At 44.0% G+C, this 72,089-nt stretch overlaps 3 protein-coding genes and 2 long non-coding RNA genes across 7 annotated transcripts; 3 read left to right on the plus strand and 2 right to left on the minus strand.

The window, feature by feature from the left end:
* The first annotated feature begins 3,890 nt into the window (after positions 1-3,890).
* On the plus strand, positions 3,891-8,268 carry LOC119277733 (polypyrimidine tract-binding protein homolog 3-like). Its single transcript, XM_037559046.1, has 15 exons — positions 3,891-4,095; positions 4,226-4,306; positions 4,431-4,502; positions 4,599-4,675; positions 4,937-5,018; positions 5,826-5,955; positions 6,202-6,266; positions 6,361-6,410; positions 6,492-6,533; positions 6,738-6,789; positions 6,921-6,966; positions 7,070-7,083; positions 7,226-7,324; positions 7,405-7,548; positions 7,659-8,268. The coding sequence occupies exons 2-15, from the start codon at positions 4,250-4,252 to the stop codon at positions 8,046-8,048; spliced, it is 1,320 nt and encodes a 439-aa protein (XP_037414943.1). The 5' UTR covers positions 3,891-4,095; positions 4,226-4,249; the 3' UTR covers positions 8,049-8,268.
* A 798-nt stretch (positions 8,269-9,066) lies between these two features.
* Positions 9,067-13,583, minus strand: LOC119277734 (protein LIKE COV 2-like). The gene is made up of 8 exons (XM_037559048.1): positions 13,303-13,583; positions 12,231-12,283; positions 12,039-12,148; positions 10,509-10,676; positions 9,970-10,067; positions 9,700-9,826; positions 9,461-9,590; positions 9,067-9,385 (listed from the first exon to the last, which is right to left on the minus strand). The coding sequence occupies exons 1-7, from the start codon at positions 13,420-13,422 to the stop codon at positions 9,487-9,489; spliced, it is 780 nt and encodes a 259-aa protein (XP_037414945.1). The 5' UTR covers positions 13,423-13,583; the 3' UTR covers positions 9,067-9,385; positions 9,461-9,486.
* A 1,863-nt stretch (positions 13,584-15,446) lies between these two features.
* Positions 15,447-18,656, minus strand: LOC119277735 (ethylene-responsive transcription factor ABR1-like). Its single transcript, XM_037559049.1, has 2 exons — positions 18,198-18,656; positions 15,447-16,598 (listed from the first exon to the last, which is right to left on the minus strand). The coding sequence occupies exons 1-2, from the start codon at positions 18,529-18,531 to the stop codon at positions 15,772-15,774; spliced, it is 1,161 nt and encodes a 386-aa protein (XP_037414946.1). The 5' UTR covers positions 18,532-18,656; the 3' UTR covers positions 15,447-15,771.
* Positions 18,657-20,091: 1,435 nt separating this feature from the next.
* On the plus strand, positions 20,092-22,034 carry LOC119277736. 3 transcript variants are annotated; one of them, XR_005137300.1, is made up of 3 exons: positions 20,092-21,364; positions 21,547-21,768; positions 21,863-22,034. It is a non-coding gene; the product is annotated as an uncharacterized LOC119277736 (long non-coding RNA). The 3 variants fall into 3 exon arrangements; XR_005137302.1 differs by having other exon boundaries at positions 20,093-20,943; XR_005137301.1 differs by lacking the exon at positions 21,863-22,034 and having other exon boundaries at positions 20,093-21,364; positions 21,547-21,858.
* Positions 22,035-32,581: 10,547 nt separating this feature from the next.
* LOC119281791 lies at positions 32,582-33,210 on the plus strand. Its single transcript, XR_005138553.1, has 3 exons — positions 32,582-32,760; positions 32,858-32,948; positions 33,158-33,210. It is a non-coding gene; the product is annotated as an uncharacterized LOC119281791 (long non-coding RNA).
* Positions 33,211-72,089: the final 38,879 nt, after the last annotated feature.

The following is a 72,089-nucleotide window of genomic DNA, read 5'->3' on the forward strand; positions in this document are numbered from 1 at the left end:
GCTGTTTTCCCACTGCAGTAACTCATGTAGCGACCTTGACCAACGAAAAAACCACCATGATTTATACCTAAACTGCACGGGTAATCATAGTTGTATTCCTCTGCAAAATCAAAAAACAGAGCAAAAACCCTCTTTTATTTCAGAGCAACAGAGCAAAGTCGTTCATCTAACCCTAACAGAGCAAAATCGACAGATTCGACGCACAACAAATCGACAAAGAGTTGAGATATAACTCAAAGAACAAAAGACTCGAGATTGCTCACCGTATGCTGGCGTCCGCGCATGATCAGGTCGACGGAGGAAGGGCTTCTGCTCGCTGCTGCTTCCTCCAGCATCCAGCGAGTCGGCGGCGTCTTTCGCTCCGGCCGACGGACCACCTCCGCCGGTCATGGTAGCCGCCGCGACGGGAAACCCTAGTCGACCTCGATCGCCTCCGCTGTCTCCGCTCCCCATTTTTTCCCTCCGCGATGGGGCATGAAGTGGAACGAAGGGACGCGGCCGATGCAGTTGGGAGTGGAGGGACCTAAATGCAAAAAATAGACCGGTCAAAGCGGTCAGCGTATGCCAGCTGGCCAGATACGGCCGTTTTCGACGCGAGTGACCGTATGGTGCGCAGCAGAGGTTAACATAATGACCGTAATTTGCGTTTGACAGAATACAGTGACCAAAGTGAGTTTATACGAAGAGTACAGGTACTGTGAGTGTATTTAACTCGGTATTCGTAGGAGAATGGACTGCCTCAGATAGCCGCAATGATGGTAACTTTCTTCGGCGGGTCACTATCTTGTTCTCGCTTACCCTAAACCAGCGAATGCATCCTGCAGCGAATCCTGGGCGGGCCAGAATCCCCAAATCCCTAATCTTAAAAAAGAGATGACAAATTTATCATTAGCCAGTATATCATACTTTGAATGATTCAATAAAACGGTTCAACTCATGAAAAAAATTGACTACAACAAATTATTTTACACGCTTCATGTAAATAAAAATGTTTTCACTCAAGAATAATGTAACTAGCCATGGTACTACCAGGTGACCCAAACTGAACAGAGCAAGTTCAGTACCCACTTCCTGGTATCCTCGCAGTTGCGCACTCGAAGGAGTGGATAAAGGGTCTCACACGTTTTTTGGGAGGGTTCTGAGGAAATTCACAGAGGAAAATGTCTAGTGGCATGGCATAGAGTTTGTAAACCGAAAATTCGTGGCAGGCGGGGAGTAGTGGATATCCGTTTGCATGGCTTAACTTTGAGATTGAGATGGAAGTGTCTTAACCATACCGATCCGTCAAGACCATGGCAAGGCTTCCGATGGCGGTAGACTCACAGGTGAAGGACATGTTTCACATTTTGGTGCGCTGTCATGCGGGTGCAGGGGACAAAGTGTTGTTTTCTAAAGATCATTGGCTTCAAGCGTCGTGTCGCAGAAATCACTAGGCTACTGACATTGAGGGGAGCTGCTCTCTAAGGGCTTGGTTCAGTTTATTCGCCTATAGGAGATTATCTTAGAGGTATAGTTGAACCCTCAGGTCGTGACTTTGCTCTTTGGAAAGGGTTGGAATTTATACCACCAGCCGAGCTACTCGCGGTCCCATGATCGGTTGGATCACACCCCACGTGTCACGCATCCGCCATGGTTGGAGCCGTACCCGAGCTCGGGCCCCCTCCTAGGATCCCCGTCTCGGCTGCATGCACCCCGGTTGATCTCTCCATGTACCGCCGCCCCGCCCCCGCCCCATGGCGCACTTGCGACGACGCTTTAGACGACGAGGTCGAGACCTGCAACGGATCCCAAACCCTAGCAAAATGGCAAGGGAAGTTGACAATATCCCCAATGTCAACTGACTCCCTGACCCTGATCCGAAGGAAACGTGTGTCCACCGTCACGCCACTAGTGTCCTGGAGCACGAGGCGGAGAGCATCCCGGCGAAGTTAGAGCATCTCCAGCCGCGCCCCAACAGGCCCCTTTTTTGTCGCCGGCCCAGACGCGCCCCCAGAAGCCCAATTTTCGTCGGCTCGGGTCGATTTTGGCGCCGGCCGACCCAGGCTGAACTCGGCGCGCTGGGGGCTCCTGGTGGCGCCGGGGAAACTGTTTTTGGCGCGAATAGGAATGGGCCCGCCAAGTCAGCGACTCGCCGCCTTCGTCGTTCTCATTGCCTTGGTTCCCGTGGGAATCAATGCCAAGGCTGCCGCGCTGCCGTGTCGGTCGACCTTCCATTGATGCCTCACGGGCGGCGTAGTGAAGCCGCGGGGGACGTGCGTCCCGCCCGCTCCCGCCGCGCGGCACCCGGCGGGCAGCCTCTCACTACCCATCCTCGACTATAAAAGCCGACCTCCCCGCCGGTGAACACCACCGACGCCCCTCTCGGCACAACTTGCCACTGACGCCCCTCTCGCCTCCTCTCACCACCGAAGCCCCTCCCCACTCTTCCCTCGCCCACAAGCAATGGCCGAGCGTTACCCAGACGACGACGCGACGGCGAACGGCTTCGGCCGACACTATCTGCGCGAGGACGAGGCGCGTCTCCTCTACGAGGCCGACTACCCGGCGCCCCCGGACATGCGGGTGCCGGTCTCGTGGAGGCAGAGCGCCGGCGGCGTCCCGGTGCCCCTGGTGCCAACCGGTGCAGAACGGCGCGTCGAGATAGCGCGCATCCGCTCGTTCCTGTCGGAGGAGAAGCAAAATGAGCCGATGTACGCCGCCGACAGCCACACGCTGTGGACGATGTACTTCGACCACCGCCACATCGACCAGGTTGCCTCCACCAACGGCGTCCTCCCCCTCGGCCGCCTCAACTCCGAGGGCGGCGCGAATGGTGGGGCGTGCCCGGCCGCACCCTCGAAGCCGTCCTCGACCACATCGAGGCCGGCAACACGCCGTGCCCGGAGTACTCGACGCCCCATCCTTCTCTCGCCGTGGAGAATGGAGACAATGACCTCCTCGTCATCGGGCTCTGGCTCTCTTTCCTCCGGTTCGCCGGCGCTCCGCCCCGTCAAGCCGGAGCCGCCAGAGACGCCGCTTGGGCACTGCACCTGCAGCGGCGCCCTCGTCATCAACGATGGCATCCGCCCCTCCCCTCGTTCCTACCGCCTCGTCCGGTCGAATACCAAGCCGGGGTTGCTTCCCGTGAAGAAGGAGCACAAGGACATGACCTCCGCCAACGAGACCGCCCTCAAGTGGGCGAAGGCGAATTACGTCCACGAGCAGGTGGAGCGCCAGCGCCAGGCCTACGAGGAGATCAAAGCTCGGCGCCGCAGACGCGAGGAGGGTGGCATCGTCGTCCTCGACAACGACGACGAGGACGCGCCCGGGCCGTCCAACCCGCCACACGTCGGCGACCCTGGTCAGGGGTTCAGCAGGGACGGCGACGACAACGATGACGACGGCGGCGGCGACGACTACACCCGGTTCTACAGGCTCCTCAGCATGTAGAAGGCGGCGGCAGCGGCGGCGTAGTAGTGCTAGGCGTAGTTGTCGTTTTTATGTAGTTTTAAATCATGTTTTTTGTTTTTGTACAAATTTGAATGAAATCGTCGAGTTTGGATGAATTTTATGTCGTGTTTTGGGCGGACTGGGGCGGCGGCTGGTAACACGTTCGCCCCACGCCAAAATTACCACCGGTTCGGTCCTAGGGGGCGCTTTTTTGGTGTCCGAGGGCGAACGGCTGGAGATGCTCTCGGAGCTCGCCGTCGACCAGAGTCAGGTTGCACACCGCCGGGCACGATATTTACTGCCAAATGCTCACCGAATTTTTTCCCCATGGAACCAAACAAGTCCGCAAATGCACTAGCATTCCAAAAAAAAAAAGAGTCCGCAAAAGCACTGGACCCTTGCTTCCACGAGTGCGTGCGTACAGCCGTCAAAGCTTGTCGGTCTCTCGGGCTCGCTCGCCCTCTGCCCCCGTCAAACAGAAACAGGCCTGCGCTCACCTAATCCCAAATCCAAGCAAATCCGGCTCCTCTCAAATCCCCGGTTCTCCATCCGTCCATCCCTCTCCCCTCCACCCTCCTCCCCCCTCGTCTTATTTTACCGAGCGATCCCCCCAGCGAGCTAAACCCTAGATCCTCCGCCCAACCGCTAAAACCCTAGCAGGCCAAGGTACGGCTCCTCCCCGGCCCCTCTCGCGCTAGTCTCCTCGGCTGTACGGATCGAGCCAACTTGTTTCTCGAACCCTAGTGTACTAATCTGTTCTTCCTTGGATTGCTGTTGTTTCGCTGCGCGCGATTAGAGCTGCTGCGTCGGGGACGATAGGATGGCCGAGCCCTCCAGGGTGATCCACATCCGGAACGTCGGGCATGAGATCTCCGAGGTGAGTGAATCCTGGCCCCCTTTTCTGTTGGAGTTTCTAGAGCTGTTCGGCGGAATTTCTCGCCCGGATTGTTCTGTTGTCCGGTTCAAAGTTTGATCTTTTTCGGTCTTCTCGTTGCGTGCAGACTGACCTGCTCCAGGTGGTGCAGCCGTTTGGCGCGGTCGCCAAGCTCGTCATGCTGCGCACCAAGAACCAGGTGCCCTCTCGGCCTCATCCGTTCTCACTAGTTTCAGGATGCGCGTTTGCAGCTTTGTATGACTGTAATGTGGCGTTTGTGCCGCTGCTACTGCAGGCCCTTGTCCAGATGGAGGACCTGTCTGCTTCAATCAGCGCCATCCAATACTACACTACAATTCAACCTAGCGTGAGGTAATCTTCTTCTTGGACCTGATGTGGGTGCATCCTAAAGAATTTTCCTCTTGGTGCTTCAGTGTCAGCCGTTTTCTGTCTGTAGAGTTACTTTTTGAGTTATGTTTCTGTGTGTTGTCATTATTATCCACAATAGCAGAGAGTTATGTCATTGTCTTACTTAATGTTGTTATGCTCCCATTAATTTTTTACTTAACGTTGCTATGCTTCCATTATAATTTACAAAATCAGATAGTGATGTCAGTTTTCATGCCATATCAGGGGAAGAAACGTATACTTGCAGTACTCATCTCACCAGGAACTGACTACTGATCAGAGCTCTCATGGACGGAATCCTGATCAGGTACATAATTATCCAGCTGCACTTTGGGTTCTATACTCTATTAGCACGATTGCTTTTCTATAGGTAATTAGCAGTTTTGTGCATTTCTGTAATCTATGATCTCTGCATGTAAACATATTGGCCTGTTTTCATTCCTTCTATTTAGAGCGTGGGTTCTTGCTTCACGGTATATACCAACCTAAATGACCAAGAGTTCAAAAATGAACAGCTGGCTTTTCAAAAATATTATATGCACAATGTAATGAGGTACTGATGCAAGAAAAAAAAATCATCATTTTCTTAGAAGAGATCATCACACATTAGAAAGTTAGGTGCCCGTTGTTCAGAACTTTGAAGCCTATAAGCTCTTACCCAACCGCATGTGATGGTTTAGTTGCATCCATTTATCAGTTAGTGAATCTTTTGAGCCTTGAATTGTTCATTGTGATATACATTCTTGGACATAATGTGTATGTCTTCCATGAAGTAGGTACTAGGTTGCTGAAATCTATTTTTATTGTTCGGTCCTTTCATCGTGTGCTGCTAAAAAATATTCTTTTCTCATGCCAGCAACCATGTAATATTACTGTTACTGATTAATTAAGAAATTAAAAGAAAAGCAAAATAAGTCATTCCATATAAAATGTATTAACTTTTCGTATTGTTGTTATTTTCACCTACTTTTTCATCATTTGCTGTAGCTTACTGATTTAGTTTACATGCTCTCTCTACTCTCTTCTATTCCAACTAGATACCTATTCTTCTCTATTCATTCTTCTCTCTCTCTCCTCTATTCTTTCTCGGTACTCGTCTGCTGCTGGACCTCAGGATGAACCCAACCGAATTCTCTTAGTTACCGTTCATCATATGCTCTATCCTATGACCGTCGAAGTGCTTCATCAAGTGTTTTCCCCTTATGGATTTGTGGAGAAGATTGTCACATTTCAAAAGACTGCTGGTCAGATTCTTCCCGTCTCTAATTCTCACTCTTCTTGTATTGCATGCATGCTTATTTTCTTCTTAGATATCAGGAAATTGTGATGTGTTTTTCATGTTGCTTTCAACTGCATATATTTTTAAAAAGCCTAGCCATTTCCTAGCACAGTAGAGCATATCCTTTTCCACTAGAATTATCGATATGTTACCACATGTTGAATAGAAGGACTCGTGTTTGCTATTACAATACTCATTTTTGGTGATGTAGGTTTTCAAGCCCTTATACAGTTTCAGTCACGCCAGAGTGCAATACAAGCAGCTGGTGCTTTGCATGTAAGCCTCCTGTTGCATATACAACTTTCAGAACTTAATGTCCAGATGCTTTTGCTATGAATTTCTTGACATCCACCAAAATAAATAATTTCAGGGACGGAACATTTATGATGGTTGCTGCCAGCTAGATATTCAGTACTCAAAGTATGTCTTCAAGCAGTTCCCCTGTTTTTTTTTTTGGAATATTTTACTCCTGAGCCTGATCTTATTTTCTTGAATTCCCAGTCTCAGCGAGTTGCAAGTTCACTACAACAATGATAGATCTAGGTAAGATGACTTACTTTTATTTTATTTTGGTTTGGTTTATTTTCTATTAGTTTGGTTGAGCAGCTAGTAGAAGTTGCTTCCATCCATTACAGATTTCAGCACATTATGGTTTCTCAAGTGAATGTTGTATGTAATTATACGTTTATTTTATTCCTTGTTATATATAGATTCTGAAAGACGCTTATTTCTGTTCTTCTTCCTCAGAGATTTCACAAATCCTTCTTTGCCCACAGAGCAACGTCCAAGATCCTCTCAGGTAGTTATTTACTCCTTTGTTTTATTTTCTATTATTGTTTCTACTATCTAATTTTTGTTGCATTTTTGTTTGGATCATTTGAGTGGGTAAGTTAAGTATTAAGCCTCTGTTTTATCTATTACTTTGAACAGCTTGGTTATAATGATCCTAGCCTTTTTGGTTTCCAACAGCCTGGAGGTAAGGCATTGCAATTTTCCTTCACATTTTTCATTATTCACTCTTGTCATCTTACTAAAAGTGTATTAACTTCTTTCCTTCAATCTTTTTTTTCGGGCTACAGCTGCATATGGACAGGTTTGTATTTTTTCAAGTCGTCCCAATTCTGCACTGTCTGTTAGTTTTTACTGCTTCATTCTGTGCTTCGCTAAACTATATCATTATCTCACATAAAGCATTTGCTTTTGCTGCTACAATGTTTCTATATCTGATGGGGCAGGCTGCAGTGATTGCTGCTGCATTTGGCGGAACATTGCCTCCTGGAGTGACTGGTACCAATGATCGCTGTACACTTATAGTTAGCAACTTGAACAGTGATGTAAGTAAGACATAACTTGCCATGCACTCTCCAAGTTGTTCAAATCATAATCATCTCGTTTATCTTACCTTTATCTGCAGAAAATCGATGCGGATAAGCTCTTCAATCTATTTTCTATTTATGGAAATATAGTGAGAATCAAGGTACTCCGCAACAAACCAGACCATGCCCTTGTCCAGATGGCTGATGGGCTTCAGGCTGAGCTTGCTATACACTATTTAAAGGTGCTTTGTGGTCACTCGACTCCTACCTCAGTTCATTCATTCGCTCTACTTCATTACGTGTTTGTGGTATATATCGCCCTGATACCATTGGAATTTATTTCCTACTACAGGGAGCAATGTTACTTGGACAGAAACTGGAAGTGAACTTCTCTAAGTACCCGAGTATTACCCCCGCTCCTGATGCACATGACTACTCAACCTCCAATCTTAACCGGTTCAACAGTAATGTGGCGAAGAACTACCGCCATTGCTGTGCTCCGACCAAGATCATCCACATCTCAGCGCTTTCACCAGAGATTTCTGAGGACGCAATCCTTGAACACCTAGGTGAGCATGGCACCATCATCAAGTCAAAGCTGTTTGAGGCGAGCGGCAAGACGCAGGCTCTTGTGCAGTTTGAGAGCGAGGAAGAGGCGACCGAAGCGCTGGTCTGTAAGCATGCGAGCAAGCTCGAGGGATCCACCATTAGGATTTCTTTCTCCCAGATGCATAACATATAGCAGTTCTTCCTGGAAAAAGTGTGATGACCCCCCTTTCTTTCTAAACTTTTCAAGTTTGTTATGTGGACCTGTCTTTGTTTGCGCCATGACCAAGGATTGTCACCTGTATCTTGTGTGATGGTTGTAAACTGCTGCCAGCTTGTTTGTACCATTTTAGCCTGCTATGGTTTGCTTCTTTGTTACCTGTTAACTTGCAATCATGGATTTTTTTTTGCAATTATATGAGTCGTTGCTTCTCTTCCTAGTAATGACTATCTTTAACAATAATACATACTAATGTATTACGCTGGGACCATAGATATTTAAACCATACTCTCTTCAGACCATAAGTTCGACCAACCGAATGTGTATTGTATCTGATAAATTATACTGTTGAATTTGTATTGAAATGATGTTTTCATTATTTATCTAATTTATGATCAAAGTTTGATTTTGAAAAGCGTGTGTGCCTTATGTAGGGTCTGATTGTAATTTTCTATTTCTTTGTGGTCTGTGTTGTAGATCGAACTGTATTCTCTGTCGAGCCGTTTGGCTCCTGGTTTTAATGGATGCAGGGCAAGTTTGACAAAAATAAATTACGATGAATGCTTGCCAACCTTGGTCGAAAAGCGGAAGACGGTAAGATGAGACAACGTTTTTCAATCAACCTAAATGGACCTGTCACCAGTGAGACTTCTATAATTAACAGTAATATTTTGAGAAAAAAGTACGTCTAATACTATGCGATGTTGTAGATTCATATTACTAAATCTCACTGATCCAATTTTGTGAAATAAACTTTATATCAATGATACAGAACTCCACAAAAAATAGCAAGTTAAATCCACACTCCAAAACTAGCAAGTTAAATCATTATATCACCGGTAAAGAACTCCAAACCAAAACTGGATCAGCAAAATGCACATGCTCTTTTACTACTCCCTCCGATTCATAATAAGCAGCGTTCATGCTCTTTTGCCACGACACTCACTTATCATGGATCGGAGGGAGTATATTACAGCAGACCATGAAACAAAGAGACGCTCACAAAGAAACCAGTCAGCATGGTATGTATACTATAGTAACGAAGTCGACATGGTATTACACGACACACTCTTACAAATGAATGTAATCAGGCACACTAGTTGTACACCACCGGTGCATCGAAGTTAACACTTTGGACCAGTCAGCAAACAGAGAAAAACAACATGTGTCACATAACAGTATTCCAGGGCATCACTACGATGCTTCCGTCCAGCTTGGTCATCACGTTCCCGTATCCAACCTCGACATTTTACATGTAAGAAACGAACAGCACAAACAGACCAGCACTGGAGTCCCATCCACCCATTCGCGACCTGCTTGATGGGCAAGCCAATATCAGCAAGCATGAAGCAGAATGGTTAGAGCAACTGAGCTCATGGACTACTCACCCATTGTTTTGATGACTCACACGTTCTCATGTCATTATTCTATTCAGGCGGATGCTCTGGCTCTTCCTTGGGATGGGGTCTAGCGATGCAATTACCTGTGGCATGGTCATTCCTCCTGAAACGATAATTTCTGCAGGATCGAATGATTTCAGGGAAGTTTCATTATCAGCTCACAGCTATGCCAGCAAGAAACAAACACGGGGAGAAGCCTGTAAAGCAAAATAGGATAGACATCATACCAATTCCTTCTCGAATGGATAAGTTTGGTCTGATGATCTCTTCAGAGTTCAGGAGAAAGATGTCACCAATATATAGATGATTTGTTGGCACGTAAACGCTACACAGTTCCTCATCACCTTTGTCTGTCTGCAGTACAACACAAAACATGAGACCATGAAACAGCTGTAATTTTACCACATGAAGCATATATGGCACATATAGAATGAAGCTTCTCAATAACGCATTGCTTATAACCAAACTATAGCAAGATCCTTGTGAAAAATAAATACCTGAAGGACAACAGTTGATGTTATAAATCCGAATGCATATTCACCAACACGTGGATGCCGAATAATTGCAACTTCTTTAAATGCTGTCGTATTTTGATCTGTCAAAAAAATTAATATTGTGATAAATCATCATGCGCAGTAGGTCCTGTGATACTCTTGTAACAAACAGAACAAAGTCAACACAAAATAACCCTGCTGTGAAACAGATGCACCAAAAGGAGTACAAAGAAATGATCTACGACATAGTTAGAATGGGGGTAAAACTTAGAAAAAGGACAAACCACTCAGATAGCTCACATGGTTTTTGCAGGATAAGGCATCAACTAAGTTTGCACACTTATATGTAATTCAAGCCATCTGAGAGAAGTATTAACTACCAGCAAAGTGTCTGAAGAGCATTTGTAAGCATAGAACAAATAATCGGTCCATTGCTGATGACAAGAGACGTCAACTACGTAATGGCAATAAATAACATTAAAGGCAGTCTGTAAGACATGAGAAATAGATGTTCAAGCTTCCCATATGATATGAAGTATAACCTGGTGAAACGGCAGTGCTGACTTGCTTCGATGCAGAATATATGTGCTTTACAAATGGCATTTTCTTTATAAACCATTCTCCAACCCAGAAGACAGTTGAACCCACCCATGAAGAAACAAATATTCCAACCAGAAATATGAATGCCAGAGAAGTCAGAAAACCAAGACCTGCAAAGTGTCGGTGAAAAAATAAAGATAAACAATGATTTAATGATGAAGAGAATTACTTGCGTCCCATATAAGCTACGTTGCACGGATACTTGGATATGTATCGGATACGCGATACGGGGATATGCCCGATACGTCAATTTTCTAAAAACTAGGATACGGGGATACGTCTGTATATACATATTAATTATTAAAGATATGAAAAAATAACGAGTTTTTGGTAGGAAACATACTGTTTTATTAAAGAAATTGAAGTCTTCACACCTACGTACATAATTCAGAGAAGGAGATGGAGAAGAGAGATCAAAGAAAGAGAGGGAGATGAGAACATAGCTCCTGCAAGGGAGACATGGATGTCTTCTGCCGGCGACGAGCCGGCGACCGATCAGCGTCGATTGGATTGGAATTCAGAAGGTGAGAAGGAGAGAAGAACATGTGGGAGAGGAGAGGATTGGAGCTGAGAATTAATGGAGAGTTGGAGACCTACAGGCTGCGGCTGCTCGCCTGCTCCAAGGAGTCGAGGGGACAAGCTGCCAGCTGGGAATTGATGACGTGCGGCGGCGCCATGAGGGAATCGAGGAGTTTTCTGTTTTTCACGTCGAAAGAAGGGGTTGCCGTATCCAAAACGTACCCCGAGAGGTATCCCAGACGTATCAAACACTATTTTCTTCTTTTTAAATTAACAAATCACAGGATACTTACGGGATACGTATCGGGCAGTATCGGGGCAGTATCCGGCTGGATGCGCGCACTTTCTAAAGTATCCGTGCAACGTAGCATATAAGTACGTGTTTAAGTGCTATAAAATCATTACTGCAGTAGAGGATCTAAGTTAAAATTGGCTATTGTTCAAGAATGCGGTCGCCAATACCATCAATATTAGCTTATAATATCCTACTTAAACATAAAGCTGGATATTATGATTGCTTGCTAAAGGGCCTACAATTCTTAGGTGTATGGTGGCATGAATGAGATGCTACTAGATATTCCTTTATAATCACACAATATACAACTAGAAGTTCCAATGTAGTATTTGTAATTCTAAGTTAGTACTCCCTATGTTTCTTTTTAGTCTGCATATAAAATTTGGTCAAAGTCAAACTTTTAAAAGTTTGATTAACTTTGTAGAAAAAAATATCAACATCTACAATACTAAAGCTATATGGTATGAAAATTAATTTCATGATGCATCTTATAATATTGATTTAATATTATGAATCTTGATATTTTTTTCTATAAACTTAGTCAAAGTTGACAAAGTTTGACTTTGACCAAATTTTATACGCAGACTAAAAAGAAACGGAGGGAGTAAGTTCAGAACTACCATAGACAGCACGACCAAAGTACAAGTACAAGAATTACCAAATATGTTGACTCCGAGTTTTGCATATAGTGGGCTGAAAAATCCATCAACAAATTGAACGAACCACCATGTGATGAAGAACGTGAAAGCCACAGGAAAAAGAACTACGCTGAAAAGAACATGAAACAAAAGAAGATCAGTAAGCATAGTATTGGTAACATGTTTTAACTTGTTTCTGGTGAAGGATGTACCATCCGGTCATAAATTTTCTCGACACCCAACTCTGAAGAACAGCACAGCATGCCTACACAAAATTTAGCAACCATCAGCAAATTAGTGAAATGAAAAAAATGACCTGTCTTGTGGATGCAGCTCCTTTTGGGTAAAACATTGGAAAGATCACAACATTAGAGAGCTGTGTCGGAGTTATATACTATCCTATTAAGCTTACTGATCTTGATTAATTTTTTTCATTCATAACCTCTTTCCAGCAATAGTATGCACTATGCAGTGCAAACCCATGTTTCGATGCTACCTTAGCACCTAAATAAGGGTATGATCCCACACATTCACCATGTTTTGAACGCTTGGGGCCTTGTTCAGTTGCATCCCTTCTCAAAGGGATTGGAGGGGATTTCGACCTGTAGAAGATTTAATCCCTCTACATCTCTGCTAATCCCCTTCAATTCCCTGTAAACCGAACACAGCCTAATACAACACCGCAGTCCTCAAATTGCTACCGGGTGCCTTCTTGCACAAATAGACGACCAGCATTTCTCAATTGTGGCTTCCCAGTACCACGAGTTGACAGCGCTTTCAGAAAAGGAACACCAGCACATCCAAATTCATTAATAGTAACCTGGACACTAAGGAGATAAGACAAATTAATCGTATCCAAATAAGAGAATGTGTTCTAAGCATATATCTCAAGTTAAGCCACCACAAGGCACAAATGGACAAACAAAACCCAGGGCCGAACGGCCTGACTACTCTTAACTATGAAGAAAGCTTCAAGACAGCTTCAGTCTCCTGAACAGCATCCATATCCCCAATAATCTCCAGAACTATTGTAGAAAATTCGATAACCTAGCTAAACTCGTACTTACTAGTCTAGAAGCACAGCCGACTGAATTTAGCAACCGCCGCACACGAGAGCGGGCACGGGAAACGTGTTGGCATACGCGCAGATCCGACCATATGAAGCACAACCACGCCCAGAACTCCCGAAATACTAGCACACGCAGCGGCGGGGCCCTACGGCAGCGGCACAGGCACGCGCGCGCGATTGGGCCACCGGGGTAGCGGGGTTGGATGGATCCGGACCTTGCGGGTGGAGGTGGTGGGCGAGCTGGGGCGCGGCGGCGACTTGGCCGGGTCCTCGGGGTCGACGGCCTCCGCCGCCTGGCTGAGCGGGACCGACGTCGACTCCTTCTCCTCCGCCATGGCGTGTCCCTCCTTCTCTAGAACCTTCCGGCGGGCGGTGCGGCGGGGGGCGGGGCGAGGAGGGGGGGTCAGGTGAGGTGAGGCGTCGCTGGCTGCGGCTGCGGCTGCCTTTTCCCCGGCTGGCGGAAAGTAGCAGCAAGCGGTTGGTGGCGGAGTCCGCAACCGAGCGAAGGGAGGCGTCAAGCGGTGGCGTGGCGGAGCCACCAAGTCCAAAGTCCAAGCGAAGACCCCTATGACAGGCTGGGCCCACCTGTCACGCCGCGAGCCAGTTCGCGTCGGCTGCCCCCTGCTCCGCCACGCGGCGGTCTGTGGCACCTCGGCTATCCCTGCTGTGCGACGCAGGGCGGTAACGACAAGCCGTGACGGCGTCAGCGAGGCAGCGCCCGAGCGGCCGAGCGCGTCGTTGAATGCCTTTGTGGGGGGTTGGGTTCTGTTTGGGTAAGCTGGCGCCGTGTTGGACGCGCTGGCGTTGAGCTGGCCCGAGCGAGTGTGACGCGACGGAGGAGGAAGGGACGGACGTCGGCTCCATCGGGTCCGACCGGACGGAGGCTGGCCGGAGACCCGTCCGAGTCTGTTCGACGGTCGCTCTCCATGCGCCCCACTGCGGCCACCACATCGTTATGGTGGGCTGAGGCAGGTCAGCTACTTCTCCCCGGCCTGTTAATCACAGATTTTTAGAGTTTTTTATTTGCGGGGAGCAGATTTTTAGATTAAACGGGCGATTTTGTGATCAAATAGGCACAGTTTTTCTTGAGTGCTGGTGAAAGGATAGGTAATTGTGGTTCAACCATTAATTACGAAGCTCTTTACTAGTGCTCCTACGACCTTTTGCTTTCGGGAGAGTCGCTCAAAGAAAATCAAGAAAAAGGGAAGGAATCCTTTCAAAAAAAGGAGGAAGATGTAGCCGCTGAACATATTCCCGTAGGCCTAATATGGGCCGACACTAGGAGAGCCTCCCAGTTCTTTCTCATGTGGAAATAATTGAGCCCAATTCTGGCCCATACAAGTCTATGTAATGTTGCATTAGTATTTTTCTTTTCTTTCCAGTTACTCAAAAATTATTTTTCTTTTCTTCTTTACGCCAAAAACAATTCCAGACAAGATTCTTTTTAATATGTCTTGACAAGGGTTGAGGGGTGCATTTGATGGCGGCAAAAAAGGTCGATAGACTATTGTTAAAAGGAAGTGCACCATGCTCAATATTCATAGGGAGATCAAAAATTGGATTGGTTTGACCAATCTGGATATCACTAGCTGGAGCAACTTCCACACCGTGATGGAGTGGTGGCACCACACGGTGGGCGTCAATGCTAACATGAGAAAGGGTCTTGCATCCCTCGTCATGTTGGTCTCTTGGAAGATTTGGAACGAGCGAAACACGAGTATTTAGAAATGTGTCATCCTTGCCAACTGTAATCACATCTAAGATTAAGACCGATGCTGGGTTACGGAGGTTGGCAAGGGCTAAGCGTCTGTGTTCTTTAATGCCGCGAGATTAGGCTTATTTTTTGGGGTCTATGTATTTCCAAACTCTTCTTAATTAATGAGACGAGGCAAAACTTTTGCCTCCGTTTCAAAAAAAATAAAGTGAGAAGTATCTCCTCCTAGGTGAAAGAATTTAGATGTGAGCCAAAAGATTGTATTTATTGACATGAGTGTTTGAGTATGGTGGCATAGATTCGTTAAACAAGATAAGAACGATCAAAAGCTACAAAAAGGTCAGTAGAAGGAAAATAATGGCATCGCCACAAATGCAAAACAAACAGGCATCAAAGCCGAGCGTAGCAGAGCATGACACCATCTCTTTTCACTGGCCGGCCGTGGAATGGATCGCGTCTGTATAATACTCCCTACATACAACGACATAATATTATGGTAGAGAGTACTATCCCTTCTTGTTCGAACACTGGTTTCTTTAAAGAAAATCGATACTAGGAATCACTAATCCATGCCATGTTTTGCAGAGAACACACTACAAGTCCAGGTAGCACGTAACATTCATTATTTTTCCCAAATGACTCTGATTAAACCTCCCCAAAAGTATCCAATCCCCATCTGCAAGCATCAAGCTCGCTCTTCCATTTTTTTTAATTTGCAGTAATAACCAAAGCAGAAAGTACTAAAAACGGGGCGACCCGCACCACCTCCCAAACTAATAATCAACGAACGAACAAAATGAGCACGCCCATAGCTGTCAATCAACACATGCCCCTCGGTGAGTGACGCCATCATTCTCAACCTTCCTCTGCTTGCTGGTTGCTGCTGCGCCCGTCTCCGTCGCCTTCCGTACACAACTTATTCTTTCTTCCAGAGACGGCGCAGAATCTTGGCCTTGGCTTTGCGGCTGCGCTATTGGGTGTGCGGCGGGTGGTACGGCTGCTGGCTCGAGTCGGACCAGGAGGCCGCCGTCGTCGTCCCCGGGTAGGGCGCCAGCGCGCTCTCCCAGCTCCACTCCGCCGCCGCGTTGCCCTGCTGCTGCTGGTGCTGCTGCGAGTCGTGCGGCGACGAGTAGTAGTGGCCCGGAGCAGAGGACGCGGAGGAGGATGACGGGACGGTGGCCACCGAGACGGAGGAGGTCGGGAACGAGTAGTAGGAGCCCAGGAAACCGCTCATGGTGCCGCCGCCGCCGCCATATGAGCTGCTCATGCCGCCGCCGTACGAGCTGGACATGCCGCCGCCGCCGCCGCCCCCGCCGTAGAACGAGAGAAGGTTGCCTTGGTTGGCGGCGGCGCCTCTGCCCTGCAGGAGCATCTGGTAGCGCAGGTAGTCGGAGGCCGGCCCGGCGCCGGCGTACATGCCGGGCGTCGAGGCCGACGCCGCGGCGATCGGCACACGGGCCGGCGCGGCGGCGGGGGCGACGGTGGCCGGGTGCAGGCGCGCGTCCTCGGGGAAGTTGAGCTTGGCGCGGCTGCCGCGGAAGCGCAGCGCGGCGTCGTCGTAGGCGCGCGCCGCGGCCTCGGCCGTCTCGAAGGTGCCGAGCCAGACGCGCGCCGCCTTGTGCGGGTCCCGGATCTCCGCCGCCCACTTGCCCCAGGGCCGCTGCCGCACCCCTCGGTACCGCCGGCGCGGCGCCTCCGCCGCCTCCACGTTGGACGACGCCGGGGAGCGGGAGCGGTGTTCCTCCATGGTCGCCGCGCTCGCGCTCGCGCTCTGGGTGTCCGAGCTCTGATCCGACCCTGCGCACGGACGCGGAAGCATATTTATACGGTGTCACGGGGACGAGGCGCCAAGCAAAAGCAGAGAGAATGCAAAGCGAGGCAGCGCAAGCGTGTTCCAAGTTGTGCACTCGCGCATGCAGTGTGTGTATGTGCATGCACCCGAACGCGATTTGCAAGGTGTTAATAAAGCGCGTCCGTCCCGATCACCGAGGGGTTAAATTTAGGAATGTGAACTGGAAAGCAGTAGAGAAAAGATATTCATGCTTCCAGCAAAGCGATAAGCACCACCTCAAGAATTCGAACCGCTTTTCGTTGCAAAAGGAGGAAAAAATGAAGGAAAAAAACTGCCTTTTCAGGAAAGAAATGAACTCTCTCGACCGTATTCTCGTTGTTGTATGCGCGTCACGCAAGCTCATCCATGACATATTGGCATGTACTCCTACGTACATGACACGAAGATGCACTGTATTTTATACATATGTACGATGAAATGCTACGTACTACCTGAAGACTTAGCTGTGTCTTTGTTGCGTTGCAGAGGTGCAGTGGATTACAAGACTAGGTTCAATGGCGTACAACTGTGCAGCAGTGGATTACAAGAGATAGGGTTCGTTTCATTTTCCTTATGTCAGCTACGAGGAATCCAGGCGCCTCGGTTCCGTCCGACGTTTCGACTTTGAGCTACACGCCGTTCCTCCGTACGACCAGTTTGTTATGGTCGCGCGCGCTTGCATGTTCCGCACGCATTTTCCTCTATTATTTCCAAGAAATAACTCTCTTCATATAACACATTTTGTGCCTAGGGCTCTGCACTGACCAAAACTGGCACTACACGTGTTCACCGATTCTTTATGACCTGATCAGAGCTAGAAACGTAAAGGTTCGAACTTCATCGATTGTCTTCTTGTTTAAGTTAAGTTATAAGCCGAATGATGTACACCCGGGGTGCCAATATTAGTTTTTTTACCTCTAAAATATTCTTGTAAAATATTACTCCCTCCGTCTCAAAATAACTGTCTCAAGCTTAGTATAACTTTGTACTAGAGGTAGAACAAAGTTGCTATAGCGTGTGTTTTTGAAAGCAACAGATTTTATTCCTTTGATAACAGACATATCATTTACTCCCTTATCCTATAATACAAAAACGTGTTTGATACTATTATAGAACAGAGGGAGTACAATATAGTGAGAAATAAAATCAGGGATTATAGATTCCCAAAACATACAAATTTTTTCACTAAATGAGTTCTTCGTTAGGGGGTGAGCCACTTCGTTTGCTTCACCGACGGATATAGACATTTCCTTTATTTTACAAGCTTATTAGGATACTAGTAATAAACCGCTGAATGCATCAGATAAAAAAGAAACTCTGAATGCATCCGATAAAAAAAAAACCTCTGAATGCATAAGATGTATACTCTGGAAAGGTGATTTTGCCCATGCCTGACACGTTTCGAGCTGGAGTAGCATGCAAAAATGTGATCGGGCAAAAAAGTAGAGCGTGCGAAGCTCGGTGGAGCAATATCAAATCCAAGGCAAAAGCAGAGCATGCAAACTCAGAAACTCTTCCCGACCAAGCTAAGCTTCAATAGCATGCGTGTGTTGACTGTTTGTTACCTGCGAACTCTGAAGATGGCGCGCCGGGGAAGCTCCCCAGCTCGTGCACGTAGCCGCCTCCTCCGGCGGCGTGCATTGCCTGCTGCTCCTCCCAGCCCCACCCCTCCGCCCCGGCGCCGGAGCCGGACGGCGCCCACGGGTCGTCCTCCGCCACGACCCGCGACAGCGCCGACACCATCGTCGACATCTCCTGCGCCTGGTAGTAGCCCGACATGAAGTCCGCCGGGCTCGCCATTGTCGTCATTCCCGACGGCGCCCCGGAGCTGCCCTCGCCCTTCACCGTCCGGCCGCCGCTGCCGTGCAGTCCACGTTGGTCCGCCAGCTCGTAGCACATCAAAGTCGCCCGCCGCCCGCCCAGCGCAGAAAAACAGCGCCTCACCTCCTTTCTTTTCAAATGGCAGAGCAGAGCAGAGTCGTCGTGAGGCTGGGAGCTAGTACGATCTATCTCTCTCCCGTTTAATTTCGTTCAACGGTTCGAACATTTCTGGGGGGACGACCTTGGCATATATAGCACTCGCACCAGCCGCTCTACGTACGTGCCACTAATAATCAGCAAGAAAGAAAGAAAGAAAGAAAGAAAGGGAGAGGGAAAAAAACGTGGCTAAATAGCCGTCATGAGAAGTTCGTTTCAAACGGGGAGGCAGAGGCCAGTTCAGCTCTATGCTCTCGTTTATTTTTCTGAAGAAAAGCTTCAGCTTCCTCCTGCCTCTGACGATCCGAGGCGGTGAAACAATGTGCGAGTTTTACCCCTCGGATTATAAATTGAATTAACGAAGGTCTCTTGGTAATTCACGTAGCTTCCACTTAGCACACGACGCTACCAGTACTGGTACATTCCAAGCAGTCCCCGGTGTGAACGGGGGAATTTGTACGGTGGCCAATGCGCATGATCGAATTGATACACAGTTCGCAGGTCGGCACCATTGGATCAGCATTCGATGTCGCTCGAATACACAGCCTCGTGTTGTATTATCTGAGGCTTGGGGTCCGATTTACTTTTTTTGAGAACCAGGGTCCGATTTACTTACTGCTCCACTACTTGCTCCGGTACCGATCGCTTTCGCCGACATGAGGGAGGAGGAGCGCGTTCGTGGTTCACGCACCCTGGACGGCCGGTTGACGCGGTCAGCGGTGAGGAGGAGCAGTCCGTTATGTGGAGCGTGCTTATCTGATTTCGCTTCCTTTCTTCTTCTTCTCCTTTTTTCCCGTCACGGTTTTGATCATTTCCTTGGGTAGTTTTCCTTCCAACGAACTGTCTAGACAGTCTAGTAGTAGTGGTATAACTTTCTTCAGGTTGCCGCCGCGCGCGACGGTGGTGGATTGTTTCGTTGAGTTGCCACTGACGAGTGACCGGACTGCTTCAGCATAGGGATAACGGGATATGCTCAGAGGAGGTTGGATGGATAACAGGCCGGTCAGTCAATGTTTAGAGGGATCATGTTGCTCGTGTTGCTCTCGCTCCTTGACTACTTCGCAAAATATTAGGCGTGGTTGGAACATGGTATGTTCGCTGGTTTGATGGGGTCTACTGTTTCTTAAGGAGTTATAGCATGTACAGCAACCGGATGTGGCAAATCCGGCCCGTCATACGTCCACGGACGCAGCCGGACCCGCCCCTCCTGCTTTGCAGTCATCGGAACATATAAACAACGCTAGAGTACCCGCCGTTCCAGGGCCATTGTGCTCGCGAGGCATTTTTGACCGCCCGATGAAGTTACAACAGTAAAATTTTGGCTGGTGGCGGCTGGTCAACCGTCTGTTGTTTTTCACATTGGCTGTCGCTTCAAGAGAGTATGAGGGGTGGGGTCGTGAGCCTGTAGGGTCAGCAAGCAGAGGGTGGGTTCATTTGAGGGCTACGTGAATGAATGGATGAGGGTGGGCTGTTCCTTATTGGCGAGGGCGAGCGAGCGGCTTGGAGAGCCACGACCAATCGCTCTCCCGAAAACCTAGCGAAAAAGGACCAATCCACTCTTTCCTCGAGCCCCACGCACTCCATGCCGTCCCGCCTCCCTGCTCCTTACCCTCCGCCGCACGGCCTCTGGCGTCGCGGCCTTCTCACTCGCCTGCGGCCGGGTGCGAGATGCCACCGGCGACATGGCTGCGTGCGGAGGCGCGACATGGATGTGAGCATCTGACCGAATCCGGTCGCAGTGCCCGTCCAGCTCGCCGTGGCCAACCCGGCTCGCGTCGGCTGGGGCCGCGCCCCTCCCCTAACGGCGGGGATGATGGAGGGATCTGCCGGCGCCGGCCAGGCTCCCGATCGACGGGCTCGCCGGGTCGCCGCCCCTCGGGGCCAGCCCGTCACGCCGCGCCGGCTAGGGGACCCCTCGGGGATGCCGCCCATGCGGCGGGGACGTCCGGCGGCGGCGCGGGCTGGGGACCGAGCGGCAGGGCCCGTGATGCGTTCCGGTCGAGGGATTGGTCGGGCCGGCGCGGGATCTGAGCCGCCGTCGATGGATTTCTCGCAGCTTGGCTACATGTTGCTTTGGATCCGATACGATCCCCATCTCTCTCAAGTCCTCCCGCCACGTCTTCTCCTTCGGTGCTATGAGGTTCCTCCGCTTGCCTATCTGATGCGATCTTGGAGGAAGAAGACGCGATTTTGATTTGATTCGGTTTTGGTTCGTGCGGTCAGGGGCGTGTTTCCGATTCAAGGTGTCGTGGATAGTGCACGGGGTGGGGGACTAGGGCAGTGAGTGACATCCAGCTCCTACTGGTGGAGTCCTAGGGCTGCATGCCAACAACTGTATTTCTCCTCCCCTCAACCCTCACGAACTATATATTTTGTTTATGCAATTTCAATGGCTTAGTTTCATGTGTCAGATCATTGTTGCCTGCGTATTCTTGTCTCCACCACTGAAGACCAATGGTGACTGCGGGCAGTATTCATGCTCTGCTGCAGACTGATCGTCCTCTTATATCAGGCTGATCGTTATTGCCCAATTGGGCAATGGTTGTCTCCTCTTATACGAAACGTGATGCGTGTTGATCTTCTTAAATAATGCCTCTCATACATATACTTCAAATATTGGTCAGACAAGAATAGGAAAGCCTATAGGTACAAAATAGATAGGAAAGCCTCTTTAATTATTTCATTTCTAGGGTTTGATGTCAAGGAGGTTCCTATACCAATGGTGACAGTGGGCAGTATTCACGCTCTGATGCATGTATGCTTATCCTCTCCACCCACTCTTTTCCAACTCTCTCCTGTTGCACTCCATTTTGATGTTTAGATCTCTCAAATCCATATGCACTCTTGTTGTGCACTTCAGTGATTAGGAATCTAATGTTTGATTAAATTATATTTTCAGTTTTTGTGCTCATGGAGTGCTTGATGAATTGCTTGCAGGAAGCGGGATTTAATGATGTACAATTTTGGAGCTGTTGGTTTAATTGTTCAAATGGGAGCTTCATAGGGGCATGCTCTCAATTCCATTACCTTTCTAGATTGTTGTTTCGTGGTTGACGCAATACTCAGTTTAGTGGTTTCCTTTTGTTTTTGCTGCAAAGAGTGGATGTTTTAGAATGGTGCAGACAGGTTGAGCAGCAGTAGATGTTTTTTAAGTCCTAGGTGAGCACTCTAGGTTCTGTGAATTTTCCCTTCACAGTACTGCAGTATTTTCATACTTCAAGGAAATAGAAATAATATGGTTTCTCTCTCCCAGATTGTTACTACCGAGAATGGAACTCGAGAAGAGGTACTTTTGGTGTTGTCCTATTACCTCCCGTATCTAATAGATGACACAAAGTTATCAGTTTAGTTGGCAAGAGAAAAAGTCCACATCAATTGTGAGGATATGATGATTGGCATACCTACCCCCTGTGTATGCCTCACTTCTTCAGAATTTGAGGCTGTTCTTGATATGTCAGGTGTTGGGGAACGTAGCAGAAATTCAAAATTTTCCTACGTGTCACCAAGATCTATCTATGAAAAGACTAGCAACAAGAGAGAGGGGAGTGCATCTACATACCCTTGTAGATTGCTAAGAGGAAGCGTTCAAGAGAACGAGGTTGAAGGAGTCGTACTCGTCGTGATCCAAATCACCGGAGATCCTAGTGCCGAACGGACGGCACCTCCGCGTTCAACACACGTGCAACCCGGTGACGTCTTCCACGCCTTGATCCAGCAAGGAGAGAGGGAGAGGTTGAGGAAGACTCCATCCAGCAGCAGCACAACGGCGTGGTGGTGGTGGAGGAGTGTGGCAATCCTGCAGGGCTTCGCCAAGCACTGCGGGAGAGGAGGAGGACTTGAGAGAGGGGGAGGGCTGCGCCAGAACTTGGGTGCGGCTGCCCTCCCATCCCCCACATATATATAGGGGCAAGGGACAGGGGGCCGCCCCCCTCAGATCCAATCTGAGGAGGGGGCGGCGGCCAGGGGGTTTGCCTTGCCTCCCAAGGCAAGGGGGAGGCGCCCCCTTCCCCTAGGCTTTTCAACCCTAGGCGCCTTGGGCCCTGGTGGGGGGCGCACCAGCCCACCTGGGGCTGGTCCCCTCCCACACTTGGCCCACGCAGCCCTCTGGGACCAGTGGCCTCACCTGGTGGACCCCCGGGACCCTCCCGGTGGTCTCGGTACGTTACCGATAGCACCCGAAACTTTTCCGGTGACCAAAACAGGACTTCCCATATATTAATCTTTACCTCCGGACCATTCTGGAACTCCTCTTGACGTCCAGGATCTCATCCAGGACTCTGAACAACATTCGGTAACCACGTATATCTATTCCCTATAACCCTAGTGTCATCGAACCTTAAGTGTGTAGACCCTACGGGTTCGGGAACCATGCAGACATGACCGAGAACTCTCCGGCCAATAACCAACAGCGGGATCTGGATACCCATGTTGGCTTCCACATGTTCCACGATCATCTCATCGGATGAACCACGATGTCGAAGATTCAATCAATCCCGTATTCAATTCCCTTTGTCTAGCGGTATTGTACTTGCCCGAGATTCGATCGTCGGTATGCCGATACCTTGTTCAATCTCGTTACCGGTAAGTCTCTTTACTCGTTCTGTAACACATCATACCGTGATCAACCCCTTGGTCACATTGTGCACATTATGATGATGTCCTACCGAGTGGGCCCAGAGATACCTCTCCGTCACACGGAGTGACAAATCCCAGTCTCGATTCGTGCCAACCCAACAGACACATTCGGAGATACCCGTAGTGCACGTTTATAGCCACCCAGTTACATTGTGACGTTTGGTATACCCAAAGCATTCCTACGATATCCGGGAGTTACACAATCTCATGGTCTAAGGAAATGATACTTGACATTAGAAAAGCTTTAGCATACGAACTACACGATCTTTGTGCTAGGCTTAGGATTGGGTCTTGTCCATCACATCATTCTCCTAATGATGTGATCCTGTTATCAACGACATCCAATGTCCATGGTCAGGAAACCGTAACCATCTATTGATCAACGAGCTAGTCAATTAGAGGCTTACTAGGGACATGGTGTTGTCTATGTACCCACACATGTATCTGAGTTTCCTATCAATACAACTATAGCATGGATAATAAACGATTATCATGAACAAGGAAATATAATAATAATAACTAATTTATTATTGCCTCTAGGGCATATTTCCAACAGTCTCCCAGTTGCACTAGAGTCAATAATCTAGTTCACATCGTCATGTGATTAACACTGATAGGTCACATCGCCATGTGACCAACATCCAAAGAGTTTACTAGTGTCTCTAAATTAGTTCACATCACCATGTGATCAAGACTCAATGAGTTCTGGGGTTTGATCATGTTTTGCTTGTGAGAGAGGTTTTAGTCAACAGGTCTGCAACATTCAGATCCGTATGTTTTTCACAAATCTCTAGGTCATATTGTAAATGCTGCTACCATGCTCCACTTGGAGCTATTCCAAATGCTCGCTCCACTATACGTATCCGGTTTGCTACTCAGAGTCATTCGGATAGGTGTTAAAGCTTGCATCGACGTAACCCTTTACGCCGAACTCTTTATCACCTCCATAATCGAGAAACATGTCCTTATTTACTCCAAGGACAATTTTGACCGCTGTCCAATGATCCATTCCTGGATCATTCTTGTACCCCTTGACTGACTAATGGCAAGGCACACTTCCGCTGCTGTACACAGCATAGCATACTATAGAGCCTACGTCTGAAGCATAGGGGACGACCTTCGTCCTTTCTCTCTCTTCTGCCGTGGTCGAGCTTTAACTCTTAACTTCATACCTTACAACTCAGGCAAGAACTCCTTCTTTGACTGATCCATCTTGAACACCTTCAAGATCATGTCAAGGTATGTGCTCATTTGAAAGTACCATTTAGCGTTTTTGATCTATCCTTATAGATCTTGATGCTCAATGTTCAAGCAACTTAATTCAGGTTTTCTATTGAAAAACACTTTTCAAATAACCCTATATGCTTTCCAGAAATTCTACATTATTTCTGATCAACAATATGTCAACAACATATACTCATCAGAAATTCTATAGTGCTCCCACTCACTTCTTTGGAAATACAAGTTTCTCATAAACTTTGTATAAACCCAAAATCTTTGATCATCTCATCAAAGCGTACATTCCAACTCTGAGATGCTTACTCCAGTCCTTAGAAGGATTGCTGGAGCTTTGCATACTTGTTAGCATCTTTCAGGATTTGACAAAACCTTCTGGTTGTATCACATACAACCTTTCCTCAAGAATATCGTCGAGGAAACAATGTTTTGACATCCTATCTGCAAGATTTCATAAATAATGCAGTAACTGCTAATCCAATTCCAACAGACTCTTAGCATCGCTACGAGTGAGAAAGTCTCATCGTAGTCAACTCCTTGAACTTGTTGAAAAACATCTTAACGACAAGTCGAGCTTTCTTAATGGTGATACTTACCATCATTGTCTGTCTTCCTTTTAAAATCCATCTGTACCCAACAGCCTTACGACCATCAAGTAGTTCTTCCAAAGTCCACACTTTGTTCTCATACATGGATCCTCTCTCGGATTTTTGTGGCCTCGAGCCATTTATCAGAATCTGGGCCCACCATTGCTTCTCCATAGGTCGTAGGTTCATTGTTGTCTAGCAACATGACCTCCAAGACAGGATTACCGTACCAATCTGAAGCAGTACGCGTCCTTGTCGTCCTACGAGGTTCGGTAGTGACTTGATCCAAAGTTTCATGATCACTATCATCAGCTTCCACTTCAATTGGTGTAGGTACCACAGGAACAACTTCCTGTGCCCTGCTACACACTAGTTGAAGTGATGGTTCAGTAACCTCATCAAGTCTCCACCATCCTCCCACTCAATTCTTTCGAGAGAAACTTTTCCTCGAGAAAGGACCCGTTTCTAGAAACAATTACTCTTGCTTCCGGATCTGAGATAGGAGGTATACCCAACCATTTTGGGTATCCTATGAAGATGTATTTATCCGTTTTGGGTTCGAGCTTATCACGATGAAACTTTTTCACATAAGCGTCGCAGCCCCAAACTTTCAAGAAACGACAGCTTAGGTTTCTCTAAACCATAGTTCATACGGTGTCATCTCAACGGAAATACGTGGTGCCCTATTTAAAGTGAATGCGGTTGTCTCTAATGCCTAACCCATGAACGATAGTGGTAATTCGATAAGAGATATCATGGTACGCACCATATCCAATAGGGTGCAACTATGATGTTCGGACACACCATCACACTATGGTGTTCCAGGCGGTATTAATTGTGAAACAATTTCCACAATGTCTTAATTGCGTGCGAAAGCTCGTAACTCAGATACTCATCTCTATGATCATATCATAGACATTTTTTCCTCTTGTCACGATGATCTTCAACTTCACTCTGAAATTACTTGAACTATTCAATAATTCAGACTTGTGTTTCATCAAGTAAATATACTCAACATCTACTCAAATCATCTGTGAAGTAAGAACATAACGATATTCACTGCATGCCTCAGCACTCATTGGACTACACACATCAAAATGTGTTACTTCCAACAAGTTGCTATCTTGTTCCATCTTACTGAAAATGAGGCTTTTCAGTCATCTTGCCCATGTGGTATGATTTGCATATCTCAAGTGATTCAAAATCAAGTGAGTCCAAACGATCCATCTGCATGGAGTTTCTTCATGCGTATACACCAATAGACATGGTTCGCATGTCTCAAACTTTTCAAAAACGAGTGAGTCCAAAGATCCATCAACATGGAGCTTCTTCATGCGTTTTATACCAATATGACTTACATGGCAGTGCCACAAGTAAGTGGTACTATCATTACTATCTTATATCTTTTGGCATGAAAATGTGTATCACTAGGATCGAGATTCAATAAACCATTCCTTTAGGTGCAAGACCATTGAAGGTATTATTCAAATAAATAGAGTAACCATTATTCTCCTTAAATGAATAACCGTATTGTGATAGACATAATCCAATCATGTCTATGCTCAACGCAAACACCAAATGACAATTATTCAGGTTTAATACTAATCTTGATGGTAGAGGGAGTGTGCGATGTTTGATCACATCAACCTTGGAAACACTTCCAACACACATCGTTATCTCACTTTTAGCTAGTCTCCGTTTATTCCGTAGCCTTTTACTTCGAGTTACTAACACTTAGCAATCGAACCGGTATCTCAATACCCTGGTGCTACTAGCAGTACTAGTAAAGTACACATTTGATTCAATGTATATCCAATATACTTCTGTCGACCTTGCCTGCCTTCTTATCTACTAAGTATCTAGGGTGGTTCTACTTCCGTGTCCGTTCCTTTCATTACAGAAGCACTTAGTCTCGGGTTTGGGTTCAACCTTGGGTTTCTTCACTGGAGCAGCAACTGATTTGCCATTTCATGAAGTACCCCTTCTTGCCCTCGCCCTTCTTGAAACTAGTGGTTTCACTAACCATCAACAATTGATGCTCCTTCTTGATTTCTACATTCGTGGTGTCAAACATCGCGAATAGCTCAAGGATCATCATATCTATCCATGTTATGTTATAGTTCATCACGAAACTCTAGTAGCTTGGTGGCAATGTCTTTGGAGAAACATCACTATCTCATCTGGAAGATTAACTCCCACTCGATTCAAGTGATTGTTGTACCCAGACAATCTGAGTACAAGCCCAACGATTGAGATCTTCTCCCTTAGTTTGTAGGCTAGAAAACTCGTCGGAGGTCTCATACCTCTTGACGTGGGCACGAGCCTGAAATCCCAATTTCATCTCTTGGAACATCTCATATGTTCTGTGACATTTCAAAAAATGTCTTCGGTGCCTCAATTCTAAACCATTTAACATTACCGAACTATCATGTAGTCATCAAAACGTGTATGTCAGATGTTCGCAACATCCACAGACCACGTTCAGGTCCAGCACACTGAGCGGTGCATTAAGGACACAAGCCTTCTACTGTCCGCATAATTGCTACTGTTAACTTTCAACTATATTTTCTCTAGGAACATATATAAAACAGTAGAACTAAAGCGCGAGCTATGACAAAATTTGCAAAGGGTTTTTCACTATGTTTAGGATAATTAAGTTCATCTTATGAACTCCCACTCAGATAGACATCCCTCTAGTCATCTAAGTGATTACATGATCCGAGTCAACTAGGCCGTGTCCGATCATCACGTGAGACGGACTAGTCATCATCGGTGAACATCTTCATGTTGATTGTATCCACCATACGACTCATGCTCGACCTTTCAGTCTCTTGTGTTCCGAGGCCATGTCTGTACATGCTAGGCTCGTCAAGTTAACCTAAGTGTTTTGCGTGTGTAAATCTGGCTTACACCCGTTGTATGTGAACGTTAGAATCTATCACACCCGATCATCACGTGGTGCTTCGAAACGATGAACTTTCGCAACGATGCACAGTTAGGGGGAACACTTTCTTGAAATTTTAATGAGGGATCATCTTATTTACTACCGTCGTTCTAAGCAAATAAGATGCATAAACATGATAAACATCACATGCAATCAAAAAGTGACATGATATGGCCAATATCATTTTGCTCCTTTTGATCTCCATCTTTGGGGCTCCACGATCATCATCGTCACCGACATGACACCATGATCTCCATCATCGTGTCTTCATGAAGTTGTCTCTCCAACTATTACTTATACTACTATGGCTACCGGTTAGCAATAAAGTAAAGCAATTACATGGCGTTGTTCAATGACACGCAGGTCATACAATAAATTAAGACAACTCCTATGGCTCCTGCCGGTTGTCATACTCATCGACATGCAAGTCGTGATTCCTATTACAAGAACATGATCAATCTCATACATCACATATCATTCATCACATTCTTCTTGGCCATATCACATCACATAGCATACCCTGCAAAAACAAGTTAGACATCCTCTAATTGTTGTTTGCATGTTTTACGTGTCTGCTTCGGGTTTCTAGCAAGAACGTTTCTTACCTACGCAAAAAGCCACAACATGATATGCCAATTGCTATTTGCCCTTCATAAGGACCCTTTTCATCGAATCCGATCTGACTAAAGTGGGAGAGACTGGCACCCGGTAGCCACCTTATGCAACAAGTGCATGTCAATCGGTGGAACCTGTCTCACGTAAGTGTACATGTAAGGTCGGCCCGGGCCGCTTCATCCCACAATACCGTCGAAACAAGATTGGACTAGTAACGGTAAGCATATTGAACAAAATCAACGCCCACAACTACTTTGTGTTCTACTCGTGCAAAGAATCTACGCAATAGACCTAGCTCTGATACCACTGTTGGGGAGCGTAGCAGAAATTCAAAATTTTCCTACGTGTCACCAAGATCTATCTATGGAGAGACTAGCAACAAGAGAGAGGGGAGTACATGTACATACCCTTGTAGATCACTAAGCGGAAGCGTTCAAAAGAACGGGGTTGAAGGAGTCGTACTCGTCGTGATCCAAATCACCGGAGATCCTAGTGCCGAACGGACGGCACCTCCGCGTTCAACACACGTGCAGCCCGGTGACGTCTCCCACGCCTTGATCCAGCAAGGAGAGAGGGAGAGGTTGAGGAAGACTCCGTCCAGCAGCAGCACAACAGCGTGGTGATGGTGGAGGAGTGTGGCAATCCTGCAGGGCTTCGCCAAGCACCGCGGGAGAGGAGGAGGACTTGGGAGCGGGGAGGGCTGCGCCAGAACTTGGGTGCGGCTGCCCTCCCATCCCCCACATATATATAGGGGCAAGGGACAGGGGGACCGGCCCCCTCAGATCCAATCTGAGGAGGGGGCGGCGGCCAGGGGGTTTGCCTTGCCCCCCAAGGCAAGGGGGAGGCGCCCCCTTTCCCTAGGATTTTCAACCCTAGGCACCTTGGGCCCTGGTGGGGGGCGCACCAGCCCACCTGGGGCTGGTCCCCTCCCACACTTGGCCCACACAGCCCTCTGGGGCTAGTGGCCCCACCTGGTGGACCCCCGGGACCCTCTCGGTGGTCCCGGTACGTTACCGATAGCACCCGAAACTTTTCCGGTGACCAAAACAGGACTTCCCATATATTAATCTTTACCTCCGGACCATTCCAGAACTTCTCGTGACGTCCGGGATCTCATCCGGGACTCCGAACAACATTCGGTAACCACGTATATCTATTCCCTATAACCCTAGCGTCATCGAACCTTAAGTGTGTAGACCCTACGGGTTTGGGAACCATGCAGACATGACCGAGACAACTCTCCGGCCAATAACCAACAGCGGGATCTGGATACCCATGTTGGCTCCCACATGTTCCACGATGATCTCATCGGATGAACCACGATGTCGAGGATTCAATCAATCCCGTATTCAATCCCCTTTGTCTAGCGGTATTGTACTTGCCCGAGATTCGATCGTCGGTATGCCGATACCTTGTTCAATCTCGTTACCGGTAAGTCTCTTTACTCGTTTTGTAACACATAATCCCATGATCAACCCCTTGGTCACATTGTGCACATTATGATGATGTCCTATCGAGTGGGCCCAGAGATACCTCTCCATCACACGGAGTGACAAATCCCAGTCTCGATTCGTGCCAACCCAACAGACACATTCGGAGATACCCGTAGTGCACCTTTATAGCCACCCAGTTACGTTGTGACGTTTGGTACACCCAAAGCATTCCTACGGTATCCGGGAGTTGCACAATCTCATGGTCTAAGGAAATTATACTTGACATTAGAAAAGCTTTAGCATACGAACTACACGATCTTTGTGCTAGGCTTAGGATTGGGTCTTGTCCATCACATCATTCTCCTAATGATGTGATCCCGTTATCAACGACATCCAATGTCCATGGTCAGGAAACCGTAACCATCTATTGATCAACGAGCTAGTCAATTAGAGGCTTACTAGGGACATGGTGTTGTCTATGTACCCACACATGTATCTGAGTTTCCTATCAATACAATTATAGCATGGATAATAAACGATTATCATGAACAAGGAAATATAATAATAATAACTAATTTATTATTGCCTCTAGGGCATATTTCCAACATCAGGTAGGTCCAGCTATCGATTCAATAACTATATTTGGTAGTGTGTGTGATGATACATTTAATAATCACACTTGAATATGTTACCTAAACCTGTTTTGCTTTTGTATTTCTTCCATGTTCATCCTTCCTTTGCCTCCTCAAATTCTTCTTTGGCCTTAGTCCTTAGATTTCTGTCCTCCACAGGTTTTGTGCTGTTTGCCTCTCGGGTAGGTCCCTGCATGAATCTTACCTTCGGCATTGAGGTGAGAAAATTAGCCCCACCTTTTCTTGCTGCCCTACTATTCGATGAAATGCTTGTGCCCTGATGGATTCCGTTCTTTTTTTGTTGGTGTTCCTTCTCGTCCTGCCTGCTTTGCAAGTCTTTGTTTCACCTGTTGACTCGGTTCAATTGATTGTCCATGCCTGGGTACATTCTGTGTACGATGCAAATTCGGAACAATGGATTTGGTTTCCGAACCATAAAACTTATCTAGCTTGAATTAGCAGATTGCACCATAAAAGACATACTGTCCTTTAAAAAATAATGTGTATTAGTACCTCTTTAGACCCTGCTGCTTGCGATCTGAACCAGTATATACTTTTCTACAGTTTAGATGTTATATCAGTTTGCAGATGAATTCGTGGCTAATACCAACATTGTGAACTTTTCATGTTTGTCTTCCCGTAAACCTGATGCATGCATGTGCATAATGCTCGTTGATGACCATTCCATTTGTTTTACTGACCAGTTTTTGAGAGGGAGGGTGGAGGGAGTTGGCTCTTATGTTTGTTGATAGCTTTGCAGATTTAGTGGTGTTTGGTTCAGACAGAACAACTCCATTTGCATTAGCAACTGTTCGTGGAGTCCCTCGCTGATACAGGTATGTTTGCTCTGTAGAATCTATAATATGCATTATGTGCTACTACTTTTTTTCAATTAAACCATGAAAAATTATGATATAGAAGAGATTATAAGGGGCGTCTCACGAGCACATGATAGCGAGAGAATTACTCTCTAACAATGCCTTAATTGCAGAATGGGGTGAAGAATGCAAGGAAGTTGCACAATGTCTCTCGTCACCCGACCAAGGATAGGTGAACGGCCATGGATTTTTTTCTCTCCTCCGCTCAGTGCTTGCCTCAATCATGTTAATTCATAGCGATTTAGTTTGTCCGTTCCAGGTTTGACTGACAAAGGAAGTTAATTGAGGAGTATGTTGACACCAGAGTCCAAGGCCATGAGTGAAGCATTTTAATCAATCTGTTGTTTTGGTAAGTTTCTTGCATTCTTAGGATTTAAAATGACTACAAGGATTGTAGAGTTCTAATGGTTGTGTCGGGTGTTTGCGGTGGCGAGGCTGAGCATATCAAACTGTACACATGGACTGTGACTAATGGTGTGCCAGTGTGGTGGTGACTGCCACACACTCACACAGGTTCTTGGTACTCTCTGTAACCTGTAGATGATGGGTGGCGAGTCCGGCAACCACAGATCCATTCCCCTGCATAATTTTCGTTTTTTCATTTGATTTGGTACAAGGCCTACTCAGAATGGGTTCCCTGATCTCAAAATTGTCAGTTTTCTTGCCTTTAGTTTATAGGTACCTTAACAAATACATGTATTTACCATATTGGCAGTCAGCACCATACGACATTCATTCTTCATGATCTCATATTTGAGGTTAGCAGTTCGAAGTAATGTAAGAGCTTGCATGTTTATAGTTCTAACTAGCTTTTAGTTTAGCGTAGGATAAGTCTTCCATGAATTCTTAGTTAGCTATTTATTTTTGCTGGCTTTGCATGACACTGCAATTTTTTCATATTTTTCTTCAAAAGTTAACTATTTTCTTATCTACAATTATCTCCTAGCGTTAGCAAGTCTGTCGTCCCTGACCACCCTGTCAGTCATCTATACAACTGTGGTTCATGCCTGCGTGCTATCCGCTCCTAAATTCTCACACCATGTCAGGTGTTTAGAAGTGATGATCATTGTGGTCTTTAGTTGTCATGGCTGTAATCCTAGTGCATGGGCTTTTGTGGGCTGGTCCAACCGGAGTTGGTTGATGGCAGGGCTGTGCTCCAGGGACCGTATGGCTGAAGAAGGGATGCAAATGGTAAGAGTTTTGAGATGCATAAACTCCCGTCTTTGAATCAGAAACAGAAAATTGTTTGTTTTCTCGTTTCTTAGTTATGCTACCCTGCTCCACATAGGTTTTACAGTGAAGAGCTGAAGAAGTTGTGACGGCGATGAAAGGACTGAAAGATTTGCTCGAAGCAAAGACATCTAGCCGAGATACATATGGTAAGAATCTTCAGAGATTGACTTCTTTTCACCTACTATTGAGATATATACTTGCTCATAGGTCACAACTCAAGTTACTTCCTTACCTGCACATAAAGTAGTGATAAGTCGATATAATTTTTCCGAGAACCTATTTTTTTAATATGACAGCATTCTACCTGCCCTCTGTTCTCTTTTATGATATTTTTTGCTTTTCATACATTTTGTAGCAACGAAGAGGAGGGATCTTATGTATAATATGCGACATCCATGGTGCTTAAGGTGTGCTATTAAGTCTTAGTTACTCCTGCAAAATAGCATCTTAATAAACAAAGGATATGCACCGCCAAGCAGTTTGTTGTGTATTTTTTCCCCTCCAACCTTATTGATATGCCTGTTGCTCAAGGTGTTTTTACTTGTTTACCTGATTAACAAATGAATATAAATTTAAAACATAGGTTAATAAATTTAGCGCAGTCCTGGCTGAAATCCGTATTTTTATATGTTGACTTTCCTTTGAATAATATAAGTTGGTCTTGTTGCCGCAAATGATTGGATACGCTAAATTCTTTTTCATGCATGCAAGTTGATTTGGTTAGCCTGTAATACATTATTACGTTTAGTTAAAAATTTACGTTTTGTAATTCAGATATGGAACAATGGTTTGTGATAATGCCCTTGCTTCTGACCCTCTTTTTTTAGTCATTCATAGATGTGTGGGAGGGCTGGCCGTCCACCATTTGGTGTGATAGTAGAACAGTTCTAATTATGACAAGACGAGAGGCAATAATTTTTCTGTGTTTTCCTCCCCTTAATTCCGAAATACCTTTGGCAGGAAAATGTTTCCTATTTTTGGTCTAACCCATCGTAAGTTTGTCTCGTGGGTCCATCTATATGAGAACCTTCTCGGTGGGTGTCAAATGGTGGAGTCTCAGTATGATCTTTTAAGTTCAGTTGAAAAGTTCTTACGTGATATTTTAACTGAAATTTAACTATGTCATGGCTGGTACTTCATTTGAAACTCCCGACTGAGTATAAATACTATGACCAGACCTTCATCTTGATTCTTAATGCTTTCTTTGTTTTAGTCTCCATCTACATCTGCAGTTCATTATTTTCCTAGAGATGTCTATATAACCGTATCATGCATTGTTTTTCTTCTATGTAAATAACACTTACCTTGGCTTTGGCGGTGGTGGTGCAGGATTCGTCGCACACCAAACAGAGCACCCGAGGAGATGCTTTGAAGAGAGGAAATGATATGTTTTTTTGTTTTGTTTTAAGAGAAGATAGGAGTCGACATGTAGTCCCCTGACTTCAATAATGATCCACAACATTTCACAAAAGAGTATATATCAACATCGTATGCTACAAAAAAGCAAAGTAATCTCTTTTAGTTCTTGGTTCAAATTCGTCTTCGCGCCAAATGGCGCGACAAGTCATCTAGTATACCTTAAATCCCAACTCCTAAGAGCATCTCCAGCCGTTCGGCCCCACTAGGGCACCGAAAAAGAGCGGCCTGGGGCGCGTGGGCGATAATCTCGGCGCTGGGGCGGTTCGGCATCCAGCCGTCGCCCCCAGGCGCCGATTTCGGCCCAGTGTTCGGCCCAATTATGTCCAAAAACGGCCCGATACCTGCATGAATTGGCCCATATTCGGCGTGGTTCGGCGTGTATTTTCGCATACAAATAGGAATCAATTGGTTCGTCACATAGTTTGGCGTGTTTCATCACATAAATCAAATAGTTCAACAAATAGTTCACGCCGTCAAATAGTTCAAAAAAATAGTTCAATACAAATTATATAGTTTAACAAATAAAAACTCAAGTTTTATCACAAGTCATTCTCGGTCTCGCCCTTGAGCCTCCATAGGTGCTCCACCAGATCGTATTGCAGTTCTTGATGCACCTATGGGTCTCGGATCTCCTGATGCATATTGAGGTAGTCAGTCCAGTTTGCCGGTAGCTGGTGATCAACTTGGGCAAGAGGATCCTGCTTGTAATATGATTCAGTGTCAAACACTGCCTCTTCCCGCTCGCTCTCAATGATCATGTTGTTCAAGATGACACAACAAGTCATGATCTCCCACATTTGATCTTTTGACCAGGTATGAGCAGGAAACTGGACAACAGCAAATTGAGATTGGAGCACACCAAATGCCCGCTCGACATCCTTTCCGCAAGCCTCCTGAACCTTCGCAAACCAGACGTTCTTGCCTCTTGGCCCAGGGTTTGAGATGGTCTTCACAAATGTTGACCATCTCGGATAGATGCCATCAGCTAGATAGTATCCCTTGTTGTACTACCGTCCATTGACCTCGAAGTTCACCAGAGGAGAATGACCTTCAACAAGCTTGGCAAAGACTGGGGAGCACTGCAGGACGTTGATGTCATTGTGAGTTCCTCGCATCCCAAAGAAAGAGTGTCAAATCCAGAGGTCCTGTGTGGACACTGCCTCAAGCACCACACTGCAACTGCCTTTGGCGCCTTTGTACAACCCTTGCCAAGCAAATGGACAGTTTTTCCATTTCTAATGCATGCAGTCGATGCTTCCAAGCATCCCAGGAAATCCTCTAGCTTCATTTTGTGCTAGGATCCGAGCCATGTCTTCCGCATTGGGTGTTCGCAAGTACTGCGGACCAAACACTATCACCACTGCCCTGCAGAACTTGTAGAAACACTCAATGGGGGTGGACTCGGCCATGCACCTGATGTCTACTACACAACCTTCTTCTTGTAGACGTTGTTGGGCCTGCAAGTGCATAGGTTTGTAGGACAGTAGCAAATTTCCGTCAAGTGATGACCTAAGATTTATCAATCCGTAGGAGGCGTAGGATGAAGATGGTCTCTCTCAAACAACCCTGCAACCAAACAACAAAGAGTCTCTTGTGTCCCCAACACACCCAATACAATGGTAAATTGTATAGGTGCACTAGTTCGGCGAAGAGATGGTGATACAAGTGCAAAATAGATAGTAGATAAAGATATTTGTAATCTGAAATTATAAAAACAGCAAGGTAACAAGTGGTAAAAGTGAGCGTAAACGGTATTGCAATGATAGGAAACAAGGCCTAGGGTTCATACATTCACTAGTGCAAGTTCTCTCAACAATAATAACATAGATATATCATCTAACAAGCCCTCAACATGCAACAAAGAGTCACTCCAAAGCCACTAATAGCAGAGAACAAACATAGAGATTATGGTAGGGTACGAAACCACCTCAAAGTTATCCTTTCTGTTCTATCTATTCAAGAGTTCATAGTAAAATAACATAAGCTATTCTTTCCGCTCAATCCATCATAGAGTTCATACTAGAATACCACCTTAAGACACAAATCAACCAAAACCCTAATGTCACCTAGATACTCCATTGTCACCTCAAGTATCCGTGGGCATGATTATACGATATGCATCACACAATCTCAGATTCATCCAACCAACATAAAAGTACTTCAAAGAGTGCCCCAAAGCTACTACCGGAGAGTCAAGAACGTGTGCCAATCCCTATGCATAGGTTCCCAATGTCACGAAACCCGCAAGTTGATCACCAAAACATACATCAAGTGGATCACAAGACATACATCAAGTGTTCTCATAAAAGACTCAATCTGATAAGATAACTTAAAAGGAGAAACTCAATTCATCACAAGAGAGTAGAGGGGGAGAAACATCATAAGATCCAACTACAATAGCAAAGCTCGGGATACATCAAGATCGTGCCATAGAGGGAACACGAGAGAGAACACGAGAGAGAGAGATCAAACACATAGCTACTGGTACATACCCTCAGCCCCGAGGGTGAACTACTCCCTCCTCGTCATGGATAGCGTCGGGATGATGAAGATGGCCTCCGGTGATGGGATCCCCCTCCGACAGGGAGCCGGAATAGGGTCCCAATTGGTTTTTGGTGGCTACAGAGGCTTGCAGCGGCGGAACTCCCGATCTATCTTCTGTTCTGGAAGTTTTAGGGTACGTACGTATATATGGGTGCAAGGGGTACGTCGGTGGACCTCTGGGGTGCTCATGAGGCAGGGGGGCGCGCCCAAGGGGGCGCCCCCCACCCTCGTGGGCAGCCCATATCTCCCCTGATGTGCACTCCTAGTTCGCTGGGTTGCTTTCCTTCCAAAAATAACTTCTCTAGTTGATTTCGTTCCGTTTTGACTCCGTCTGATATTCCTTTTCCTCGAAACACTGAAATAGGCATAAAACAACAAATCTGGGCTGGGCCTCCGGTTAATAAGTTAGTCCCAAAAATAATATAAAAGTGGATAATAAAGCCCAATATTGCCTAAAATAGTAGATAAAGTAGCATGGAGCAATAAAAAATTATAGATACGTTGGAGACGTATCAAGCATCCCCAAGCTTAATTCCTGCTCGTCCTCAAGTAGGTAAATGATAAAAAGAGAATTTTTGATGCGGAGTGATACTTTAGCATAATTTCAATGTAAATCTTCTTAATTGTGACATGAATATTCAGATCCGAAAGATTCAAGACAAAAGTTCATATTGACATAAAAGTAATAATACTTCAAGCATACAAATTAAAGCAATCATGTCTTCTCAAAATGTCATGGCCAAAGAAAGTTATCCCTACAAAATCATATAGTCTGGCTAAGCTCTATCTTCATCACACAAAGTATTTAATCATGCACAACCCCGATGACGAGCCAAGCAATTGTTTCATGCTTTAGAAATATCAAACTTTTTCAACTTTCACGCAATACATGAGCATGAGCCATGGACATAGCACTATAGGTGGAATATAATGGTGGTTGTGGAGAAGACAAAAAGGAGAAGATAGTCTCACATCAACTAGGCGTATCAATGGGCTATGGAGATTCCCATCAATAGATATCAATGTGAGTGAGTAGGGATTGCCATGCAACGGATGCACTAGAGCTATAAGTATATGAAAGCTCAAAAAGAAACTAAGTGGGTGTGCATCCAACTTGCTTGCTCACGAAGACCTAGGGCACTTTTGAGGAAGCCCACCATTGGAATATATAATCCAAGTTTTATAATGAAAAATTCCTACTAGTATATGAAAGTGACAACATATGAGACTCTCTATCATGAAGATCATGGTGCTACTTTGAAGCACAAGTGTGGTAAAAGGATAGTAGCATTGTCCCTTCTCTCTTTTTCTCTCATTTTTTTTATTTTGGTGGGCTTCTTTGGCCTCTTTTTTTGGGCTTCTTTGGCCTCTTTTATTTTTCATAAAGTCCGGAGTCTCATCCTGACTTATGGGGGAATCATAGTCTCCATCATCCTTTCCTCACTGGGACAATGCTCTAATAATGATGATCATCACACTTTTATTTTTCTTACAACTCAACAATTACAACTCGATACTTAGAACAAAATATGACTCTATATGAATGCCTCCGGCGGTGTACCGGGATGTTCTATGAATCAAGAGCGACATGTATGAAAATTATGAAGGTGGCCTTGCCACAAATACAATGTCAACTACATGTTCATGCAAAAAGCAATATGACAAAAGTAATGTGTGTCATATGAACGGAACGGTGGAAAGTTGCATGGCAATATATCTCGGAATGGCTATGGAAATGCCATGATAGGTAGGTATGGTGGCTGTTTTGAGGAAGGTATATGGTGGGTGTATGATACCGGCAAAAAGTGCGCGGTATTAGAGAGGCTAGCAATGGTGGAAGGGTGAGAGTGCGTATAATCCATGGACTCAACATTAATCAAAAGAACTCATGCACTTGTTGCAAAAATTTTAGAAGTCATCAAAAACCAAAGCACTAAACGCATACTCCTAGGGGGATAGATTGGTAGGAAAAGACCATCGCTCGTACCCGACTGCCACTCATAAGGAAGACAATCAATAAATAAAATTGTGCTCCGACTTCATCACAAAGCGGTTTACCATACGTGCATGCTACGGGAATCACAAACTTCAACACAAGCATTCTTTAAATTCATAATCACCCCAACTAGAATTGATTTGATATTATCACCTCCATATCTCAAAACAATTATCAAGCATCAAACTTATCTTAGTATTCAACGCACTCAAAAGAAAGTTTCACATATCTTGAATACCAAGTATATTAATATTAAGCAAATTACCATGCTATTAACGACTCTCAAAATAATCTAAGTGAAGCATGAGAGATCAATAGTTTCTTTAAAACAAATCCACCACCGTGCTCTAAAAGATATAAGTGAAGTACTAGAGCAAAAATTATCACACTCAGAGGATATAAGTGAAGCACATAGAGTAATCTAGCAAATTCTAATTTGTGTATGGCTCTCTCTCATTAAAGGATTTCAGATCTTGATACTTCATTCAAACAGCAAGCAAAGCTAAAGAAAACTACAATGCAAGGATAGCACAACTCATGTGAAGAAGCAAAAACTTAGGCTCAACCGATACTAACTGATAGTTGTTGAAGAAGAAAGGTGGGATGCCTACCGGGGCATCCCCAAGCTTAGATGCTTGAGACTTCTTATTCCATAGTCCATCGAATCTTTACCCAAAACTTGAAAACTTCAACCACACAAAACTCAAAACAAAACTCGTAAGCTCCGTTAGTATAAGAAAATAAATCACCACTTAGGTACTGTAATGAACTCATTCTAAATTCATATTGGTGTAATATCTACTGTATTCTAACATCTCTATGGTTCATACCACTTAATACTAGCCATAGATGCATCAAAATAAGCAAACAACACAATGAAAACAGAATCTGTCAAAAACAGAACAGTCTGTAGTAATCTGTATAAAATGTATACTTCTGGAACCCCAAAAATTCTGAAATAAATTTCTGGACCTGAGGAATTTGTCTATTAATCATCTTCAAAAAGAATCAACCTAAAAGCACTCTCTAGTAAAAAATGGCAGCTAATCTCGTGAGCGCTAAAGTTTCTGTTTTTCACAGCAAGATCATAAAGACTTCACCCAAGTCTTCCCAAAGGCTCTACTTGGCACTTTATTGAAAAAAAGCTATAAAACATGATTACTACAGTATCATAATCATGTGGACACACAAAAACAGTAAGGATAAATATTGGGTTGTCTCCCAACAAGCGCTTTTCTTTAATGCCTTTCTAGCTAGGCATGATGATGACAATGATGCTCACATAAAAGATAAGAATTGAAACATAATGGGAGCATCATGAAGAATATGACTAGCACATTTAAGTCTAACCCACTTCCTATGAATAGGGATTTTGTGAGCAAACAACTTATGGTAACAATAATCAACTAGCATAGGAAGGTAACACAAGCATAGCTTCAAGAATTTAAGCACATAGGGAGGAAACTTGACATTATTGCAACTCCTACAAGCATATGTTCCTCCCTCATAATAATTTTCAGTAGCATCATGAATGAATTCAACAATATAACCAGCACCTAAAGCATTCTTTTCATGGTCTACTAGCATAGAAGATTTACTACTCTCGACATAAGCAAAATTCTTCTCATGAATAGTGGGAGTATCATAAGAGACTTGAACACTAAAAATTGTTTCCACATTAAAAGAGTAATGTTCAGAAAAAGGGTAATCGTAATCATGACAAGTTTTATAAATATAAACATCACTACTTTTTATACCATAAGTTTCATCACAATAATCATCATAAGTAGCAACTTCGTTCTCATCATAATCGATTGAAGCCTCTCCCAAGATAGTGGAATCACTAAATAAAGTTGACACTCTTCCAAATCCACTTTCATATTCATCACAAATAGATTCAACATCCTCCAAAATAGTGGGATCACTACTTCCTAAAGTTGACACTCTTCCGAACCCACTTTCATCAATATAATCATCATAGGTAGGAGGCATGCTATCATCATAACAACTTTGCATATCAAAACTTGGGATGCTAAAAATATCATCTTCATTAAATGTAGCATCCCCAAGCTTGGGACAAACATTAATTTCAGCAAATATATTCTCAAATATTTCATACTCATCAGACATAGCTTCCCCAAGCTTGGGCCCTTTCATATCATAAGCATAATCACTCTCATCATTAAAAATATGGATAGCACCAATAGTAAAGCAAATATCATCATCACAATGAGTAGTAGGAGCAACATCATTTGGGAGGGATACCTTTGTACCTTTGTTTCTCCTTCTTTTCTTTTTCTTCTTCACATTATGTGTAGGTTCAACCTTCCTCTTTGAGCTCCTTATTGATGAGATTGGTTGAATATAAAGCTCCTCCTCGTTACCTGATTCATCATAAGAAATAATAGGAGGAGATTGGGAAGCCTCTTACCTTTCATTAGTATTCTCATCATCTTCCATTTGCTTTCTTTCTTTAGGTAATTGGCAATATAAGGATTTTCAATGCAATTCTCCGCACAATACATATAAATTTTCTCTAGATCAAAATCAAGAACTTTATCAAGACTAAATTTTGGAATACCCTCAGTTATACGTTTCATTTCTTCATAACCCAAAAGAAGACTAAGCTCTTTATCATGCTCAAGGGTAATCAAATTATCACAATATTTGGACATGACTTGATCATGAAACAAATAGCATTGGAGCTTTAAATGACCACGTTCATTGCAAAGTTCACAAGGAGCGCGAAAAATATTGAATCTTTCAGCACATTCATCTAGCTCTTCTTGCAACAGTTTGGTTTCTAAGTACTTATGCCTCTTGCAATAAATATCTTCTCTATTTGGTGTGTTCATGCAAACATGCACTCCACAAAAGTTGACATGCTCATAAGAGATATTTTCATCATAACTAGTGCAATCATCATTAGCATCCTGGATATTCAAAGAATTCGTACTAACAACATTGCAATCATGCTCATCATTCAAAGATTTAGTGCCAAACAATTTAATGCATTCTTCTTCTAACACTTTGGCACAATTTTCTTTTCCATCATACTCACGAAATATATTAAAAAGATGAAGCGTATGAGACAAACATAACTCCATTTTTTTGTAGTTTTCTTTTATAAACTAAACTAGTGCTAAAACAAGAAACAAAAAGATTCGATTGCAAGATCTAAAGATATACCTTCAAGCACTCACCTCCCCGTCAACGGCGCCAGAAAAGAGCTTGATGTCTACTACACAACCTTCTTCTTGTAGACGTTGTTGAGCCTGCAAGTGCACAGGTTTGTAGGACAGTAGCAAATTTCCCTCAAGTGATGACCTAAGCTTTATCAATCCGTAGGAGGCGTAGGATGAAGATGGTCTATCTCAAACAACCCTGCAACCAAACAACAAAGAGTCTCTTGTGTCCCCAACACACCCAATACAATGGTAAATTGTATAGGTGCACTAGTTCGGCGAAGAGATGGTGATACAAGTGCAAAATAGATAGTAGATAAAGGTATTTGTAATCTGAAATTATAAAAACAGCAAGGTAACAAGTGGTAAAAGTGAGCGTAAACGGTATTGCAATGATAGGAAACAAGGCCTAGGGTTCATACTTTCACTAGTGCAAGTTCTCTCAACAATAATAACATAGATATATCATCTAACAAGCCCTGAACATGCAACAAAGAGTCACTCCAAAGCCACTAATAGCGGAGAACAAACGTAGAGATTATGGTAGGGTACGAAACCACCTCAAAGTTATCCTTTCTGTTCTATCTATTCAAGAGTTCGTAGTAAAATAACATAAAGCTATTCTTTCCGCTCAATCCATCATAGAGTTCATACTAGAATAACACCTTAATACACAAATCAACCAAAACCCTAATGTCACCTAGATACTCCATTGTCACTCAAGTATCCGTGGGCATGATTATATGATATGCATCACACAATCTCAGATTCATCCAACCAACATAAAAGTACTTCAAAGAGTGCCCCAAAGCTACTACCGGAGAGTCAAGAACGTGTGCCAACCCCTATGCATAGGTTCCCAATGTCACGAAATCCGCAAGTTGATCACCAAAACATACATCAAGTGGATCGCAAGACATACATCAAGTGTTCTCATAAAAGACTCAATCCGATAAGATAACTTCAAAGGAGAAACTCAATTCATCACAAGAGAGTAGAGGGGGAGAAACATCATAAGATCCAACTACAATAGCAAAGCTCGGGATACATCAAGATCATGCCATAGAGGGAACACGAGAGAGAGAGATCAAACACATAGCTACTGGTACATACCCTTAACCCCGAGGGTGAACTACTCCCTCCTCGTCATGGATAGCGCTGGGATGATGAAGATGGCCTCCGGTGATGGGATCCCCCTCCGGTAGGGAGCCGGAACAGGGTCCTGATTGGTTTTTGGTGGCTACAGAGGCTTGCGGCGGTGGAACTCCTGATCTATCTTCTGTTTTGGAAGTTTTAGGGTACGTAGGTATATATGGGTGCAAGGGGTACGTCGGTGGACCTCCGGGGTGCTCATGAGGCAGGGGGCACACCTAGGGGGGGGGGCGCCCCCACCCTCGTGGGCAGCCCGTATCTCCCCTGACGTGCACTTCAAGTTTGCTGGGTTGCTTTCCTTCCAAAAATAACTTCTCCAATTGATTTCGTTCCATTTTGACTCCGTCTAATATTCCTTTTCCTCGAAACACTGAAATAGGTATAAAACAGCAAATCTAGGCTGGGCCTCCGGTTAATAAGTTAGTCCCAAAAATAATATAAAAGTGGATAATAAAGCCCAATATTGCCTAAAACAGTAGATAAAGTAGCATGGAGCAATCAAAAATTATAGATACGTTGGAGACGTATCATCACCCATAGTCATCAAGTGAATCACTGGGAACTCCGTATGCAAGCATCCTCATAGTTGTCGTGCACTTATGGATCGAGGTGAATCCAAGTGTGCCGGTGCAATCCTTCTTGCACTTGAAGTAGCCGTCGAACTCCCGGATGGAATTCACAATCCGGAGGAAAGGCTTTCGGCTCATCCGATAACGATGCCGAAATGTTTTCTCATCGTGCAATGGAGCGTCGGCAAAGTAGTCTGAGTACAGCATGCAGTAGCCTTCCAGACGATGCCGGTTCTTTGCTTTCACCCGCCCAAGCGCCGAGCCACCTCGACGCGACTTTCCACTGCTCGCCAGCAGGCCGACGAGGGCGGCGAGCACCATGAGATGCTCCTGCTCCTGGACGTCGGCTTCGGCTTCCTCATCCAGCAACGCCGTGAGCGCCTCCTCGTCTCCGGAGTCCATCGCCGAGCCGGGCAATTCACCGAACACCTTGTGGGAGAGGTGGGTGCAAGCCCGCTAGTGTACAGGCCCTGCGCGGCCAGAACACCGAAAAAGGTGCCCGGACGGCGGCGAAGAGGCTGCCTCGGTGAAACCCCTTCTCTTTCTCGGCAGGAGATGGTCTCCCTAGCTGCGGTGGGCAGTGGACGACGCTGGGATCGGCAGGGTGGCGGCCGAGCGCGGGGGGTAGGAGGCGAATCTGGGCGGGGCCCCTTGACTTTTCGCCTCCCAATGTGGCCCCAGGAATGCTTTTCCCTTGCGCCGGAGCCCCCGAGCGCCCCCCTGTACGCCGGGTTCGGCCTGCGAGCGCCGAGCACAAAAACGGGCCGAGCCGACGAAATTCGGCATCCTGGGGGCGCGACTGGGCCGTTTTTTCAGCGTCGGCGCAAATAAAATGCCCAGGGAGGCCGTGGGGGCGCGGCTGGAGATGCTCTAAATACATGTAAATCGATGCACGTCCATTTTACATGTCAATGTAATGCGTAAATAACAAATGTTGGTAGCAAAAATAACTAGTTCTTGCATAAAATTGATATTAAGTGCAGAACTCAAACACTAGCTTTTTAGTTTTCATTGTGGGTCCACATATGCTCATAAGATCATCTGATGATTTCAAAGATTCTGATGTATCTGCAGAAAGTTTATAAGCTGATTTGCATCTTGATCTTTCGGGTTTTGAACTTGTTCTCCAGGCGCATCAACATCATTGGTTTGGGTTACCCCATCACCCTCATTCTCGACAATTATATTGTTCAAAATAACACAACATGTCACCAGCTACCACAAAGTTACTGATTCCCACATCATTACAACTCCATAAACAATTCCACATTGAACTTGAAGCACTCCGAGTGCCCTCTCCACATCCTCCATAGCTGGTTCCTCCATTGTTGCAAAGTGACTTTGTTTGTTGCCTTGTGGTTCAAATGTGGTCTTCACAAACGCCGCCCATTGAGAATAGATGCCATCAGCAAGATAATATCTCAAATTGTAGTCGCGACCATTGACAGTGTAGTTGCACAGTGACCATTCCCGATTACAAAGTTTTCTGAAGATGGAAGATCATTGAAGCACATTGATGTCGTTGTGAGAACCTGGCATTCCAGAGAAAGCATGCCAAGTCCATAAGTCATTGTGCAAGCCATTCATTTCAAGATATTGCAATGGCAAAATGATGAGTTGGAGAGGATAGAGCAGGAGGAGATGGCAGTGGCGGAGAAGGAGGCGGAGGCCAACGCGGCCTACACGACAGCGACGGCAGATTGAGTGTGGAGGCTCAGACTAGTGGTCCCGTGATAACCCACAAGTGTAGGGGATCGCAAAAGCTTTCGAGGGTAGAGTATTCAACCCAAATTTATTGATTCGACACAAGGGGAGCCAAAGAATATTCTTGAGTATTAGCAGTTGAGTTGTCAATTCAACCACACCTGGATAACTTAGTATCTACAACAAAGTATTTAGTAGCAGAGTAGTATGATAGTAATGGTAACGATAGCAAAAGTAATATTTTTGGGTTTTGTAGTGATTGTAACAATAGCAACAGAAAAGTAAATAAGCGAAGCACAGTATATGAAAAGCTCGTAGGCAATGGATCAGTGATGGATAATTATGTCGGATGCGATTCCTCATGTAATAGCTATAACATAGGGTGACACAGAACTAGCTCCAATTCATCAATGTAATGTAGGCATGTATTCCGAATATAGTCATACGTGCTTATGGAAAAGAACTTGCATGACATCTTTTGTCCTACCCTCCCGTGGCAGCGGGGTCCTAGCGGAAACTAAGGGATATTAAGGCATGCTTTCAATAGAGAACCGGACCAAAGCATTAACACATAATGAATACATGAACTCCTCAAACTATGATCATCATCGAGAAGTATCCCGATTATTGTCACTTCGGGGTTGTCGGATCATAACATATAATAGGTGACTATAGACTTGCAAGATAGGATCAAGAACACACATATATTCATGAAAACATAATAGGTTCAGATCTGAAATCATGGCACTCGGGCCCTAGTGACAAGCATTAAGCATAGCAAAGTCATAGCAACATCAATCTCAGAACATAGTGGATACTAGGGATCAAACCCTAACAAAACTAACTTAATTACATGGTAAATCTCATCCAACCCATCACCGTCTAGCAAGCCTACGATGGAATTACTCACGCACGGCGGTGAGCATCATGAAATTGGTGATGGAGGATGGTTGATGATGACGAAGGCGACAAATTCCCCTCTCTAGAGCCCCGAACGGACTCGAAACCAGCCCTCCCGAGAGAGATTAGGGCTTGGCGGCGGCTCTGTATCATAAAACATGATGAAACTTCCTCTCTGATTTTTTTCTCCACGAGACGGAATATATGGAGTTGGAGTTGAGGTTGGCAGAGCTGCAGGGGGCCCACGAGACAGGGGGCGCGCCTAGAGGGGGTGGGCACGCCCCCCACCCTCATGGATAGGGTGTGGGCCCCCTGGTCTTCATCTTTTGCCAGTATTTTTTATATTTTCTGAAACTTATCTCCGAGGATTTTCAGGTCATTCTGAGGACTTTTGTTTTCTACACATAAAACAACATCATGGTAATTCTGCTAAAAACAACGTCAATCCGGGTTAGTTTCATTCAAATCATGCAAATTAGAGTCCAAAACAAGGGCAAAAGTGTTTGGAAAAGTAGATACGTTGGAGACGTATCAACTCCCCAAGCTTAAACCTTTGCTTGTCCTCAATCAATTCAGTTGATAAACTGAAAGTGATAAAGAAAACTTTTACAAACTCGGTTTGCTCTTGTTGTTGTAAACATGTAAAGCCAACATTCAAGTTTCAACATATATTATGAACTAACCATACTCACAATAACACCTCGGTCTCACAATTACTCATATCAATGGCACACTCAGCTAGCGAGCGATAATAAGAAAACTCGGATGACAACACTTTCTCAAAACAATCACAACATGATATAACAAAATGGTATCTTGCTAGCCCTTTCTGAGACCGCAATACATAAATGCAGAGCACCTTTAAAGATCATGGACTGACTAAACATTGTAACTCATGGTAAAAGAGATCCAGTCAAGTCATACCATATATAAACCAATAGTAATACATGCAAATAACAGTGTGCTCTCCAGTGGGTGCTTTTTATAAGAAGGTGATGACTCAACATAGAAGTAAATAGATAGGCCCTTCGCAGAGGGAAGCAGGGATTTGTAGAGGTGCCAGAGCTCAATTTTAAAATAGAGATTGAATAACATTTTGGGCGGCATACTTTCACTGTCAACGCAACAACTATGAGATGGCTGTATCTTCCATACTACATGCATTATTGGCAGTTTCCACGCAGAATGGTAAAAGTTTATACTCCCCCACCACCAACAAGCATCAATCCATGGCTTGCTCGAAACAACGAGTGCCTTCAACTAACAACAGCCCTGGGGGAGTTTTGTTTAATTATATTGATTTGCTTTGATCTTTTTGGATCATGGGACTGGGCATCCCGGTTACCGGCCCTTTCTCGTGAATGAGGAGCGGAGTCCACTCCTATTGAGAATAACCCACCTAGCATGGAAGATATAGGCAACCCTAGTTGAAACATGAGCTGCTCGAGCATACAAAATAGAATTTCATTTGAAGGTTTGGAGTTTGGCACATACAAGTTTACTTGGAACGGCAAGTAGATACCGCATATAGGAAGGTATGGTGGACTCATATGGAATAACTTTGGGGTTTAAGGAGTTTGGATGCACAAGTAGTATTCCCACTTAGTACAGGTGAAGCTAGCAAAAGACTGGGAAGCGACCAACTGAGAGAGCGACAACAGTCATAAACATGCATTAAAACTAATTCACACCGAGTACAAGCATGAGTAGGATATAATCCACCATGAACATAAATATCATGAAGGCTATGTTGATTTTGTTTCAACTACATGCGTGAACATGTGCCAAGTCGAGTCACTCAATTCATTCAAAGGAGGATACCATCCCGTCATACCACATCATAATCATTCTAATAACATGTTGGCACACAAGGTAAACCATTATAACTCATAGCTAATCAAGCATGGCACAAGCAACTATACTATCTAAATATTATTGCAAATATGTTTACTTCATAATAAGCTGAATTAGGAACGATGAACTCATCATATTTACAAAAACAAGAGTGGTCGAGTTCATACTAGCTTTTCTTATCTCAATCAGTTCATCATATATCGTCATTATTGCCTTTCACTTGCATGACCGAACGATGTGTATAATAATAATAGTGCACGTGCATTAGACTAAGCTAGAATCTGCAAGCATTCAACTCAAGAGAGAAGACAAGGTAATATGGGCTCTAAGTTAAATAAACAATCATGCATATGAGAGCCACTAAACATTTTCAGTATGGTCTTCTACTCTCAACCCCCAAAGGAAAGAAAATAAAATAAAACTATTTACATGGGAAAGCTCCCAACAAGTAAAAGAAGAACGAGAAATCGTTTTGGGCTTTCATTTTAATTTCTACTACAAGCATGGAAATTAAGCTAACTAATTTTTTTGTTTTTTCTTAAGGTTTATCAAACACACAAGAAGAAAAGTAGAAAAAGAAAATTAAACTAGCATGGATAATACAATGAAAGAGCATGAGCACCGACGACTAGGATAGTGTGTGAACATGAATGTAAAGTCGGTGAGAAATACGTACTCCCCCAAGCTTAGGCTTTTGGCCTAAGTTGGTCTAATGCCAAGGGTAGCCTGGCTGATATCCGTAGTTGTAACTGGGGTCGTAGTGAGACGCAGCAGCAAATGCCTCCTAAGCTGCAGCATATTGGCGAGCCGCCTCCGCTCTCCCCTCGTGTTCAACTGCTTCCTCCCTGGTAACAACATATCTTCCTTTTGCCTGGTAATCAAAAAGGAAAGGAGCAGGAAGAGTAACATGGACAAAGCTATGTCTGTCAAAGATTAGTCTATACTGGAAGAATTGTTCATTCCTCTTAAGAAAATGATGTTTGACCATAGCGTCATAATCTAAATAAGCAGGAGGCAACATCATATCACCCTCTCGTGGGGCTATACCAAGTTAACTGGCCACACGGGTCGCATAAATTCCTCCAAATAAATCTCCAGCTCTACCATTTTTATGCAACCTACGTGCAACTATTGCCCCCCAAGTCATAATCTTTATAACCTAACACAACACTCTTGAGGACACAAAGATTAGGCACACACATATGACATGCTTCATCTTTACCGTTAATGCATCTACCAATGAAGAGAGCAAAATAATGTATACCAGGAAAATGAATGCTCCCTATGGTAGCTTGTGTAATATCACTGGATTCTCCCACAGTAATACTAGCAAGGAAATCTCTAAATTCAGATTTGTGGGGATCATTAACACTTCCCCACTGCGGGAGTTTGCAAGGAGTAGTAAAATCTTCCAGGTCCATGGTATATGATTGTCATAAATATCAAACATGACACCATGAGAATTACGTGAAGATGAAAATTTAAACCTTTTCATGAACGAATCAGTTAGATAGTAGTACTGAGGACACTTATCCTGCATGAAGTCCTCAAGATCGGCATTACGCACATATGTATCAAATTCATCCTTAATGCCTGCATTGACCATAAACTCTTCTGATGGCCATTCACAAGACCGCACTTCAGCTTCCCTTGGTGGTTCATCATCTTGCTCACGCATAGCAATCCTGGGTCCTTTCTTTATCGAGGAACCACCTTGGTACATTTTCCTGAACATATTTCTTTTTCTGCAATATTTCTGAAATTTTTAGTAACTTCAAAATAAAAGTGAATAAAACTAAACAAGATTGATAGCAACTACTCCTACAAGTGCCTAGAGCCTATATCATGCATTAGAATTACTTGGGACCTCATAAATTTAACATGCAAGCTCAAGAACAGGGTCACCAAGGCAGCAAGGATTTGCAATGAATAAAGCACTAGAACAAAAACTAATTGGACCAATGGAGGAGTCACATACCAAGCAACAATCTCCCAAAGCAGTTTTGTGAATGGAGCTTTGAGCAAGGAGATCGAAAATCACAGCAAAATGAGCTAGAACTCGTGCTTGAGCTGGATGGGGAATTTTTTGGGAAGAAGATGGAGTGTGTGGGTGCTGGCATAAGTGGAGGGGGTCTACCAAGGGCCCACGAGACAGGGGGCACGCCCAGGGGGTGTGGGCGCACCCTCCACTCTCGTGGCCTGGTGCTTGCCCCTCCTGTAGTGATTTCAGTGCCTAAAATCCTCATATATTCCATAAAAAATCATACTAAATTTGCAGAGCATTTGGAGCACTTTTATTTTCGGGATATTTTTCATTGCACGGATAATTCAGAAAACAGACAGATAATACTATTTTTGCTTTATTTATTTTAAATAACAGAAAGTCAAAAGAGGGTACAGAAGGTTGTGCCTTCTAGTTTCATCCATCTCATGATCATCAAAATGAATCCACTAACAAGGTTGATCAAGTCTTGTTAACAAACTCATTCTGAATAACACGGAACCGGAGAAATTTTGAAGTGACACTAGGTTACCTCAACGGGGATATGAACATCCCCAACAATAAGAATATCATACTTTTTCTTGATAGTAGGGAGAGGAAATTCAAAACCTCCAATAATGATTGATGAAATTTTCTCAGTAGAATTTATGCTATGAACTTGAGGTTGTTTCCTCGGAAAATGTACCGTATGTTCATTTCCATTAACATGAAAGGTGACATTGCCTTTGTTGCAATCAATAACAACACCTGCAGTGTTTAAAAAAGGTCTACCAAGGATAATAGACATACTGTTGTCCTCAGGAATATCAAGAATGACGAAGTCTGTTAAGATAGTAACATTCGCAACAACAACATGCACGTCCTCACAAATGCCGACAGGTATAGCAGTTGATTTATCAGCCATTTGCAAGGATATCTCAGTGGGTGTCAACTTACTTAATTCAAGTCTACGGTACAAGGAAAGAGGCATAACACTAACACCGGCTCCTAAATCACACAAGGCAGTTTTAACATAATTTATTTTTATGGAGCATGGTATAGTGGGTACTCCGGGATCACCAAGTTTCTTAGGTATTCCATCCTTAAAGGTATAGTTAGCGAGCATGGTGGAAATCTCAGCTTCGGGTATTTTCCTCTTATTAGTGATGATATCTTTCATATATTTAGCATAAGGGTTTGTTTTAAGCATATCAGTTAAGTGCATGCGTAAGAAAATAGGTCTAATCATTTCAGCAAAACGCTCAAAGTCCTCATCATCCTTTGTCTTGGATGGTTTAGGAAGAAAGGGCATGGGTTTTTGAACCCATGGTTCTCTTTCTCTACCATGCTTCCTAGCAACAAAATCTTTCTTATCATAACGTTGGTTTCTTGATTGTGGGTTATCAAGACCAACATCAGGTTCAATTTCTATATCATTGTTATTACTAGGTTGAGCATCTACATGAACATCATTGTTAGCATTATCATCAGGTTCATGTTCATCTCCGGATTGTGTTTAAGCATCAGAGATAGAAGTATTATTAGGATTCTCAGGTGTTTCTACATTAGGTTCACTAGAAGCATGCAAAGTCCTATCATTCTTCTTTTTCTTCTTCTTAGAAGAACTAGGAGCATCTAGATTATTATTCTGAGAATCTTGTTCAATTCTCTTAGGGTGACCTTCAGGATAGGTTCCTGAGTCATTTTACCAGTTCTAGTAGCCACTCTGACAGCAAAGTCATGTTTATTATTTAGTTCATCTAGCAATTCATTCTGAGCCTTAAGTACTTGTTCAACTTGAGTGGTTACCATAGAAACATGTTTACTAGTAAGTTTAAATTCACCATTAACTCTAGACATATAATCACTCAAGCGTCCCATCATATAAGCATTATTTTTCAATTGTCTACTAACATAATCATTGAAATTTTCTTGTTTATCCATAAAGTCATCAAATTCATCTAAGCATGGGCTATGAAATTTAGTAGACGGGATTTCAACTTTATCATATCTATAGAGAGAATTTACCTTTACTACCTGTGTCGGGTTATCAAGACAATGTGGTTCTTCAACATGCGGTATATTAAGACCATGTATTTCTTCAATAGGAGGTAAATTCTTAATGTCTTCAGCTTTAATACCTTTTTCTTTCATTGATTTCTTTGCCTCCTGCATATCTTCAGGACTGAGAAATAGAACACCTCGCTTCTTCGGAGTAGGTTTAGGAATAGGCTCAGGAGTTGGCTCAATTGGTTTAGGAATTGCCTCAGGAATTGGCTCAGGAAGAGTCCAATTGTTTTCATTTGTCAACATATTTTTCAATAATAATTCAGTTTGGTCGACTGTTCTTTCCCTGAAAACACAACCAGCACAACTATCCAAGTGGTCCTTGGAAGCATCAGTTAGTCCATTATAAAAGATATCAAGTATTTCATTTTTCTTAAGTGGATGATCAGGCAAAGCTTTAAGTAATCGGAGAAGCCTCCCCCAAGCTTGTGGAAGACTCTCTTCTTCGATTTGCACAAAGTTATATATCTCCCGCAAGGCAGCTTGTTTCTTATGAGCAGAAAAATATTTAGCAGAGAAGTAATAAATCATGTCCTGGGGACTACGCACACAACCAGGATCAAGAGAATTAAACCAAGTCTTAGCATCACCCTTTAATGAGAACAGAAATATCTTAAGGATATAATAATAGCGAGACTTCTCATCATTAGTAAATAGGGTGGCTATATCATTTAACTTGGTGAGATGTGCCACAACAGTTTCAGATTCAGTGCCATAGAAAGGATCGGATTCAACTAAAGTAATAATCTCAGGATCAACAGAGAATTCATATTCCTTATCAGTGACAAAGATAGGTGAAGTGGCAAAAGCAGGGTCATGTTTCATTCTAGCATTTAGAGTCTTTTGTTTCAGCTTAGCTAACAATTTCTTAAGATCTGATCTATCATTGCAAGCAAGAAAATCTCTAGCAGTTTCTTCATCCATAACATAACCCTCATGAACAACATGCAATTCATAATTAGGAGGAGAACCTTCATCATCACTTTCATCAATAATTTCATTTTCAATAATTTCATTCTCCCTAGCCTTAGTAAGTTGTTCATCAAGAAATTCACCTAATGGCACAGTAGTATCAAGCGTAGAAGTAGTTACATCATGAGTATGTGCATAGCAGAAGTGACATCATCAATAACATGCAATATATCAGAATTCATAGCAGTAGCAGGTTTAGGTGTCGCAAGCTTATTCATAGCAGAAGGAGAATCTAGTGCAGAGCTAGATGGCAGTTCCTTACCTCCCCTCGTAGTTGAGGGATAAATTTTAGTTCTTTGATCTTTCAAGTTATTCATAGTGATCAAAAAATATAAATCCCAAGTGACTCAGAGAATAGAGCTATGCTCCCCGGCAACGGTGCCAGAAATTAGTCTTGATAACCCACAAGTGTAGGGGATCGCAACAACTTTCGAGGGTAGAGTATTCAACCCAAATTTATTGATTTGACACAAGGAGAGCCAAAGAATATTCTTTAGTATTAGCAGTTGAGTTGTCAATTCAACCACACCTGGATAACTTAGTATCTGCAGCAAAGTATTTAGTAGCAAAGTAGTATGATAGTAATGGTAACGATAGCAAAAGTAATATTTTTGGGTTTTGTAGTGATTGTAACAATAGCAACAGAAAAGTAAATAAGCGAAGCACATTATATGAAAAGCTCGTAGGCAATGGATCAGTGATGGATAATTATGTCGGATGCGATTCCTCATGTAATAGCTATAACATAGGGTGACACAGAACTAGCTCCAATTCATCAATGTAATGTAGGCATGTATTCCGAATATAGTCATACATGCTTATGGAAAAGAACTTGCATGACATCTTTTGTCCTACCCTCCCGTGGCAGTGGGGTCCTAGCGGAAACTAAGGGATATTAAGGCCTCCTTTTAATAGAGAACCGGACCAAAGCATTAACACATAGTGAATACATGAACTCCTCAAACTACGGTCATCACCGAGAAGTATCCCGATTATTGTCACTTCGGGGTTGTCGGATCATAACACATATAGGTGACTATAGACTTGCAAGATAGGATCAAGAACACACATATATTCATGAAAACATAATAGGTTCAGATCTGAAATCATGGCACTCGGGCCCTAGTGACAAGCATTAAGCATAACAAAGTCATAGCAACATCAATCTCAGAACATAGTGGATACTAGGGATCAAACCCTAACAAAACTAACTTAATTACATGGTAAATCTCATCCAACCCATCACCGTCCAGCAAGCCTACGATGGAATTACTCACGCACGGCGGTGAGCATCATGAAATTGGTGATAGAGGATGGTTGATGATGACGACAACGACGAATCCCCCTCTCCGGAGCCACGAATGGACTCCAGACCAGCCCTCCCGAGAGAGATTAGGGCTTGGCGGCTGCTCCGTATCATAAAACACGATGAAACTTCCTCTCTGATTTTTTTCTCCGCGAGACGGAATATATGGAGTTGGAGTTGAGGTCGGCGGAGCTGCAGGGTCCCCACGAGATAGGGGGGCACACCTAGAGGGGGTGGGTGCGCCCCCCACCCTTGTGGACAGGGTGTGGGCCCCCTGGTCTTCATCTTTTGCCAGTATTTTTTATATTTTTTGAAACTTATCTCCGAGGATTTTCAGGTCATTCCGAGAACTTTTGTTTTCTACACATAAAATAACGTCATGGTAATTCTGCTGAAAACAACATCAGTCCGGGTTAGTTTCATTCAAATCATGCAAATTAGAGTCCAAAACAAGAGCAAAAGTGTTTGGAAAAGTAGATACGTTGGAGACATATCATCCTGCAGGGCAAAAATCCTATTCTTTGCATGGATTGCCGGACCGATATCTTTTTGTGATCGGTACTATACAAATTAAGCATAGTTGCCTCTTTTTGGTTGTGATTCCGATGAGGTTATGCGGTGCTGGTGTGATCCGGCGCGCGCTATGGATCAAACGTATTTGAATTTGAAATTGCCCTTTTACTGTTAGACATATAGTGGCTCGATTTTATTTTGCAAACTGAAACTTGCATTACTCAAACCCACTAGGATTACAATCATAAGAAGCAAGTTCTAAAGTTCTAGGCTGACCAGAGCCTAACCATGCCATAGTTCTACCTTCCTCTCTAGCGAAAATAGCTAAACAATTACTAACTTTATTCTGGGATCTACGAATATGAGTAATACTAATCTCACGAATGCTCATCATATGCTTAACCTCTCTGACTAGATAAGCATAAATTGATCTATCATTGTCAGTGGACTACACAAGCTTGATCAACTATAGGGAATCCACCTACACTTCAACAAGTAACTCGGTTCCCTCAAAGAAGATGATAATCCCTCCATACATGCACATAATTCTGCTTCCAAGGCATATCTAGAGGAGAACAAGGATCTGCATGCTAAAAAATGATGGCTCCCGACTCATCTTGCAACACCATACCAGCACCCGCCATTCCATTCGATGCAAAGGACCCATCCGATTTCAACTTGATCTTCCCGACAGGAGGAGGGACCGAAGTAGGATCAACTCCCCCTCAGTTAATACAGGGAACATCAGCTTGCGGCAGGATCATTACCGACGTCTTTCCCTTGCAAGGGTCTGCAAAAGGTTCATTCCTTATAGCTAGCAAGGAGTCCAAATAGTTGCATAAAAATCTCTTGGAAATCTCTATTGGCGGCGGTTTTTGTCATGGACAATTTCATGCCAAACATACCAACTTCTCCACAACGTCATCAGTATCATGCTCCTTAATAATTCAGAAGCTTGATCAAGCAGAGACAACATCCATTCCTTTCCTGTATTATGAACTTCTTGTAACCTTTGTAGAGACCACACAGATGACATGCAGCGCCAAAGTTCCCGTGTCAAAGGGCATCGACAAAATGGGTGATGGTTGCCCTCTGCTTTAGTTCCGCAAACTGGGCATACGACAACCACTTCCAGATTCCTTTTACATTTGTTCTTCCATGTCATCAAGGAGTCGGTGGCCAGTCTCCAAGCAAAGTTGATAACCGTGGGACGAATGTTGCACGACAACAACAGTTTACAATAGGCACGACTTCCATCAGGTACACTACTTGAGCCCAAAGTAGCCTCCAAAGAAGCTTCTTCAAGTACCAAGTTATATGCACTTTTCATTGAGAAAATGCCCATCTTCCCTGGACCCCATGACAAAGTATCATCCTCTAGGCGTGGAGAGGTTCTTATCTTAAGTATCTCCTCCACATCACATGGCATAAAATATTCTTGAAGATTCACCTTCCAAGCTCCAGTTTCATTTATAAGACCTGAAATAAATCCGATCCTACACCTTCCCTGTGGGGAGATTGGTTTGTAAGAAAATGGCCTAGGAATCCAATTGTCTCTCCATACCAGGACACTTCTACCTTTCCATATCCTCCATAACAAAGCCTTCTTCTATAATTCTAGGCCACGACTGATTGATGTCCATGATGAGGATGCATTACCAGAGAAGACCTTGTCTTTGAGGTTACCATTTAGATAATAACGAGCCTTTAAAACCCAAGCACGCAAGCTACCTAGTTTAATAAGGAGTCTTCATGCTTGTCTTGCGAGTAGTGCTTGATTAAACATACGAAAGTCTCTAAATCCGAGACCACCTTTACACTTTAGTTGTATCAAAAAATTCCAAGCTTTGTAATGGACTTTCCTCTCCCCATCTCTCGATCCCCAATAAAAGCTTCTCACCATTCTAGGGAGATCATCACAAACTGAAAATGGGAACTTAAATACACCCATGATATAAGTTGGTAGTGATTGGGCAACCGATTTGACTAAAACTTTCCTTCCTGGTTGTGCAAGAAAACCATCGCCCCACTGTACTAGCCTCTTCGTTAAGCTGGCTTGCAAGTTTTGGAGCCATCCCTTGTACACGCGCCCTTCAGGAGTAGGGAGCCCAAGGTATTTTTCTCAAAACATGAGCTAGAAATTTTTAACACCTCTCTAACCTGCTCCTGATCCTCAACTAGACAGGCCGAATTAAATAAATAGATCACTTGTCATAATTTTAAAGCTGGCCAGTAGCATGTTCATACAAATCAAGCCCCTCCTCTATTCTAGCAGCTTCAGTATGAGAGGCTTTGAAGAATAACAATGTGTCATCCACGAACAACAGATGAGAAATACCAGGTGCATGTCGTCACACCTTAACAAGAGAAATATTATTTGACTGGACTCCATTCTGTAATATAGCAGATAGTCAATTAGCGACAAACAAGAACAAGAACGGGGATAGCAGATCACCTTGCCGAAGCCCACGCGACAGTGCAAATGAATCCAAGAGGGTCCCATTAAATCTTACCGAGTATTTCACCGATGTGACACACATCATAATCCAGTCGACCCATTGATGCGAGAACCCTAACTTTTGCATCACCTGCTTCAAGAACATCCAATCCACCCCGTCCTATGCTTTTGATAAGTCCAACTTATAAGTGCAAAAACTTGTTGTGGGATCTTTGATACATCCATTTTGCATCATGTTTTCGTACTGTTATTTATGATGTTTTATGCATAATAATGCTTTTTGGAGTAATTCTAATGCCTTTTCTCTCATAATTTGCAAGGTACACACCAACAGGGAGAATTCTGGCAGTTGGAAATCTGGACCTGAAAAAGCTACGTCAAGCTACCTATTCTCCACAACTACAAATAAGCTGAAACTATAGGGGAATTTTTATGGAATATTTGAAGAATATTGGAGCAAATAAGTACCAGAGGGGCCCCACCAGGTGGGCACAACCCACCTGGGTGCGCCAGGGAGCCCAAACGCTCCCTGGTGGGTTGTGCTCACCCAGGCCCACCTCTGGTGCCCATCTTCTGGTATATAGGTCCTTTTGACTTAGAAAAAAAATAAGGAGAAGACTTTTGGGATGGAGCGCCGCAGTCTCAAGGCGGAACTTTGGCAGGAGCACTTTTGCCCTCCGGCGGAGCGATTCTGCCGGGGGAACTTCCCTCCCGGAGGGGGAATCATCGTCATCATCATCACCAACAACTCTCCCATCTTGGGGAGGGCAATATCCATCAACATCTTCAACAGCACCATCTCATCTCAAACTCTAGTTCATCTCTTGTGTTCAATCTTGTTACTGGAACTATAGATTGGTGCTTGTGGGTGACTAGTAGTGTTGATTACATCTTGTAGTTGATTACTATATGGTTTATTTGGTGGAAGATTATATGTTCAGATCCAATATCCTATTTAATACCCCTCTGATCTTGAGCATGATTATTATTTGTGAGTAGTTACCTTTGTCCTTGAGGTCACGGGAGAAATCATGTCGCAAATAATCATGTGAATTTGATATGTGTTTGATATTTTGATAGTATGTATGTTGTGATTCCCTTAGTGGTGTCATATGAACGTCGACTACATGACACTTCACCATGATTGGGCCTAAGGGAATGCATTGTGGATTAGCAATTAGATGATGGGTTGCGAGAGTGATAGAAGCTTAAACCCCAGTTTATGCGCTATTCCGTAAGAGACCGATTGGATCCAAAAGTTTAATGCTATGGTTAGAATTTATTCTCAATACTTTTCTCATACTTGTGGATGCTTGCGAGAGGGTTAATCATAAGTAGGAGGTTTGTTCAAGTAAGAACAACACCTAAGCACCGGTCCACCCACATATCAAATTATCAAAGTACCGAACACGAATTAAACCAACATGATGAAAGTGACTAGATGAAAATCCCGTGTACCCTCAAGAACGCTTTGCATATCATAAGAGACCGTTTTGGCCTGTCCTTTGCCTCAAAAGGATTGGGCTATCTTGCTGCACTTTTTCTACTACTATCGTTACTTGCCCGTTACAAATTATCTTGCTATCAAACTGTTGGGGAACATAGTAATTTCAAAAAAAAATCCTACGCACACACAAGATCATGGTGATGCATAGCAACGAGAGGGGAGAGTGTGTCCACGTACCCTCGTAGACCGAAAGCGGAAGCGTTAGCACAACACGGTTGATGTAGTCGTACGTCTTCACGATCCGACTGATCAAGTACCGAACGCACGGCACCTCCGAGTTCAGCACATGTTCAACTCGATGACGTCCCTCGAACTCCGATCCAGCCGAGATTTGAGGGAGAGTTCCATCAGCACAACAGCGTGGTGATGATGATGATGTTCTACCGACGCAGGGCTTCGCCTAAGCATCGCTATGATATTATCGAGGTGGATTATGGTGGAGGGGGGCACCGCACATGGCTAAGAGATCCAAGGGATCAATTGTTGTGTCTATGAGGTGCCCCCCTCCTCCGTATATAAAGAAGGGGAGGAGAGGGCCGGCCAGGAGGAGGAGGCGCGCCCAAGGGGGGAGTCCTACTCCCACCGGGAGTAGGACTCCTCCTTTTCCTACTTAGAGAGGGAGAGGGAAGGAAGAGGAAGGAGGGAGGAAGGAAAGGGGGGCCGGCCCCCCTCCCAATTCGGATTGGGCTTGTGGGGGGGGGTGCCCCCTTCCTTGCTCCTTTCCCCTCCTTTCCACTAAAGCCCATTAAGGCCCATATACCTCCCGGGGGGTTCCGATAACCTCCCGGTGCTCCGGTATTATCGCGATCTCACCCGAAACCATTCCGGTGTCCAAATATAGCCGTCCTATATATCGATCTTTACATCTCGACCATTTCGAGACTCCTCGTCATGTCCGTGATTACATCCAGGAGTCTGAACTACCTTCGGTACATCAAAACACAAAAACTCATAATATAACCATCATCGAACAATAAGCGTGCGGACCCTACGGGTTCGAGAACTATGTAGACATGACCGAGACACGTCTTCAGTCAATAACCAATAGTGGAACCTGGATGCTCATATTGGCTCCCACATATTCTAGGAAGATCTTTATCGGTCAAACCGCATAACAACATACGTTGTTCCCTTTGTCATCGGTATGTTACTTGCCCGAGATTCGATCGTCGGTATCTCAATATCTAGTTCAATCTCATTACCGGCAAGTCTCTTTACTCGTTCGTAATACATCATCCCGCAACTAACTCATTAGTTGCAATGCTTGCAAGGCTTATATTGATGTGCATTATCGAGTGGGCCTAGAGATACCTCTCCGACAATTGGAGTGACAAATCATAATCTTGAAATACACCAACCCAACAAGTACCTTTGGAGACACCTGTAGAGCACCTTTATAATCACCCAATTATGTTGTGATGTTTGGTAGCACACAAAGTGTTCCTCCGGTAAACGGGAGTTGCATAATCTCATAGTCATAGGAACATGTATAAGTCATGAAGAAAGCAATAACAACATACTAAACGATCAAGTGCTAAGCTAACGAAATGGGTCAAGTCAATCACATCATTATACTAATGATGTGATCCCATTAATCAAATGACAACTCTTTGTCCATGGCTAGGAAACATAACCATCTTTGATTAACGAGCTAGTCAAGTAGAGGCATACTAGTGACATTCAGTTTGTCTATGTATTCACACATGTATCATGTTTCCGGTTAATACAATTCTAGCATGAATAATAAACATTTATCATGATATAAGGAAATAAATAATAACTTTATTATTGCCTCTAGGGCATATTTCCTTCAGTCTCCCACTTGCACGAGAGCCAATAATTTAGATTACACAGTAATGATTCTAACACCCATGGAGCCTTTGTGCTGATCATGTTTTGCTAGTGGAAGAGGCTTAGTCAACGTGTCTGCTAGATTCAGATCCGTATGTATTTTGCAAATCTCTATGTCTCCCACCTGGACTTGATCCCAGATGGAGTCGAAGCGTCTCTTGATGTGTTTGGTTCTCTTGTGAAATTTGGATTCCTTTGCCAAAGCAATTGCACCAGTATTGTCAAAAAAGATTTTCATTGGACCCGATGCACTAGGTATGACACCTAGATCGGATATGAACTCCTTCATCCAGACTCCTTTATTTGCTTCTTCCGTAGCAGCTATGTACTCTACTTCACATGTAGATCCCGCTACGACGCTTTGTTTAGAACTGCACCAACTGACAGCTCCACCATTCAATATAAACATGTATCTGGTTTGCGATTTAGAATCATCCGGATCAGTGTCAAAGCTTGCATCGACGTAACCATTTACGATGAGCTCTTTGTCACCTCCATAAACGAGAAACATATCCTTAGTCCTTCTCAAGTATTTCAGGATGTTCTTGACCGCTGTCCAGTGATCTACTCCTGGATTACTTTGGTACCTCCCTGCTAAACTAATAGCAAGGCACACATCAGGTCTGGTACACAACATTGCATACATGATAGAGCCAATGGCCGAAGCATAGGGAACATCTTTCATTTTCTCTCTATCTTCTGCAATGGTCGGGCATTGAGTCTTACTCAACTTCACACCTTGTAACACAGGCAAGAACCCTTTCTTTGCTTGATCCATTTTGAACTTCTTCAAAACTTTGTCAAGATATGTGCTTTGTGAAAGTCCAATTAAGCATCTTTATCTATCTCTATAGATCTTAATGCCCAATATATAAGCAACTTCACCAAGGTCTTTCATTGAAAAACTCTTATTCAAATATCCCTTTATGCTATCCAGAAATTCTATATCATTTTCGATCAACAATATGTTATCCACATATAATATCAAAAATGCTATAGAGCTCCCACTCACTTTCTTGTAAATACAGGCTTCTCCAAAAGTCTGTATAAAACCATATGCTTTGATCACATTATCAAAACGTTTATTCCAACTCCGAGAGGCTTGCACCAGTCCATAAATGGATCACTGGAGCTTGCACACTTTGTTAGCTCCCTTTGGATCGACAAAACCTTCCGGTTGCATCATATACAACTCTTCTTCCAGAAATCCATTCAGGAATGCAGATTTGACATCCATTTGCCAAATTTCATAATGGTAAAATGCGGAAATTGCTAACATGATTCGGACAGACTTAAGCATCGCTACGGGTGAGAAAGTCTCATCGTAGTCAACCCCTTGAATTTGTCGAAAACCTTTTGCAACAAGCCAAGCTTTATAGATAGTAACATTACCGTCAGCGTCAGTCTTCTTCTTGAAGATCCATTTATTTTCGATGGCCTGCCGATCATCGGGCAGGACAACCAAAGTCCACACTTTGTTCTCATACATGGATCCCATCTAAGATTTCATGGCCTCAAGCCATTTTGCGGAATCTGGGCTCACCATCTCTTCTTCATAGTTCATAGGTTCGTCATGGTCTAGTAACATAACCTCCAGAACATGATTACCGTACCACTCTGGTGCGGATCTTACTATGGTTGACCTACGAGGTTCAGTAACAACTTGATCTGAAGTTTCATGATCATCATCATTAACTTCCTCACTAATTGGTATAGATGTCACAGGAACTGGTTTATGTGATGAACTACTTTCCAATAAGGGACCAGGTACAATTACCTCATCAAGTTCTACTTTCCTCCCACTCACTTCTTTCGAGAGAAACTCTTTCTCTAGAAAGGATCCATTCTTGGCAATGAATGTCTTGCCATCGGATCTGTGATAGAAGGTGTACCCAACAGTCTCCTTTGGGTATCCTATGAAGACACATTTCTCCGATTTGGGTTCGAGCTTATAAGGTTGAAGTTTTTTCACATAAGCATCGCAGCCCCAAACTTTAAGAAACGACAACTTTGGTTTCTTGCCAAACCACAGATAAAGGCGTCGTCTCAACAGATTTTGATGGTGCCCTATTTAACGTGAATGCGGCCGTCTCTAAAGCATAACCCCAAAATGATAGCGGTAAATCAGTAAGAGACATCATAGATCGCACCATATCTAGTAAAGTACGAATACGACGTTCGGACACACCATTACGCTGTGGTGTTCCGGGTGGCGTGAGTTGTGAAACTATTCCACATTGTTTCAAATGTGGACCAAACTCGTAACTCAAATATTCTCCTCCACGATCAGATCGTAGAAACTTTATTTTCTTGTTATGATGATTTTCAACTTCACTCTGAAATTCTTTGAACTTTTCAAATGTTTCAGACTTATGTTTCATTAAGTAGATATACCCATATCTGCTTAAATCATCTGTGATGGTGAGAAAATAACGATACCCGCCGCGAGCCTCAACATTCATTGGTCCACATACATAGATATGTATGATCTCCAATAAATCAGTTGCTCGCTCCACAGTTCCGGAGAGCGGCGTTTTAGTCATCTTGCCCATGAGGCATGGTTCGCAAGTACCAAGTGATTCATAATCAAGTGATTCCAAAAGTCCATCAGTATGGAGTTTCTTCATGCGCTTTACACCAATATGACCCAAACGGCAGTGCCACAAATAAGTTGCACTATCATTATCAACTCTGCATCTTTTGGCTTCAACATTATGAATATGTGTGTCACTACTATCGAGATTCATCAAAAATAGACCACTCTTCAAGGGTGCATGACCATAAAAGATATTACTCACATAAATAGAACAACCATTATTCTCTGATTTAAATGAATAACCGTATCGCATTAAAAAAGATCCAGATATAATGTTCATGCTCAACGCTGGCACCAAATAACAATTATTTAGGTCTAATACTAATCCCGAAGGTATTTGTAGAGGTAGCGTGCCGACAGCGATCACATCGACTTTGGAACCGTTTCCCACACGCATCGTCACCTCGTCCTTAGCCAGTGTCCGCTTAATCCGTAGTCCCTGTTTCGAGTTGCAAATATTAGCAACAGAACCAGTACCAAATACCCAGGTGCTACTGCGAGCTCTGGTAAGGTACACATCAATAACATGTATATCACATATAACTTTGTTCACCTTGCCATCCTTCTTATCCGCCAAATACTTGGGGCAGTTCCGCTTCCAGTGACCAGTCTGCTTGCAGTAGAAGCACTCAGTCTCAGGCTTAGGTCCAGACTTGGGTTTCTTCTCTTGAGCAGCAACTTGTTTGCTGTTCTTTTTGAAGTTCCCCTTCTTCTTCCCTTTGCCCTTTTTCTTGAAATTGGTGGTCTTATTGACCATCAACACTTGATGCTCCTTCTTGATTTCTACCTCCGCAGCCTTTAGCATTGCGAAGAGCTCGGGAATTGTCTTATTCATCCCTTGCATGTTGTAGTTCATCACGAAGCTCTTGTAGCTTGGTGGTAGTGATTGAAGAATTCTGTCAATGATGATATCATCCGGAAGATTAACTCCCACTTGAATCAAGTGATTGTTATACCCAGACATTCTGAGTATATGTTCACTGACAGAACTATTCTCCTCCATTTGCAGCTGTAGAACTTATTGGAGACTTCATATCTCTCAATCCGGGCATTTGCTTGAAATATTAACTTCAACTCCTGGAACATCTCATATGCTCCATGACATTCAAAACATCGTTGAAGTCCCGGTTCTAAGCCGTAAAGCATGGCACACTGAACTATAGAGTAGTCATCAACACGCGACTGCTAGGCATTCACAATGTCTATAGTAGCTGGCGCAGGTGGTACACCTAGCGGTGCTTCCATGACGTAATTGTTCTATGCGGCAATGAGGATAATCCTCAAGTTACGGACCCAGTCCGTGTAATTGCTACCATCATCTTTCAACTTTGCTTTCTCAAGGAACGCATTAAAATTCAATGGAACAACAGCACGAGCCATCTATCTACAACAACAGAGACATGCAAAATACTATCAGGTACTAAGTTCATGATAAATTTAAGTTCAATTAATCATATTACTTAAGAACTCCCACTTAGATAGACATCCCTCTAATCATCTAAGTGATCACGTGATCCAAATCAACTAAACCATAACCGATCATCACGTGAAATGGAGTAGTTTTCAATGGTGAACATCACTATGTTGATCATATCTACTATATGATTCACGCTCGACCTTTCGGTCTCAGTGTTCCAAGGCCATATCTGCATATGCTAGGCTCGTCAAGTTTAACCTGAGTATTATGCGTGTGCAAACCTGGCTTGCACCCGTTGTAGATGGATGTAGAGCTTATCACACCCGATCATCATGTGGTGTCTGGGCACGATGAACTTTGGCAACGGTGCATACTCAGGGAGAACACTTTTATCCTGAAATTTAGTGAGAGATCATCTTATAATGCTACCGTCAATCAAAGCAAGATAAGATGCATAAAGGATAAACATCACATGCAATCAATATAAGTGATATGATATGGCCATCATCATCTTGTGCTTGTGATCTGCATCTCCGAAGCACCGTCATGATCACCATCGTCACCGTCGCGACACCTTGATCTCCATCGTAGCATCATTGTTGTCTCGCCAACTATTGCTTCTACGACTATCACTACCGCTTAGTGATAAAGTAAAGCAATTATAGGGCATTTGCATTGCATACAATAAAGCGACAACCATATGGCTCCTGCCAGTTGCCGATAACTTGGTTACAAAACATGGTCATCTCATACAATAAAATATAGCATCATGTCTTGACCATATCACATCACAACATGCCCTGCAAAAACAAGTTAGACGTCCTCTACTTTGTTGTTGCAAGTTTTACGTGGCTGCTATGGGCTGAGCAAGAACCGTTCTTACCTACGCATCAAAACCACAACGATAGTTTGTCAAGTTAGTGATGTTTTGACCTTCTCAAGGACCGGGCATAGCCACACTCAGTTCAACTAAAGTTGAAGAAACTGACACCTGCCAGCCACCTATGTGCAAAGCATGTCGGTAGAACCAGTCTCGCGTAAGCGTACGCGTGATGTCGGTCCGGGCCGCTTCATCCAACAATACCGCCGAAGCAAAGTATGACATGCTGGTAAGCAGTATGACTTGTATCGCCCACAACTCACTTGTGTTCTACCCATGCATATAACATCAACGCATAAAACCAGGCTCGGATGCCACTATTAGGGAACATAGTAATTTCAAAAAAAATCCTACGCACACACAAGATCATGGTGATGCATAGCAACGAGAGGGGAGAGTGTGTCCATGTACCCTCGTAGACCGAAAGCGGAAGCATTAGCACATCGCAGTTGATGTAGTCGTACGTCTTCACGATCCGACCGATCAAGTACCAAACGCACGGCACCTCTGAGTTCAGCACACGTTCAACTCGATGACGTCCCTTGAAGTCCGATCCAGCCGAGCTTTGAGGGAGAGTTTCGTCAGCACGACGGCGTGGTGACGATGATGATGTTCTACCGACGCAGGGCTTCGCCTAAGCACCGCTACGATATTATCGAGGTGGATTATGGTGGAGGGGGGCACCGCACAGGGCTAAGAGATCCAAGGGATCAATTATTGTGTCTATGAGGTGCCCCCCTCCTCCGTATATAAAGGAGGAGAGGAGAGGGCCGGCCAGGAGGAGGAGGCGCGCCCAAGGGGGGAGTCCTACTCCCACCAGGAGTAGGACTCCTCCTTTTCCTACTTGGAGAGGGAGAGGGAAGGAAGAGGAGGGAGGGAGGAAGGAAAGGGGGGCCGGGGGCCCTCCCAATTCAAATTAGGCTTGGGGGGGGCGCCCCCTCCCTTTCTCATTTCCCCTCCTTTCCACTAAAGCCCATTAAGGCCCATATACCTCCCGGGGGGTTCCTATAACCTCCCGGTGCTCTGGTATTATCCCGATCTCACCCGGAACCATTCCGGTGTCCAAATATAGTCGTCCAATATATTGATCTTTACGTTTCGACCATTCCGAGACTCCTCGTCATGTTCGTGATCACATCCAGGACTCCGAACTACCTTCGGTACATCAAAACACATAAACTCATAATATAACCGTCATCGAACTTTAAGCGTGCGGACACTACGGGTTCGAGAACTATGTAGACATGACCGAGACATGTCTCCGGTCAATAACCAATAGCGGAACCTGGATGCTCATATTGGCTCCCACATATTCTACGAAGATCTTTATTGGTCAAACCGCATAACAACATACGTTGTTCCCTTTGTCATCGGTGTGTTACTTGCCCGAGATTCGATCGTCGGTATCTTAATACCTAGTTCAATCTCATTACCGGCAAGTCCTTTACTCGTTCTATAATACATCATCCCGCAACTAACTCATTAGTTGCAATGCTTGCAAGGCTTATATTGATGTGCATTACCGAGTGGGCCCAAAGATACCTCTCCGACAATCGGAGTGATAAATCCTAATCTCGAAATACGCCAACCCAACAAGTACCTTTGGAGACACCTGTAGAGCACCTTTATAATCACCCAGTTACGTTGTGATGTTTGGTAGCACACAAAGTGTTCCTTCGGTAAACGGGAGTTGCATAATCTCATAGTCATAGGAACATGTATAAGTCATGAAGAAAGCAATAGCAACATACTAAACGATCAAGTGCTAAGCTAACGAAATGGGTCAAGTCAATCACATCATTCTCCTAATGATGTGATACCATTAATCAAATGACAACTCTTTGTCCATGGCTAGGAAACATAGCCTTCTTTGATTAACGATCGAGTCAAGTAGAGGCATACTAGTGACACTTAGTTTGTCTATGTATTCACACATGTATCATGTTTCCGGTTAATACAATTCTAGCATGAATAATAAACATTTAACGTGATATAAGAAATTAAATAATAACTTTATTATTGCCTCTAGGGCATATTTCCTTCACAAACTACTCTGTTACTTACAATTTCAGCACTTGCAGACATTACCTTACTGGAAACTACTTGTCATTTCCTTTTGCTCCTCGTTGGGTTCGACACTCTTACTTATCGAAAAGAGCTACAATTGATCCCCTATACTTGTGGGTCATCAATGCTATTTTCTGGCGCCGTTGCCGGGGAGTGAAGCACCTTTGGTAAGTGGAATTTGGTAAGGAAACATTTATATAGTGTGTTGAAATTTATTGTCACTTGTTACTATGGAAAACTATCCTTTGAGGGGTTTGTTCGGGGTATCTTCAGCTCGACCGGAACCACAATTAGCTACCCCTCAACCTACTGCACATACTGAAAATATTGAATATGAAATTCCTTTGGGTATGATAGAACAACTGCTAGCTAAATCTTATGTAGGAGATGGAACCGAACATCCTGATATGCACTTGATATATGTAGAACACATTTGTGGATTGTTCAAGCTTGCAGGTTTACCCGGGGATGAAGTTATGAAAAATGTTTTCCCTTTATCTTTGAAGGGAACAACATTGGCATTGTATAGGCTATGCAATGATATTGGATCTTGGAATCGAAATCGTTTGAAATTGGAGTTCCACCAAAAAAATATGCCATGCATCTAGTTCATCGTGATCGGAATTATATATATAATTTTTGGACTCGTGAAGGAGAAAGTATCGCTCTAGCTTGGGGGAGTCTTAATCCAATGTTATATTCATGCCCGTATCATGAGCTCTCAATAGAAATTATTATCCAGAACTTTTATGCTCGGCTTTCTCGTAATGATCAAACCATGATCGATACTTCTTGTGCTGGTTCTTTTATGAAGAAGACTATTGAATTCCGGTGGGATCTTTTGGAAAGAATTAAATGCAACTCTCAAGATTGGGAACTTGACGAAGGTAAAGAGTCAGGTATTAAGCTTAAGTATGATTGTGTTAAATCTTTTATGAATACCGATGCTTTTCAAAAGTTTAGCACTAAATATGGACTTGACTCTGAGATAGTAGCCTCCTTTTGTGAATCATTTGCTACTCATGTTGATCTCCCTAAAGAGAAGTGGCTTAAATATCACCCACCTATTAAAGAAGAAATTAAAGAACCGGTACCAGTTAAAGAAGAAACTATAGTTTACAATGTTGATCCCGTTGTTCCTTCTGCTTATATTGAGAAACCACCATTCCCTGTTAGGATAAAGGAGCATGCTAAAGTTTCAACTGTGGTTAACAAAAGCTATATTAGAACACCTAAACCTGATGAACAAATCTAACCAGAACCTAGTATTGCTATGGTTAAAGATCTCGTAGAAGAAAATGTAGATGGGCATGTTATTTACTTTTGCGAAGAAGCTGCTAGAATTGCCAAACTTGATAAAAAAGATAAACACATACCTGTTGTTAGCATGCCCGTTGTCTCAGTTAAAATAGGAGATCACTGTTATCATGGTTTATGTGACATATGTAAGGGCATATTTATCCCTTAGTAGTTTTGGTGATTGATGATAATGTGTTTGTGGACTAATCGTGTGCTTTGAGCATTTCAGATATATCATGTCTAAACACAAGACGATTTGTTGCCCCTCGAAGAGTATTGAAGACTACGCTTCTCTATGTTTCTTTTCGGTGGATTTGAGTTGTAGGAAAGTCGTACTATTAAGAGGGGGTCCGCGTAGGAAAGGTTTGGGTGGAATCACACGTACACGTCTGTTCCTTTTTGCACCACCTTTCCTTTGGCTCTTTGGAGCATCCTCCGTCTCTCCGTGTCTCTGCAAAATGAAGGACTCCTAATGTTGCTAAACTGAGGCAAGCGGTAGTACTTCTCTCTAGAGCGGTACTACCGCAGGCCCTTGCGGTAGTACCAAGATCCAGAACGGCAGTACCGTAGGTGCTCATGGTAGTACCGCTCCTTGGGAGCGGTAGTACCGTGTCCTCAGGCCAGGCGCAGCTGCTCGAGGTAGTAGGGGCGGATGTAATTTTTTGACATCCGCGCCATACGCGGTAGTACCGCGGCATGGGCGCGGTAGTACCATGAGCTCTGGCTAAGCACAACAACATGAGCAGAAGTAGGGGCGGATGTAATTTTTTACCCGCTCCCTACACGGTAGTACCACTCCGGGCTTGCGGTGGTACCGTGTTGGATTTTTGCATAGATCAAAACTCAGCGGATGTAGTCACGGATGAATTTTTTATATCCGTGGCTTCTTAGCCTATACTATTCCTGCCTTGCACTAGTACCGCGCGAGCGGTTCTACCGCCCCCTATCTTAGAACATCAGGACTAGCCTTGGCCCCTGCCATGCCAGCGGTAGTACTGCAGTACGCCGCGGTAGTACCGCATGCCCATGCGATAGTACCGCTTGTATGATGCGGTAGTACCACGTGTCGCAGGCTGAGTTGGTGGATAACGGTTGGATTTGTCCCTTGACTATAAAAGGGGTGTCTTGTTCCTTGAGTTGACTACCTCTTCCACCTCTAAGCTCTATTGATGATCTAAGCTCCATTTTCACCCGATCTCTCTCCCTAGCCAATCAAACTTGTTGATTCTCTAGGGATTGGTTGAGAAGGCCCCGATCTACACTTCCACCAAGTGAAATTTGATTCCACCCACTAATCCCTTGCGTACCTTGTTACTATTAGGTGTTTGAGCACCTTAGACGGTTGAGGTCACCACGGAGCCATAGTCAATTGTGATGAAGCTTCGTGGTGTCGTTGGGAGCCTCCAATTAAGTTGTGGAGATTGCCCCAACCTTGTTTGTAAAGGTTCGGTCGCCGCCTCCAAGGGCACCAATAGTGGAATCACGGCATCTCGCATTGTGTGAGGGCGTGAGGAGAATACGGTGGCCCTAGTGGCTTCTTGGGGAGCATTGTGCCTCCACATCTCTCCAAGGGAGACGTACTTCCCCTCAAAGGGAAGGAACTTCAGTAACACATCCTCATCTCCACCGGTTCTGCTTTTGGTTATCTCTCACCTTTACTTGTGCAAGCTATATTCTGTTATATCCTTTGCTTGCTTGTGTGCTTTTTGTTGTTGCATCATATAGGTTGCTCACCTAGTTGCATATCTAGACAACCTACTTTGATGTAAAGTTTAATTTGGTAAAGAAAAGCTAAAAATTGTTAGTTGCCTATTCACCCCCCTCTAGTCAACTATATCGATCCTTTAAACATAGGTGCGAGTGTGAATGCTATTACTTATTCCTTATATCAAGAAATTGTGAATGACATGGCACCCCCAGAGATAGAAGACATAGATGTTACTATTAAACTTGCTAATAGAGACACTATATCACCAATTGGAATTGTTAGAGATGTTGAAGTCTTGTGTGGGAAAATAAAATACCCTACTGATTTTCTTGTTCTTGGTTCCCCACAAGACGAGTTTTGTCCAATTAACTTTGGTAGACCTTTCTTGAACACCATTAATGCTAGAATAGACTGTGAGAAACTAACTATTGGTGTTAGTTTCGGTGATGAGTCTCATGAGTTTAATTTTTCCATGTTTAGTAGAAAGCTTCATGAAAAAGAATTGCCTGGTAAAGATGAATTAATTGGTCTTGCTTCTATTGTTGTGCCTCCTACTGATCCACTAGAACAGTATTTGCTAGACCATGAAAATGATTTACATATGCATGAAAGAAATGAAATAGATAAGATTTTCTTTGAACAACGTCCTCTGATTAAACACAACTTGCCTATTAAAACTCTAGGAGGTCCTCCTCCGCCTAAAGGTGATCTTGTGTTTGAATTAAACCAACTGCCAAGCACTTTGAAATATGCTTATCTTGATGAAAAGAAGATATATCCTGTTATTATTAGTGCTAACCTTTCAGAACATGAAGAAGAAAGATTATTGAAAGTTCTAAGGAAGCACCGAGATGCTATTGGATATACTCTTGATGATTTAAAGGGCATTAGTCCCACTCTATGTCAGCAAAAAATAATATGGAACCTGATGCTAAACCCGTTGTTGATCATCAACGTCGGTTAAATCTGAAGATGAAAGAAGTGGTAAGAACGAAAATATTAAAACTTCTGGAAGCGGGTATAATCTATACAATAGCTGATAGTAGATGGGTAAGTCATGTTCATTGTGTTCCTAAGAAAGGAGGTATACTGTTGTTCCTAATGATAAGAATGAACTTATTCCACAAAGAATTGTTACATGCCTTTTATAGATCAAATGCTTGAAAGATTATCTAAGCACACGCATTTTTGCTTCCTTGATGGATATTCTGGTTTTTCACAAATACCTGTTTCTCAACCTGATCAAGAAAAGACCACTTTTACTTGTCCTTTGGAACTTATGCTTATAGACGTATGCCTTTTGGTTTATGCAATGCACCTGCTACTTTTCAAAGATGTATGA

Source organism: Triticum dicoccoides, chromosome 3B (assembly GCF_002162155.2).
Source record: "Triticum dicoccoides isolate Atlit2015 ecotype Zavitan chromosome 3B, WEW_v2.0, whole genome shotgun sequence".
Taxonomy (NCBI): Eukaryota; Viridiplantae; Streptophyta; class Magnoliopsida; order Poales; family Poaceae; genus Triticum; species Triticum dicoccoides.

Coding starts and splice junctions, on each gene's coding strand:
- LOC119277735 (XM_037559049.1), bottom strand. CDS start 18,531: ATGTGCTACGAGCTGGCGGACCAACGTGGACTGCACGGCAGCGGCGGC. Junction 16,599..18,197: donor GCCATCTTCAGAGTTCGCAG/GTAACAAACAGT, acceptor GTCCGTGCGCAG/GGTCGGATCAGAGCTCGGAC.
- LOC119277733 (XM_037559046.1), top strand. CDS start 4,250: ATGGCCGAGCCCTCCAGGGTGATCCACATCCGGAACGTCGGGCATGAG. Junction 4,503..4,598: donor TGCTGCGCACCAAGAACCAG/GTGCCCTCTCGG, acceptor CTGCTACTGCAG/GCCCTTGTCCAGATGGAGGA. Junction 5,956..6,201: donor CACATTTCAAAAGACTGCTG/GTCAGATTCTTC, acceptor TTGGTGATGTAG/GTTTTCAAGCCCTTATACAG.
- LOC119277734 (XM_037559048.1), bottom strand. CDS start 13,422: ATGGCGGAGGAGAAGGAGTCGACGTCGGTCCCGCTCAGCCAGGCGGCG. Junction 12,284..13,302: donor CCACCACCTCCACCCGCAAG/GTCCGGATCCAT, acceptor AATTTTGTGTAG/GCATGCTGTGCTGTTCTTCA. Junction 10,677..12,038: donor ACTCGGAGTCAACATATTTG/GTAATTCTTGTA, acceptor GACACTTTGCAG/GTCTTGGTTTTCTGACTTCT.